Source organism: Borostomias antarcticus (genome assembly GCF_949987555.1).
Source record: "Borostomias antarcticus genome assembly, chromosome: 14".
Taxonomy (NCBI): domain Eukaryota; kingdom Metazoa; phylum Chordata; class Actinopteri; order Stomiiformes; family Stomiidae; genus Borostomias; species Borostomias antarcticus.
Window position 1 is genome coordinate 14,748,340 of NC_140247.1, and position 72,089 is coordinate 14,820,428.

The 72,089-nt window shown below is 46.2% G+C and overlaps 3 protein-coding genes across 3 annotated transcripts in view; 2 read left to right on the forward strand and 1 right to left on the reverse strand.

The window, feature by feature from the left end:
• The window catches only part of atp5mc1 (ATP synthase membrane subunit c locus 1), a 7,113-nt gene extending 945 nt beyond the window's left edge, over positions 1-6,168 (reverse strand). Inside the window, exons 1-4 of the mRNA XM_084448785.1 lie at positions 6,106-6,168; positions 4,270-4,317; positions 2,298-2,378; positions 29-216 (exon numbers count right to left, since the gene is read on the reverse strand). Of these exons, the coding sequence (XP_084304911.1) occupies positions 29-216; positions 2,298-2,378; positions 4,270-4,308 (308 nt within the window). The 5' untranslated portion in view covers positions 4,309-4,317; positions 6,106-6,168. The remainder of the gene's footprint in view (positions 1-28; positions 217-2,297; positions 2,379-4,269; positions 4,318-6,105) is intronic.
• Positions 6,169-23,898: 17,730 nt separating this feature from the next.
• On the forward strand, positions 23,899-32,023 carry LOC311317428 (tubulin polyglutamylase ttll6-like; the record flags this gene model as incomplete). Its single annotated transcript, XM_084448510.1, has 9 exons — positions 23,899-23,932; positions 25,967-26,085; positions 26,296-26,426; positions 27,005-27,161; positions 27,439-27,582; positions 28,631-28,716; positions 30,317-30,554; positions 31,351-31,538; positions 31,624-32,023. Coding segments are annotated over 9 exons (1,497 nt in total), but the record flags the coding sequence as incomplete, so codon positions are not given.
• A 28,523-nt stretch (positions 32,024-60,546) lies between these two features.
• Positions 60,547-61,965, forward strand: hoxb13a (homeobox B13a; the record flags this gene model as incomplete). Its single annotated transcript, XM_084448962.1, has 2 exons — positions 60,547-61,213; positions 61,718-61,965. The coding sequence occupies 2 exons, from the start codon at positions 60,547-60,549 to the stop codon at positions 61,963-61,965; spliced, it is 915 nt and encodes a 304-aa protein (XP_084305088.1).
• Between the last annotated feature and the right edge of the window lie 10,124 nt (positions 61,966-72,089).

Here is a 72,089-nt window from a genome sequence, read left to right on the forward strand (position 1 = left end):
CCCTTTTGCATGCCGTCGGGTCGGTTACCTGGCGTAGCCGATGATGAGGCTGCCGAACACCGTGCCGATCCCAGCCCCTGACCCGGCCACACCCACTGTGGCGGCGCCCGCGCCGATGAACTTGGCGGCCGTGTCGATGTCCCTGGAGACAGCGCTGGTCTGGAAGCCCCTGGTGGTCAGGCTCAGCGCTGAGGACTCGCCGACAGGCAACAAGGCCTGCAGGGTGGAGGGGAGGGAGCGGTCAGAAGAGAAGAGGGGAGGGAGGGAGAGGTCAGAAGAGGGGAGGGAGGGGTCAGAAGAGGGGGGGAGGGAGAGGTCAGAAGAGGGGAGGGAGGGGTCAGAAGAGGGGAGGGAGGGGTCAGAAGAGGGGAGGGAGAGGGTCAGAAGAGGGGAGGGAGGGGTCAGAAGAGGGGGGGAGGGGTCAGAAGAGGGGGGGAGGGGTCAGAAGAGGGGGGGAGGGAGAGGTCAGAAGAGGGGAGGGAGAGGGTCAGAAGAGGGGAGGGAGGGGTCAGAAGAGGGGAGGGAGAGGGTCAGAAGAGGGTCAGAATCAAGGACAAAGACACAGAAATAGAGGGGTAGAGAAACGAGGGGGGAAAGAAACGGGGCAGAGAGAGCTGGGGCGTGTGTCCGCAGGCGAGCTGTATTTTAGAGCTGGCACCTGTTTTCTCATTGTTTACAATGGGTAATGAGTGAGACTTTAGCGCTATAGTTACATGGCCTCTAGGCTTTTTTTCCCCCCCCAGTTGAAAGAAGTTGAACTGTTTGGGCTAAAGCGCAAGCTGTAAAAGGGTTCTGATTTTGGCAAGACTGAACGTAGCTGTAAAACATCGGTAGCCTAGCCAAGCTTTTTCAGCGCACTCCAAGCAGCTGTAAGCTTGGCACCGTTTAGCTACTACATACAGCTTGTTGGAGGACAGGCAACGCCATGTCTTGGCTACAGGAAGTGGCATTACTGACCCTCTAGCCTGTAACCCCGCCCCTTGAGAACACCAGGGGAGAGGCTCAGACTACAGGTCTACAGGCAGGGGGGCAGGCAGGCAGCCTGTAACCCCGCCCCTTGAGAACACCAGGGGAGAGGCTCAGACTACAGGTCTAGGCAGGGGGGCAGGCAGGCAGGTAGGTAAATGTTCATGGTAAATAGTAGGGTTGCAAATTGTAGGCACGTCCCTGAATCGATCATTGGTAATGCTAAAGATCAATCGATGGTTAATTGTAATTAAAATACCAACATTTCCAAACAATACCTAAAGCGTTTTTTTTTCTTAATAAACGTTTTTTTTACTTCTTCTTCGTATGGGTTGGTTGTTATAGTCCTCTCCCCCCCAGGCTCGGGGCCGAGGGGCTATCCTTTTACCACCCCGAGCCTGGGTGAGGGGTCACCCGGGATATATATCCGGGCACACCTCCAGGAGCCGTTGTCACCGTTTCGTCATCCAAAACCGTCAGGCCATGCATTCCGTTGGCAGTTTTATTACTGACGGACTGGGTTATTTTCTCTGCCTGCTCCTCCTCGTAAACACTGAGCCCATGGTGGGTTTGCGGCAGGTGAGACAAGGAGCAGAGCCAACTTATACGAGTTAACGTTCAAGTGATAGAGCATTGCTGTTGTCGTCGTGACGGCATCACAATACAAGTGGCTTCTTGTCCTTTCGAAATATGCTGCTGTTGATTTCTCTGCATTTCTCTGGAGATGGCTGCTTCGCTACCACATTGGTTGATAGTGGTATCGCTATGGTTAACGATCAATGAATGGATTTTTGATTGTTTGCATCCCTAGTAAATAAGACTGCGCTCATATAGCGCCATTATCCAAAGTGCTTTACAACGAAGGCCTCATTCACTCATTTACACACATTCACACTCATTGGGAGCATTTTGGGGTTGTGCCTCTTGCCCAAGGACACTTCCGACGTGTGGACAGTAGGAACCGGGATTCGAACCGCCGACCCTACGATCATTGGACGACCCCGCTCCAGAGCCACTGCCACCCTACGGTAAGGCAAGTAGGTAGACAGGAAGATGGACAGGTAGGTAGGTAAATAGGTAGACATGTAGGTAGATAGGTGGGTAGAGGGGTGGACAGGTAGATGGGCAGGGGGTAGATAGGTGGGTAGATGGGTGGACAGGTAGATGGGCAGGGGGTAGGTAGGTAGGTGGACAGGTAGGTTGGTAGACTGTAGGACAGTGGTAGGGAATGACAGGTAGGTGGGTAGACTGTAGGACAGTGGTAGGGAAGGACAGGTATGTGGATAGACTGTGGTAGTGAATGGTGTCAGCCATTACAGGCTGGTTCTCACCTGCTGCTCGGTTCTGGCTTCAGGTCTGTTGAAGATGGAGACGGAGACTGGCCGAGCGAGGACTCTGGACCCACCGCGCAGCTAGGACGGACACACGATTTAACATCACAGCCGTGTATGGACTACCAGTAGTCTTAAATCACAGGGCGGCACCAAGAAAGACTGAAATCAAACTCCCTCTACGATAGGACTACATGTAACACCACACAACGCAAAGAACAAATTTACAAAAAAAAAAACAGGTAGTTGGGACCCAAGAGCTACTGATGGCAGAACTGCCCTCTTTTTTTTTTTTTAAAGACCTTTGAGTAATACATTTGACAATTTAGACTTAGAAAGACATTAAAAGGACCCGCAGATACCCTGAACACTATTTATTAGAACCAGGAAGCAAAGTGTGCAGGTGGCAAGGATTATTCCCAGGGCTGTTGCATTTTGAGACTCAGATTTATTAAAAACAAATGTTTATTTACAGTACATAGTTAGTATGTAGGTATACATTTAGAAGTGGCCATAAAACATTCGCCCTCCTAATGCAGGAATCTCAGATCGATGAGATCCTTTATTGATCCCCAGGGGGCAATTGTTTAATAGCCCCCGACTCCTTGGCAGCATCATAATGATCGGCGTGATTGGCTAGAAATGAGAAGCACTCAGCTGCGACTGCGCTAGGTACAACCGCTCCTCCAAACACCCAATCACGTGGCTGCAACTCAATATAGAAAGCTTGTGGAGTGGACATGTGACGAGGTTTAGTTGTGGTCATTTGTGCGGTCACACAGCGTAATATTCTGGAAGTAATGTTTTGACTTTTGATTTTCAATAATACAAAAACGGCTGACGGCACAACATCTACAAACATCTTGATATTTAAATGTAACTATCCAACGAAAAAGCCAATCGTACTTCAGCGCTGCATGGATGACAAACGCGTTTGTTCTCGGCCTTCGAAAGGGGGGAGCCAGTGGTGGAGCACAACCCTTCTGCAAACCGAGGTTCATCTGGCACTGGGAGGAGACTGAAGACCACGGGGGTTGGAAGTTCAATCACAAAGACCACAGTGCGGCTTAAGTTGTTGTTGTACCAAAACATCAGAATGAGCAAGACGCATGATCTAAGCGTCTTTGACCGTGGTACGAATGATTGTTGGCGTCGGAAGCGGCGGTTCTAGTGTCTCAGAAACAGCTGATTTCTCACACTCTACAGTTCACAGAGAACAGCGCGATGGACAAGACCTCCGGCGAGTGGCGGGTCTGTGGGCGAAAACGCCTCGTTAAAGAAACGGGTCAGAGGAGAAAGGCCAGACTCATTCAAGCTCTCAGAAAAGCCGCAGATGCTCAAATCAACCGCTCCGTTTTCAACAGCGGAGTGCAGAAGGGCACCTTGTTCAATCCGTGCCACAAACAACTCAGGGTCTTCCGGAGGCAAAAGGGGACTCTAACCCAGTCAGTACTAGAATAGACTCAGTACTAGAATAGACTCAGTACTAGAATAGACTCAGTACTAGAATAGTCTCGCGGGCCAGACGAGTCGACTTCCGGCCCGGACTGTCAACTACGTCTGGTATTCAGACGCAGAAATTTTGATGAAGGAAGTTGGTGAAAAAACGGGCGGATATCCCGTAAAAATTCCATAGAGATCCAGTCCGGACCGGAAGTGATAGTTTTTTTTTTTTTTAAAGAATTTCCTTTTACAAATTCCAAGCGGCTGAAGTCCAGACTCTCTACGGAGGAGAGTACTAGAAAGGTATACCCACTGAAGTAGCCACTGAGTGTATATCATGGATGTATTGGTGTATATACAGTACACACACATACAGATAATATCCTCAGTCCACATGTAATGGTATTGTTGTTATGCCCGTACCAGCCTGTCCACTGAGCAGGCTGGGTGCGGGAGGGGGGGGTGCTTTCTGGATGGCCCAGCTGAGACAGCGCTGGGGTCCATTAGCTAGGGAGGAAACGGTACATACCACAGGAGATGAAGTGACGAACTTGGCGCAGGCATACATGGCTGGATTCTGTGGGTCAGAGAGAGAGAGAGAGAGAGAGAGAGAGAGATCAGTTTCTAACCCATGAACACATTCCTTTATCTTTGTTCATTAAAAGACAGAAAAGTACAATAGATCCATCTATTCAACAGGTAGTTCATGGACTGCAAGCCTGTGTGATGTCGGTCAGTAGTTTCACTTAATTTCAGCAACAGTGGAATAAACAACTTAGTCAACCCTAGTTATCGCTGCGGCTTAATTGCATAGACTAATCTGAATGAAAGTCAACCAATTTCTCTATTGCTCAACGTAACGCTACAGGCACATATGTGATCTGAGAGCCAGGGGGTGACTGATCAGCTAGGACAACCACATGCTAGTGAATGCAAAATGATCACATTTAAAATTGCGATGGCAAAATGTACAGTATATTGATTACTTTTTGAATAGTCAGTAATTAGTCACTTTTAAGTCAAAATGTGCCATTACAAGCGATAAACCCAATGTTTCTGGGCGGAGTTTATAGTTTCACTCCTCTGAAAGAACAGCCCGTTCCATTCTGCCGCCTGTTTCATAATGAGCAGTAGAGACGGTCGGTCGAAGTACACGCTTCCTAAAGCCACTTTTCATTAATCCGAATGGATCAAAACGCACGCACAGTCAAGACGCAAACACGACTTGAAAATCCTGCAATCCACTCTGATACAAGGTCAACTGGCATTGTTCCAAAGCATCGTTTAAGATCCAATCCAAAGACATGGAGTCGTTTAACAGCCAAGTTAATCCAGTTGTTGCATGGTGGAGATATGCAAAGACATTTCACACGATCTAGTTAACCCAAACGAAGCGATTGAGAGAAACATTCCTAAACGACTAAATGTATAGCTAGCTAGCAACTTCGTTACACCTTCACTTTAACTTGTGTTGCCATTAACAGAGTTTACGTTAGCTAGCAATAATGCGCTTAGCTAGCAAACGTTATCATAGCGAGCCAACTGAATAACTACAGCCAGGTATGCATGTTCAAGCCAGGTCCAGAGCAGGTGCGCGACAGTACTGCTTGCAAATAATCATGCATGAGAATGTCAATTTCTGCATTTAGCTAGCTAGCCCAGTTAACTACCTGTACATGAGGTACTAGGTTCACTAAAGTTAGCCAAATGTCGCTAGCTAGGAAAGTTGCTATCTTTTACCTCTAGCATGCTAGCCACCTAGCCCTGTCCACTCACCGGGTCCAGACGTGAAGGTCAAAACGACTCGCGCAAAACGGCACAAGACTTAAGAAAAACGGAGTCCCATTTAGTAAAACACGAAACAGGGCAATGCAATAGATTTAAATATAGAAACGTCCTCAGAATCTCCAGACGCCGTCATGAAACCTCCAGCAGGTCAACACGAACACTGGGATATTTGCTAGCTACGTTAGCTAGCGAGGCCCAGATCTGCACGGTCAGACATTTTGCACCAGTGTCATTCATCCCGTTTAATCACTGACAACTGCACGAACTCACGATTGCATGCCCGTCTGCACAGCGTTAATTTTCTTGCCTTAAAATTCTCAATTTAAGGCAAGAACACGAACCAATGCTAATCTTAAAAGCCTGTTGCTAGTGGTGAAGTCATTGAATGCCCCTCTATCTCGTCAAGCTGGCTACTAGCTAAAATAGCTAGCTGCATTAGCTAGCCATAGCAACACCTGCTAACTATCTGGTTAGTAGCTAGCTAACTAACCGTCATCTCCTTTGACGCATTCACGACTACACTAATGTTGATCGGTTATATAGCAGCATACTGCAACAGCACCTAATATAACTTTACCGATAAGTTACTGTACTGCCGGGGTCCGGGGTTGCAGCTCTCGACTCTTGCACACAGCAGCGGTGAATGAACGTACAGTGACAGCTGTCACCTTCTCATTTATAAGTTAACGCACTGCGTCCTAAACGACGATTGGACAAAATGAAACGCCCCTGTGCAATGATTGGCTATTTCTTCAATCACTACTGTGAACCTATCCTATCATTTTCCTTCTTACCATTGGACCTTGATCCAGGAACCCCCCCCCCACCACCACACCCCGATGGTGACTTTTCTAAGTACATCCAGTGTCCTCTGTCTCCATAGGACGTTCTGAAGGATGTCCCGCCTATCTCAATATCTGTGGTGAGTTCTATCTGAAAACGGTGTGTACCGTTTTGCTACGGTTTCCGTGTGAACGATATGTTTCCTCGAAACGGTGTGCAACAGGCTTTGAGGTAGGTTTTCTCTCGTTTGGTGGGTGTGTCAGAGCAGGGGTGTTGCCCAATTAGCAGACTGATAGGCTATTATAAACCCTTTCCTCAGCCACCATAAGTGCAACTCTTACGCTCAACATGCCACCATTTCGTTTCAATAAACCTTTAGCAACATTTTCTCAGGGCTGAACTCACCCCAGTAGTGTAGATCCATAAAGTAGGTACTATTTTGAAAACAGTGAACGCTAATGAAATAACTGTCTGATTGTGTGTGTGTTAATTCATTAGTGTCATTGTGATTGATGAGGACCACAGTGAGGTATTCCTGTTGGAAGTAGGCTGTACTTTTTATTCTAGTTTAGAAGAGGCGTTTCTCACTAAATAGCTACTGGTACAAGCCACTATACAGCTAGGTTACAAGTGTCAGCTAATTGTGTTTATATTTGGCAGCCTGGGCCATGTCCATAGGTTAGCAGTTAGAGGCCCTGAGGATTATGGGGTTGACCAAGTGTGGAGCAAAGCAGACTGCTAAATAGGCTATTGCTCAATCTCCTCCATTATTGGCAGCCTCTGCGTTTGGAGAAGATGTTTTTTGTGCCCATAACTCCCCTGGTGTGAACGGTATTTTCAGTATGCTTACTACACATCATTATTATGTATACTATACCATCAAGATACTCTATAGTATGTGTGTATATGTATGTAGGCATATTGTGTACATCCTAGATGCTTGCTCGTATCTATAAAATGTGAATCAATGTATCACAATGGCAATATATTTTACAAATGCGGACCTAAATAAAGAATTCAAATGTGTGTGTGTGTGTGTGAGAAGGTGAGATAATTTCAATATACAATAGAATGACGCTGTCAAGTCATCAATCTATGATTGTTATCATTATCACTGATGCATGTGTTTGTTGTTTTTCCTATTGTTCACTTTGATTCCGAGAGGCGTACAGACAGAAGCTTGTTGACAGTGAATGAAAGGGGACAAAACAGTCAGAGGTGAAGAAGATATAGGGCTATAAATGTATCTGTAACATTTATGTTTTCGCTGCATAGAATTGACAGATGCCTGTGTGACTAGACACTGTTACGAGTTGCAAGGACAAAGCCCGCCTCGACCGGTGCGTATAGAAGGTCAAGGGTCAACTGTAATAAAACAAAAAGCCCCTGCACCATGCCCTGCACACTGTCTTCTTCACCTGGGGGGGGGGGAGGCGGGGGGGTTCGCTACGCAGGTGAACTTTGTGTGAATTTTGCTCACCTGAAGCAGGTCTGCGTACCGAGCCGTTGGCCAATACATGATCTACTCCATGAACGTTAGCGTCTGCTTAATGACTGTCATGTAATGTAAAAGGGGGACTGTACCTGAATGTTTCTTTGTATTTTGATCCTCCGGTTCTCTGGGGATCACCCGGCACCTGCAAGCGCTCCCAATAAAATCACTCAAACGTGCCTTGGTCTCCTGGAGGTTCCTGTCACAGACTGACCTCTCACCCACCGAACCTTGAAGGACATCTCTGGAGGTCCAGAACTAATCCACTTCAGAGAAGGGACAGATAGAAGCAATGGTGATGGGGGGGAGAGAGAGAGAGAGAGGTGGTGATGGGGGAGAAAGAGAGAGAGAGAGAGAGAGAGAGAGAAGAGAGAAATGTCTGCTCATGCATTGGCGAGGGAGACCGCTGGACTTCCACTAGATGTCACTATAGATGAGCTCAGCATATAATCACATAATTAGGTAACAGCATAATCCTGATTTGACATGCAGATCTGGAATCTGGAGAAACTCAAGGTTAAACATAGCACTGGTGAGCTACAGTAGGCTACCTGCTCTTCATCATCATATACTGATTTAAGTACATTAACAGGAATGTGATGAGATATGTGGTGATGTGTGCAAACTACAGTAAAGGGACTGCACTTGTATATCTACAATGGCCTCTCGTTCACACACCGAATGGCAGCAGCTACCATGCAAGATGCTAGCCTGCTCATTGGGATCAATTTGGGGTTCATTGGGAGCAATTTGGGGGTCCAAGGTCACTTCGACATGTGAACAGGAGGAGCCGGGATTTGAACCGCCGACGCTGCAGTCATTGGACGACCCGCTCTACCTCCTGAGCCACAGCCGCGTCACCCCATCATATGATTTTATTTGACATAGTTGGCAGCTATTCAAAGACATTCAAAGATCTCAGTTGCTAGGAGAGAAAGACCTAGGGAGACAACCCATTGTGTCTCTCTTTCAATTTTCATCCCTTTCTGGCCTGACCACTGGATTTTCCCCAGCTTTGGGCGAATATTGTAGAATTTCTACTCTATAGTAGCGGTGATGAGAAAGCTTTAGGCTACATTGAGACATTTTTTGTATTAATACTCCATGGCGTATATCAGGGTGTTTGTGTGTATATGTGTATCAGACACAGATCCAGCCCATGTGATCTGTGAAAAAAACCCAAAGGTTATCAAATGATCATCCTCAAGGTTACCTCCGAAATAAAAGATCCAAACTTGGGAATCCACCTCTGGGCTTTGTGTGTCCAGTGTTGCAGCTCTGGCTGTAAATACACCCACCGTCTTCTCTGGTGAACTCTTGAGTGTCCTCGTCTATCCAGTGACCTGAGCTGTCAGGCGCTGTGGTCAGGATGTCTATATCATTTTAACTGCCTGCCTCAACATGGGTTTTGTTGGATTACAGGAGGGGGGGGGGGTTTATAAATCACGGCCCAAATCTCTCTGTCTGACCCCTCATTCCACCAAACACCTCTGCCTCCATCCACCCCCCCCCACCCCCTCCACCCCCCTCATCCATGTTGTTTGTTTTCATTTCTCCCTCGAACCACGCTGGCATACCTTGATCTCCGTTAATCAATGATTTGAGTGGACAATGATACGGTGTGAATTAAAGATTAATTCCAGTTAAGAGTGGACCTATATGTTGAACCGCATTAGAAGAATATAAACAGGAATGGCAACAATAACAATTAGCACCTATTGTATTGTAGATTGCTATTCTTGCACTTCGCCTTCAGCACTAGATTATGCTCTTAGTCACTTGTTTTAGAAAAGAGATGCACTTGTGAGTTCTGGCAAGTAGTAGTACATTTGCTTTTCCTATGTTAAATGCAATTATTGTTAGTCGCTTTGGATAAAAGCGTCTGCTAAATGACTGTAATGTAATGTAATGTAACTTAACTGATATTCAGCCAATTAGGCAAAACCAGGGTAGCAAATGTTGCATTGCCATTGTGTTCAAACCTCCACGGAACCGTTATGTGATGTTATGACCAAAACAGAAAGTGGTCGTCAACAACAAACTGTTCTCCAATCTCCGCAAAAAGTCTTGAAGCTGTTACCCAACTCGCCCCGCTGCAAGGTGCAGAACGAATGGGATCCCTGTCGGTCATTTGATGGGAAACCGATCTGACAGACGAGAAACCATACATTTGTTCAAAGCTCCGGTGTTTCAGAGTGAAGATGTTAACTTCTCAAGTCCGTCCTCAACAGTACAGTAAGCAGCTGATCATCATGCTGCTTTCCTTCCGTTTTGTTTGGTGTTTAAATGTGTTTAAATACTAAACAGAGGTGGAACATTTATAACCAAGAGCATGGGATCATTCACTATAAAGTAGAAGCATTATATATATTGGCCAGATAGCTACACAAAGGGGAAGGCTATTTGATTCTGTCCAGCTCTAGGGGGTAGGAGTAGGGGAAAGGGTCCTGAGACCTAGTCAGAGTATTTGGGGGGGTGGAGGATAGGGGGTGGATGGAGGGTAGGGGGTAGGGGGTAGGTGGAGGGTAGGAGAGCGTCTGGAGCAGGAGCGTCCTGAGACCGAGTCAGAGTAAAGCTCCATGGCGAAATGAGGAAACAAATCAACTAAAGAGAACCTGCAGAAGTTCTGAGCGTATATGGTGAAAAACCAAGCTACAGGTCCACCATGATATTCTCAAAGAACATCTCTCTGCCTTTAATAAAGCAATAAGAAATGCAAGGAAAGACCACTTCTCAAAATTGATATCTATCAACCGAAATAATTCAAGAGTGCTCTTTTCAACAATCGATAGCCTAATAAACCCTGCCGTAAAAACACCTGATAACCTGCTCTCTACCTCCAAATGTGAGGAATTTGCAGCTTACTTCAGAGATAAGATTATGAATATAAGGAGGAATATCACCCAGGAAAGGCCATGCATCCCGTTCACAGATCCTCTCCCTCCATGTTATGGACATATGAGCCTGTTTAAACTGATGGACACAGAAATGTTGAGAAAAGTAGTATCCAAACTCAAAACCTCCACATGCCTGCTGGATCATCCCCACCGATTTTTTCAAAACTATTTTTGACTCTGTATCCTATGACATTTTATCCATTGTTAATGACTCCCTATCTACAGGTGTCTTCCCATCAATACTTAAAACTGCTTTGGTGAGACCCGTACTGAAGAAAAACAACTTAGACACTTCAGTTCTTAGCAATTTTAGACCAATCTCCAACCTTCCCTTTTTGAGTAAAATTCTGGAAAAAATTGTTTTCAAACAGATTAATGATTTCCTAGCTACAAGTTGTACCCTTGACCTTTTCCAGTCCGGCTTTCGTGCCCATCATAGCACAGAGACGGCATTAGTCAAAGTTGTAAATGACCTCAGAATTAATGCTGACTCCAAAGAGCTCTCTGTTCTCGTCCTCCTGGACATGAGTGCAGCCTTTGATACTATAGATCATGCAATCCTCATCGAAAGACTGGAGAAGTGGGTTGGCCTCTCTGGTCCAGTCCCTAAATTGGCTTAAGACCTATCTAACCGGTCGTGATTTCTTCATTGCCCTCGGTGAATATAGCTCAGGAAAGATCCCTATGACCTATGGGGTGCCCCAAGGATCGATCCTAGGACCTCTACTCAACTCTTCAGCCTGTACATGCTGCCCCTTGGCAGTGTCATCAGGAGGCACAACATTAGCTACCATAGCTACGCAGATGATACCCAACTCTATATTTCTGTAACACCCAGTAACTACAGCTTGGTTGATTGCCTTGTCAAGTGTATTACAGATATAAATGTATGGATGTCACATAATTTCCTCCAACTAAACCAGGACAAAACAGAAGTACTGATCATTGGAGAAAAAGCTAAAAGAGAGAAACTATCTGCACACTTAAAAACTCTGGAAATTGACACCAATTGCCAGGCTAAAAACCTAGGTGTCATACTTGACTCAGATCTTAATTTCGAAAACCACATCAAGAATATTACAAAGACATCCTTTTACCACCTAAGGAACATTGCCAAGGTGCAACCCTTTCTCTCTCAGGTTGACACAGAAAGATTAATGCATGCTTTCATCACAAGCAGGCTGGACTACTGCAATGCTCTACTATCAGGCCTACCAAAGAAAGCAATCTCTAAGCTACAAATGATACAGAATGCTGCAGCACGAGTCCTCACTAAGACTAGACGAAGGGCACACATCAAAATGATCACATGGTTACCAGTGTAGTGATTTTACCCAGTGTACCCTACTGTCGCCCGCAGACCACCCTGAGTCCGATAGATACCTCTGTGTCAGCTGTGGATGTCGTAGTATTTAGTACACACACACACACACACACACACACACACACACACACACACACACACACACACACACACACACACACACACACACACACACACACACACACACACACATCAGTCCACATCCGGCTTAGGCCTGGACCTGATGCTCTTAGCCTTTCTTGCTCTGAAAATTTAATTTAATGTAATTTATTGTTCTTTAAATGTTCTTAGCCATTAGACAAATATATTCCAGGAGCTTGCCCCAGATTGCCTGTTTCAATATCTGTGTGGTCTATATGGCTCTATGTGCTACTAACCCTGTTCTGCCTTCCCTCTCCCTAGTGCCCCTCTCTCTCCCTCCTATCTTCTAACCAGGTTCAGTGGATGCCCCACTGTCACCAGCAGACCTCCCGGAGTCCAATAGACACCCCCGTGTCTGCTGTGGATGTCGTAGCATGTCCATAGGATGCCCTCTCTCCTATGATGCTTTTTTAGCCTCTCTTACTCTGAAATGTAATTTAATGTAATGTATTGCTTTATAAATGTTCTTAGCCGGTAGACAAACATACTCCTGGAGCTTGCTTGATCGCCTTGTTGAGAGGGGTCAGGGAAGAATTTTTACAGCTCACTTATCTGGCCCCCGGGTGATTACTGTTTTTTTGCTTCCCTCTGGAATATGTAGAGTGGGTCGTATGCCCACCTCCCTTGTTCTCTGTAAAGCGCATTGTGTTGCCTCTGGGTATGAAATCCGCTATACAAATAAAGCTTTGATTGATTGATTGATTGAGTATTTGGGGGGGGGGTAGGGGGTGGGTGGAGGGTAGGAGCGCGTCTGACTGACAGACTCCATTCCTCCGCCAATGCGGCCTGCTTCTCTCCTCAGCAGGAGGTGGATTTGATGTGTTTTACAGATGACAGGAGCAGTAAATTACGCTGCCTTTACAAGCTGCACCGCACGGGCTGCACGCTACCGGAGGGGGGGAGGGGCATCACTGTCCAGAGCACTGTGTGTGTCTGTGTATGTGTGTGTGTGCATTTATATGATAGAGATGTGAGAATAATCATGAGGAATTGTCTAGAATTCAATCTATTGCAGCAATACCCCCCCACAAATACAATACCTTTTACTATTGAGCATTTTACAGTATTCTGACGGTTCAGAGTCGCTATACAGACAACAAGAGTGAATAGTCTACATTGATATGTCGGCCACATGCAGCGAGTGACCAAGAGATGGCGCTACACTATCAGCGTTCATCTTAGCCTAGAAAGGCTTGGTTACCAAGACTGGTCCATACAAGCTAGGAGCGTTACACCAAACCACTATACCACACATAAAATCCCTCTGTCTAAAAACATGGTTAATTTATGGACTGAAACCAGGAGAAAATATGAGGTCTGGTTGATAAAATGATCTAAGTGAATGGTTAGGATCTGATGATGGATGATCATCTTGTTCATATATGAGGTACAGGCCTGTACAGTAAGTCACAAAGAGATTCTCACCCTCCTGAAGTATCCCAGGTCCGCGGTGTAATCCGACTCCGCGAGCCCTAAACATGTAGGCCTGATATCAACCATGCAGGTCTGAGCTGGTCATGTTCCTCGGACGGCCTCTAGATGGAGCTCTTCACTCGGCCGCTGCAGACAGACAGCTGGGGGCTCAGTGAAGACAGACAGGTTGGGGGCTCAGTGCAGACAGACAGGCTGGCTCAGTGCAGACAGACAGGCTGGGGGCTCAGTGAAGACAGACAGGCTGGGGGCTCAGTGAAGACAGACAGGCTGGGGGCTCAGTGCAGACAGACAGGCTGGGGGCTCAGTGCAGACAGACAGGCTGGGGGCTCAGTGAAGACAGACAGGCTGGGGGAGGGGCTAACGGGGCCATAAAAAGCCGATCACACAGAGCAGTTCTGGATTTTCACCCAAAATAGCAAAGAGACCAATCTTGGGAAAGATTTTTTTTATTTATTTTTAAACTTTTTACCAGGGGTGTTCCTCACACACACACACACACACACACACACACACACACACACACACACACACACACACACACACACACACTCACACTCACACTCACACTCACACTCACACTCACCCCACCCCACCCCCTTCTTCAGAACCACCGACAGAGACGTGGTAAAAGTCTAACAGGTCTCCATTGAACGCCAGTCGGAGGCCCGGAGCAGCTTTTACTGCCTGGCGGCTGTTGTCCACACCGGCGTTGGGAACCACACTGTCAGACGTGTAGAATTTCCCACCCCGCCTTCTGTGTGTGTGCGTGTGTGTGTGTGAATGACGGTGTGCAGCGTGGGTACGGAACACGGATGGTGGTGGTGGTGTGTGTGTGTGTGGAGCCAGGAAAAGGGTGAGGTTGTGGTTAGGGATGTTGAGAGAGGAAGTGGTTTTGTCCTGGTGTCTTTATGACATCATTTTGGTGTGTTAATATGATTGTGAGGTTGATATGATAATACGGTCTTTGTGTGTGTGTCCGTGCGTGTGTGTGGCTGGCGGCAGGGGGGGGGGCAGGGGGGGTTGTCTTAGTAGACAGCTGCAGTGAAGAAAGGCTTTTCCACTAATCAGAAAAGGGCGAGTTGTAGGCCGCACATGGAGCCTGGGTGTCGAGTTTCCAGCAGGCCCACCCTGGTCGCGCCGCACAGGGGGACGAGGCTGGGAGACCGGGCCAGTTTCCTACTGGACCTAAATACCGAGCCAGGCTGACAGACCAGAATACCAGACAGATGACATCAGTGTGTGTATGTGGGTTTGAGAGAGATGGGGAGCGAGGGAGAGAGAGGAAAGAGTGAGAGAAAGAGAGAGAGGGAGAGAGAGAGGAGAGGAGATGAGAGAGAGAGAGAGAAGGCGAGAGAGAGAGAGAGGGAGAGAGAGAGGAGAGGAGATGAGAGAGAGAAGGCGAGAGAGAGAGGAGAGAGGGAGAGAGAGAGAGGAGATAGAGAGAGAGAAGCTGAGGATGGAACGAGAGAAGATGGAGGATTTATTTCCACTCAAAAGAAAAGGCACGTTGTTTCCACTGAAACCTGCGCCTCACATCACCATCGCCACTCTCCACAGAGTCTCCTGCCGTCTAAAGCACACATCTATACTGACGTGGCTCATCACAGACACACACTGGAAACGGCGTGCTGGAACTCTCGATCGAATCGCTTCCATCCTGAAGCCGTGGCGAACGTGCCCACAACACGTGGTCGCCCTGACGCCGTGACAACGGTGTGGATGGGTGAAGATAAACAAGGGAAAAAAAGTCCACCACATCAGAACAGTTGAGCAATGGGGGGGGGGGGGGGGGGGGGGTTTCATCGACGAGGTTCGTCAAAGGGCTCTGTGTTTGAGGCCGAGCCCGTGGCACGCGTACCACTCAGATGAACATGGCGGTGGGAGGAAGCAGCTGGGCGGAGTCTTTGTAGAGGGGATGAGGCTTTTGTCCAATCACAGTAGGAGTACGAAGGGGAGAAGGCATTTGTCCAATCACGGTAGGAGTACGAAGGGGAAAAGGCATTTGTCCAATCACTGTAGGACTTCGAAGGGGAAAAGGCATTTGTCCAATCATTCTAGGACTTCGAAGGGGAGAAGGCATTTGTCCAATCACGGAAGGAGTACGAACAACAACTGCTGCTAATGTATATGTCGACTGGTCAACAACAGCTTAATGATTTTGAAGCAATGCGCAAAAATCTAACGAGGTATATCCTAAACGAAAAGACGATTGACTTAATGTCGGTGAAGCCCACAAAATAGTTAGGCCGCGGCCGCCTACCACACAAAATGCTTCTTTGTTTTACAGAAAGGTATATCCTTTCATAAGAGGCTCTCTGTGTTGGATCTTCTGGGAAGCCTGTAGACTACACAACGATTCTAAGGTTGAAGACGGGGACTTGATTGGCGGTGAAAAATGGTTTTCGGTTGCTTGTGTTGAGGGGCCTTCTAGTTTAACACTAGACTTGCCAATAAACTGACTACAGAGGGGAGCGGTTGGGCCCTGAATCAAATACGAGCTCTCCAAGGACCACAATACCCCCCCCCGCCACCACCCCTCCCCAACACAGACACACACACACACAGCACCACCCCTCACCCACCCATCGACAATAACGCCCTGACTGTGGCACAAGTACAAAATCAATACCCCGAGCGAGGAGGCAACTGACGCTCATCTCTCTGGGACCTTTGGAGCTGTGGGGAGGGGGGCTAATTGATTAAGGCTCAGAACAGGGCAATCTCTCACAATAGGCTGATACAATGAAAAACAGTGCTTTCTCTAGATGCTGATTGACAGATTTGCAGCTCTGAACGCACGCACGAGCGCACGCACGCACACACACACACACACACACACACACCTGTATGTGAATGTAGCCAATCATCCTGAATGAATCACCTAGCAGGACAGGCTGCTGATACCAGAAGCGCGCTATGATGACGATAATGATCATCATCATCGTTATGACTAAGTGCCAACGGGCCGCTGGTTTCATCAGCTCCCCCCTGGGAGGAAGCGCCTCGGAGCCTGAGAGGGCCGTGGAATCAGAACCACCCACGGAAACGTTCTAGAACCGCCTAGATGAGCGAGGTTCTGGAACTGCCTTTAAGCAAGGTGTCTCTACACTGGGGGGATGAGGGAGTGGATGAGGAGTGGCGGTGCTTTAGTTTTCTCGTCCTCGTTGACCAGCTGTGAGGAGCCGACGCACGGTGGATGAGGCGGTCTGTGAGCACATATCAATCCCAGAAAGCATTGTGTCATAGGGTTGCAAAATTCCGGGAATATTCACAAACTTTCCGTGGGAATTAACTGGAAGTCATGGGAATTAACAGGAATAAGAATTTATTCCCATTAATTCCCATAAATTTCCAGTTTATTCCTGTTAATTCCCATTAACTCCCATAAATTAAGTTTGCGAATATTCCTGGAATTTTGCAACCCTGCACAGTGGGTAAAAGCACACATTGTAGGCGACAGTGAATAGCGTGTCATAGAGGCATATTCACATCACATCAAAGCACCAGTATTTAAGCACCAGTATTTAAGTGTACAGTATAAGGTACATCCATGTTCTCAAACCCTTGCAAAATGCGCACAGGGCTCAACAACATGGCCAGCTGAGCTTCTAGCTGCGCGGGTTGAGGGCTGACACTGCCTTCCAAACAGCACCCAACACGCATCACTGCAAGGCACGGGGTCGTAGGTCACCCTAGACCCTCCCACAAGACTCCTCAGTATTCTCCACCACGGCCACCTGGGGATAATGACCACCATCGGGGGGATCGATGGGCTGGAGACGGATGATGGGTCTCTGTCCCCCCCCCCCTCCTCCTCCAACTTCATTCCCTCCTAAGACAAAACATGGACCTCTATCTAAACCTGACCACACCACAACATGGATGGACCTCTATCTAAACCTGACCACACCACGGACCCCTGTTTAAACCTGACCACACCACAACATGGACCCCTGTCTAAACCTGACCACACCACAACATGGACCTCTATCTAAACCTGACCACACCACAACATTGACCCCTTTCTCAATCTGACCACAGTACAGACTAACCACAGACCACTGTGTCAACCTGACCACACCACACACTAACCACAGACCACTGTGTCAACCTGACCACACCACAGTCTAATCACAGACCTGTGTGTCAACCTGACCACACCACAGACTAACCACAGACCCCTGTGTCAACCTGACCACAGACTAACCACAGACCCCTGTGTCAACCTGACCACAGACTAACTACAGACCCCTGTGTCAGCCTGACCACACCACAGTCTAACCACAGACCCCTGTGTCAACCTGACCACACTACAGTCTAACCACAGACCCCTGTGTCAGCCTGACCACACCCATGCTGCAGGGAGAAGGGGGGTCCTGACCTGCTGGTTTGGGGGAGGAGTCTGTCATCTCGCTGCTCATTCGGAAATTTCAATGGATGACATCACATCGCGGCTCACCAAGTCCAAAGACATGGTTTGAATGTCAATAACAGACACACACATAATCTCACTGATCTCTGAGCACCACTGACATGACAGAAATCTCACGCAATTTTACAAATGTAAATTATTTACTCCGTTGTCCGTGTTCTGGGGAGAGAGCATCGTCCTACAGCGCGGCTTTAACATGATTAAAAAAGGGTTACTTTATTACCCGGTCACCGTGGGGGTGAGGGAGGGGGGGGGTATTACACATTCCCACCACGCGGGCCAGACAGGCAGGCAGGTTGGCCGGCCCGCTGCCGGTGGTGAAGGAGAAAGATGGATGGCCCGCCTCGCTCTGCAATTAATAATGTTTTTACAAGAGCGATGGGGCCGCGCGGTCGGGGAGCGCGCCGGCCTGCCGACGGGCCGCCGGGGCTATTGAAATGTGCAGGTGAATTGATTGGTCCTTCAGATTTCCGGTAGAAATCATTTGGATTAATTGAATGTGTGAAAGAGCCGGAGGGGGAGGGGTGGCGGTGGGAGGGGGGTCTGATTTATAGGCCCTTTTCAGGGCGAGCGAGGGAAAATGGCCGCCCCGTAGCCAGATGCCTGACAGGATCAGTTAGTGGGGAGAGGAGGTGGGGGGAGGGAGCGGTTAAGTGGTTATGTCATGGAGGCTGATATAAAAGCTACTATATGCCCGTATGGTGCGGTGTGACATGTGTAATAGTCCTAACCCCCCCCCAAGCAGTCACTCAATGAATGCGTATGTGTGTGGGGCTGTTAGAGAGTGCTAGCCCAACCTGAATAGGCTGGTCTGATGAATAGGTTTTTGTTGGTTCACCTGTAGCGCCCGCCCCCCCATAGCGGGGATGAGGAAGATACCGTCCTTATCTCGCAAGCTCACATTCTGCTTCTTTATCACCAGGCTATAAGACGGTAGCCTCCTCCCGGGTATGAATAGGGGCTCCAATATACGTGCTAGCCTGATCTAGTCTGGGGCCATTCACTTTGCCTTTTAGATCCGGTTGACGGTGAGGCTGCATCCTCCGGATGCGTGGATGTATAGCCGGATGAGCCAACGGTAGGCTACTCCAAAAAACATTTCTGATGCAAAACCGCTGTAGGCCTAGTGGCTTCAAAGATGTATCCGTCTCCGCATATATTGCCACCTGATGCCAAACTGTAGGAAACACTTTTATTTAATCCTTTGAATACAACCACATCACCAGCAAAATAAAATATCTAAAAAATCTTTTTTTTATTAAAATAAATATTCTGTACAGCGGTGCATTGCATTTACTTGTATGAAGAGTGCTATATAAATAAAGTTGACTTTGACTTGATATGATGTTAAGAAGACTAACCCACGTTTCGTTTGATAATTAGCTCGTGTCACCTTTCTATTCGTTTGGTTTCCGGTCTAGAGCCCGCTGGAATCCTGTCACACAAATGCCGAATCGAGCAGCCTAGTCTCGCCGGTCGCGACGAATTAGAATAAAACATGGACATAGGCTACCAAATGAAGTAACCTATTCCAAAATAAGTTCTTACCGCATCGCATCGTAGGTTTATGAGTGCCTGTTTTTGGACAGTATCCGCGACCGGAAACCACAACTGCAAAGCAAATAGGCCCCAGGCTAGTTGATAACGCGCATTTAAAATAAACTTCATTTTATTTTAGCATCTCTCTCGTCTGAAATGGAGATAATAACAATAAATAAGTTATACTACCATTATGGCCAGTGATAGTGAGCCAGATTGGAGGCAGTGTGTGTTGTGTGTGACCACGTGAAATGATAACGAAACTACCGCAGGGATATGCTTTTAAAAATTGGCAACATTAACTGAAAAGTACAGAATATTTGCCTATGGGCTCTCTAGCTCTATTTTCCATTACGAACGATAGGCTTACCGGTTGCATGTGTCCTAATGATTCCGGTCGAGGATACTTTGACACCAACCCAGGATTAACATGTCTCTCCCCCCCCAGTCAGACAGGATGCAGCAGGCTATAGATAACGGGGTAGTCGCCGTGACTATAGCCTATTCCTACTCACAGATACAGTTGCACTGGCCGAGTGAGTAACAGGATCACGGATGTAACCAAAGATTCTCCCAGTAAAACTGCGCTGCCGTGATCCCAGTAGGATTCTAGAATGACCACAGTCTCCATAACTACAGGGTTCAACCGGGCTGTCGTTAGGAGATTTATCCTATTTAGCGCCTGGACGAAACAAAGTGTCCGGATGAAACAAAAAGTAGGCTAGCCTAGTGCAGTTGACCAGTCATCTACCGGGGCCACGTGGTCCTGTCAAACAAGCTCAGATGGCAGCTGGTGTGATGGGCGCTGGATGATCCTGGGTCCTGCTGATAAAGGTAGGCTAATGGCATGATTTGAGGGGGGGCTAAAATCTTATTTTAACATTGTCAACATAGTGATTCCTCGAACGATTGTGTGTTGTAGCCTAGGCTATGTCTGTGGTGTGTGTGTTGACTGTGTCGTTTCTTGTGTTCTTATTTACAAACACATGTTTGTTAGGCTGTTTGTAGCCATTATCTCAACTATCCGTCCGCCACATTAGTGCAATAGGCCTACATTAGGCTAGGCCTACTACTTTAGGGTACAATACATAGGCTAGTCTAGGCTACTTTAGATTACAATAGGCTATAGTTCCTCCACTTCAGTCTAGGCTAGGCCTAGCCTACACACGTAGGCTACTCGCACCAGTCGACGAAGAGAAAGATGAGAACTTTTTCTACCACTTGTGGCCACTTGACCGTCTGTTTGTGTGATCTCTTGATGACTTGATGAGGTGTTGGATACAAATTACGTTTGTTTAATAGTCCTGCAGGTGTCGTATCTCTTGAACTTTGCTGTGGCATCGCCACACACTCTGGTAATCTGAGCTATTAGTTGTCTGGCCTACATAGCTCAGGTATCCCTGTGGGTAACCACGCCCCAGCAAGTCCGTGTTTAGGCTATATGAACCAGGGCATATAGCGCTTTTCACCCCTGATGCCTCATCTGCCTGGTCACTAGGGTCAAATGTACATATTAAAAATGTTCTGAAGCACCACACCAACTTAAGGTGTCTGCACACTGCCCCAACCAACGCCAACCAACACCAATGTTGGATTGGTGTGCCATGCTTGCCATGTTTATCAGAAAGGAGATGCACTTGTGAGTTCGGACAAGTAGTAGTACATTGGCTTTTCCTACATTAAATGTAATAAAAGCGATAAAAGTGTCAGCTAAATGACTGTAATGTCATGTTTGTTGGTGACTGTTGGTGTCGGTTGGGATTTTGGATTTTGCAGCTGAATTTTAAATTTCCAGCATTCTTACTACTACCAACTTTAGAATGTTGTGTGTTGGGCGTCGGTTGGCGTCGGTTGGGACCGTGTCCAGACACCTTAAAGGAGTAAAAACGGCACACAGAAGCAACAAACGGACCGAACGTCGTTGACGACAACGCCTCATCTCTGTCTGTGTCGTCAGTAGGATGAGGCCTCCGGAGGAGGACGGCCGTGACGGGGAGTCGCCCTCATCCCCACGGCCGGCTTCGCCCAACGGGGGCGAAGCCTGCAGCGGACAACAGAGTCTGGGTCACAGCAGTCCGGCCCTCCCTCCTCCTCCTCCACAGAAGAAGAAGAAAAAGAGGTAACTTGACCGTCTGTCGCTGGTCGGTACTCTCGAAGCATGCAGGGGTGTATGAGCCGGGGTAGCTGCGCCTGGGGGGTAAGGGTTTTGGAGGCAGCTCTGTGGGTTATGAGCAGCTGTTTGTCCGTGGGGGACACTACCACAGCCAGGACCCCCCAGTCCCCACTACCCCCCCCCCCAGACTCCAGCTGCAATACCTGTCCATAAAAAGCCCCTCCCTCCACCATTCCCAAACCCCCCGCCCCTCCTTCCCCGAGGTCTCTGCCCTCACTTCCTCCCGCTAGGCCTCTCTATCCTGCCCTCCCACCCAAGCTTTCCTCCCCTCTTCTCCCCCCCCCACCCGAAGCCTCTGTCCTCCCCTCCTCCCCCCCACAGACTCCCCTCCTCTCCCAGCGCCCTCCATCCCCCGTCCCCCCACCCCCAGGCCTCTCAGTAAGCCCACAAACCGCGCAGGTGATGAAAGCCGCGGCCACTGGCCCACAAATGAGGGCTAAACAGACCGGTTTATGGCGGTGTGTTTGATGTCTGCTCCTGTCCTGGAGGGCGGGGGTGTGTGAGGGGGGGGGGGCTTGGGTGGTCAGTCGAGAGCCACATTAGACTGGGTGGGTGGCGTCCGTTACCGCGGCGACACCGACGACGATTGCGACGACACCGCTCGGGACGACATAAAGGAATGATTGCTTATGTCGTTTCGCCAGCAGCCATTTGAATAGCCCCCCCCCCCCCCCCCCCCCGTTCAGAGCAGGCCTGGCTGTCCACATGGAGCCCACATTAGGACCCAGTTGTCGATCTCCTCGTTAAAATATCTGGGATTCCGCGTGACATTCAGGAGCGGCTGAAGGACTCCGGGACAGCGCGGAGTTAAGTCCCGCGGCCCGGCGTAGTCGCCATGCGGGCGGTTTATGGTGGATCTCTTTACTGCGCTGTGTGGCGCACACCTTCTTTTTACTGTGAGAGGAGAAGCCTCGGCCGCGCGGAGACTGGTAATAAGCGCCATGTGAACTATACTGGTCCGTTAAAATGAGCTCTCTCCTATGCTGTTTACAAGAACAGGGCTTCTTTTAAGACTCTGTCTTCTGCAGCGGCGGAAAGTCAAATTGCCCTCCTCTTAATTGTTGTCAGGGTGCATGATTTTTACGAGGACCCTGTCACGATGCCATCCACCTCACTATTAGATTTGGAATCTTGTTCAAGGGCTGCTGGTGGTTCATCTCTGTTCACCTTCTCCATCTTGATTATTTATTTTAATATTTGTTTGTTCATTTGTCGGGGTTGTTTTTTTGTTCATATAGTCATGCATATGATGTTTTTATAAAGTTCTCTCGGAGTTAAGAACTTGTATGTGGCTTTGTGGTTTAGCAACCCAGAGTAGCCCTCCAGCATTCTCCATGAGGTGAACCATGGCAGTGAATGGACTGGTGTGATTGTCCACCAGTAGGTGGCGGTAGAGACACTGTTATACAGCATTCCCACAACTGGGTGTTCTTACGCCTGATTGGCTCGCCGAGCTGGCAGAGGAGGGGATTGTAGAGCTCTGCGCTTCCTGGTTGACGGGCAGTGGGGAACGGAACCCTGGACCAGAGTCGAGGACTTCCCAGGGTGCAGTGCAGGTCTGACAACCTTCATGGCGCTGGCCCGCTGTCTGACAAGCCCACCCTGCACCACTGGGGGGAGAACGGAGTGGTGGAACCGCGAAAGAGAGCCAGACGAGAAGCAGAAAGGAGAAAATCGAAGGGTCTTATATCGGCCCGGTACTCCACGCTCTGTCTGTCACGCTTGGGAAGTAAGAGAAGGTTTGTTATGTTAAACCAGGTCCACGCTATGAGAGTAGCCACTGATGCAAGTACTGTATTTGACGACAATACTCTTCCCTGTGACACAACACAGCCCACCTACAGCACGGAGCCATGCTGTCGGTTATAACCCCCTTCTGCTCCCAGACAAGGACGGGGTGGACAGACAAAGCTCTGCCTCTCAGCTCTGGAATATGTAAGGGGGGGGACCTATGCCCACCTCCTTTGTTCTCTGTAAAGCGCATTGTGTTACCTCTGTGTATGAAATATGCTATACAAATAAAGCTTTGATTGATTGATTGAGCTCGTTAGAGAGAAGCCAGCAAAGCGGTCGGTTAGAAATGGCGTCCCTCCGTCCCTGTGTCTGTCCCAGTCTGTCCTCCTGTCCGTCTGTGTCTTTGTCTTCCAGATGACTGTGGATCAACCTGACCAACTGCAAGTACGAGAGCGGTGAGTCCGTCTTCCCAGCAAACCTGTCTCCCACGTCCCCCCATAACCAGCAAACCTGTCTCCCCCGTCCCCCCACAACCAGCAAACCTGTCTCCCCCGTCCCCCCACAACCAGCAAACCTGTCTCCCCCGTCACCCCACAACCAGCAAACCTGTCTCCCCCGTCCCCCCACAACCAGCAAACCTGTCTCCCCCGTCCCCCCACAACCAGCAAACCTGTCTCCCCCGTCCCCCCACAACCAGCAAACCTGTCTCCCCTGTCCCCCCACAACCAGCAAACCTGTCTCCCCCGTCCCCCCACAACCAGCAAACCTGTCTCCCCCGTCCCCCCACAACCAGCAAACCTGTCTCCCACATCCCCCTACAACCAGCAAACCTGTCTCCCCCGTCCCCCCACCACCATCAAACCTGTCTCCTCTGTCCCCCCACAACCAGCAAAACAGTCTCCCACATCCCCACAACCACCAAACTGGGCACACGGTGTTGACAGGTCACGATACAGACATTACATTAGTCATTTAACAAACACCTTTATCCAAAGCGACCTACAATAATTGCATTTAGTCAGTGTACTCCAACTCACCACAAGTGCATCGCCTTTCTAACAGGTGACCAAGAGCATAATCAAGACATGACTAACGATCACGGGTGAAGCTTGATCCCTAATCAGACCTGATTAATCAACACCATTGTCTCTGTTGTATAGCCATTGACCAGGTTCCATTTAAAATCTCATCAGTTGGGGTCGTTAACCCAGAGCTGTGTGGATCTCAGAGGAGCTTGCGGGGGCCTTTATCGTCATGGTGTATGTGGCCTTGTAAATCACATCCTCTGTTGATACTGTTTGGATGTCCATTAATAAGCAGCTGATTGGTTTATTGGTTTCTCTATCAAAGACGTGTCGATAGCGCGATGAGGATTTTAACTGCTGGTACAGTCTCCGGTGTGTTACGTTGTGTGATATTATTATGGTGATGTTCTGGAGATGTGTAGCTCGTACGAGAGGTGCGGCCCGTGTGAACGGAACCGAGGGCGACCTCTTCAGAACCCACTCCAGCGAGATCAGAGAGATCCTAGCGGACACACACACAACCATAAAAGACGACCTGGTGTGTCCACGCTGTAGGACTGTGTTTGGGGGGGGGGACAGGGGGAGAGAGAGAGACTGGATCATGGGTGGACTGCATGTCCATACAGCCCTATAAAAGTGTGGCATGCTTTGTTTGCTGTTTGTGTGTGTGTGTGCACGTGTGTGTGTTTGTGCGTGTGTGCACGTGTGTGTGTGATGGGAGGCCAGCTGTGCCTTTTGCAGAGGGATTTCCCTGCATTCCCTCTTGGCAGTGTTGAGCTTTTACCACAAAATGTGTGTTAATTAGCAGGCTGTGTACACACTCTCACACACACACACACACACACAGACACACACACACACACACACACACTCTGGAGCAGAGCCTAGCTCATTCAGCCCCCGCGACACACACAAGTCGCCCACCCTGCGACCACAAACAAAGCTACCACAATGGACACGTACACAAAAACTACACACTGACACCGATGGTTCCTTAACTGTACCTCCAAATGTTGTTCACCACACACACACACACACACACACACACACACACACACACACACACACACACACACACACACGTGAACTACAGCATACAACTCCTACACTTCCTGCCAAAGGCAATAAAAGCCTTTAGATCCTGTGTCCAATGACATTTTGGAGATGACTCTTTGTGTCTAATGACATTTTGGAGATGACTGTTTCCACAAAACGATAAGGGGCACGCCCTGAACCCTCGGGCCTGAAACTAGTGTGTGTTCTCAGAGCTCTGTATCAAGATGCTTTTGAGCTTTTCTCATGTAGCTGGAGCAGAGGGCAACTAAGGATACTGAAAAGTGCTCTGTTATTAACAGGGAACCTATAGGACGTCGGTTGGTTGGTACAGTACGGCACTCGTATCATAACAATGTATTACAACAGTGTATAAGTCGTGTTATAACAGTGTCTGTTGTTGGGCGTCAGTGAGGCGTGCCGCCCGTCGGTTTGGTCTGAAGGTGGCGCCGGAGGGCGAGGACTGGACGCTCTACTGGACAGACAGCTCCCTCACGCTCGACCGCCTGGTGGACATGAAGTGCTACCAGGTACCCGAGATCGTCTTCGGTCAGAGGACAACGATATTTAGCGGTATAGCATCTCTGGTTCGGGCCAAACTGTTTTTAACATAAATTAACAGTTGCATTCACACTTTCCCGGGAGGTGAGTTTATCATAATAAGGACGCTGGAAGTGGCTATTGAGACGTTCTTGACCGTCTCTTCAAAGCGTCTCTCCTCTCCTCTCTCCGCCTGCCAGAAGATCAACCACTTCCCAGGCATGAGCGAGCTGTGCAGGAAGGACATGCTGGCTCGGAACATGAACCGCATGATCAAGAGGTTCCCCAAGGAGTACAACATCTTCCCCCGAACATGGTGCCTGCCTGCAGAGTGAGTCAGGACGGATGGACGGATGGATGGATGGATGAGTGATGGATGGATGGATGGATGGTTGTATGGATGGATAAATGGGTGGATGGATGGATGGATGGATGGATGGATGGATGGATGGATGGATGGGTGGATGGATGGATGGGTGGAAGGATGGGTGGGTGGAGAGAGGTGGATGGATAGATGGGTGGATGGATGGACGGATGGATGAGTGGACGGATGGATGAGTGGACAGATGGATGAGTGGACGGATGGATGAGTGATGGATGGATGGATGGCTAGATGGATGGATGGATGCATGTTTAGATGAATGGATAGGATGGATGGATAGATAGATGGACAGATGGGTGGATGGATGGATGGATGGATGGATAGATGGATGGATGAATAGATGAATGGATAGGATGGATGGATAGATAGATAGGTGGACTATCGATAGATAGATAGGTGGATGGATGGATGGATGGATAGATGGATAGATGAATGGATAGGATGGATGGATGGATGTCAGACAGACACACACATGATGCGGTGGACCGTGGGGTTAATCTGACCTGTGCTGTGTCCCTCCCACACAGCTACAGTGACTTCCAGGCGTACACCAGGGTGAAGAAGAACAAGACGTTCATCTGCAAGCCAGACACAGGCAGCCAGGGGCGGGGCATCTACCTGACCAGGTCCAGCAGGGACGTCCCCCACGGGGAACACATCATCTGCCAGGTCTACATATCCAGGGTAACACACACACACACACAATGGTGTACATTGCATAGCTTACAAACCGTGAGAAGTGTATATGATATAGTTAATTATTGTTTATTGTTTATGGTGTCTTATAATCCTGTAAGGGATGGGTCCTCGGACGTGACACGAAAATAAACTTTCATTCGTTCATTCACACACCAGTGTTTTCCCTACCAATGCCTTGGAAAAAGTCCCCAAAATATTGGACTATTAGATCAGGATTTGAAAGATCTGACGCTGTCGTTGTTCTCATCTTTTCTCCTCGTAGCCGTTCGTCATCGACGGCTTCAAGTTTGACCTGCGGATCTACGTGCTGGTCACTTCCTGTGATCCCTTACGCATCTTCCTGTACAAGGAGGGGCTCGCCCGCTTCTGCACCTCCCACTACAGCCACCCCACCCGCAACAACGTGGTGAGAAATGCCCCTCTAGAACTACCCCACCCTCTAGAACTACCCCACTACAACTACCCCACCCTCTAGAACTACCCCACTACAACTCCCCCACCCCCAACAACGTGGTGAGAAATACTCCTCTAGAACTACCCCACCCTCTAGAACTATCCCACTAGAACTACCCCACCCTCTAGAACTACCCCACCCTCTAGAACTACCCCACTACAACTACCCCACCCTCTAGAACTACCCCACTACAACTCCCCCACCCGCAGCAACGTGGTGAGACACCAAACACACCTCCTAGAACCTAACCTGTTTCACACAGCCCTCTGGGAAAGCTCCGTTGGAAACTGTTTGGAAAAGGGCAGGCACTTAAAAAAAAAAAAATTACAGGGGGGTGATTGGATGAACTGCCTGGTGATCTGGTGATCTATCACGGGCTTCTTGTTGTCGTCGCACCTAAACCACGCCCGTTCAGGATGGTATCACGAGGCTGACCAGGCTAGAACTACCCCACTTTCTAGAGCTACCCCACCCTCTATAAATACCTGACCCAGAACAGAGTGGTGGGGATCATAAAATAAATTACTATGTCATGGCGAAAGTATTGTGACTGGCGGTGTTTCACTCACTCTTTAAGCCAAGGAAAATACCCCCCACAGACAGACAGACAGACAGACAGACAGACATGCTGTACTGCTGCTGAAGTGGCTATTATATATACATACAGACAGCAAGTCAAACAGGAAGACAGACAAACAGATAAGATGAAAGAAAAGTGTCCTTGACCTGGGGAACCTGGTTAGGGTTGGGGTTGGGAGTGTAGCCTGCGTGTCTGCATGTTAAAACAGTCCGTTTTACTGCACCTCTCTAAACTGTATTTGTTTACCAGCTCTTATAAGCCTGGATGAGGGTCGCCAGGTTTTACAAGCAACTCCGTCATAAAAGACACGGCAACAATGTCGAACATGCAAATACAGTCAAAGTATTTGTGCTCGTCCTCTTTTGATCTCTCTCTGTTTCTCTCTCCGTCTCTCTCTCTCCAACCCCGTCCGTCTCTCAGGAAGACGTGTGTATGCACCTGACCAACTACGCCATCAACAAACACAGTGAAAACTTTGTCCGCGACGACATCGCCGGCAGCAAAAGGTGATTTATTGACTCGGCGCATCCTGGTATCAGCATGTTTCACTGAACCCCCTCCATACATCAGTCTCTCCATAGACACTCCATATGGAAAAGATATATACATTTTACTAAATGTTTATATATTTTTTCTGAAACTTGTAAATAATATGTATGACAGCCAAACCACATACCAGATCCTTAGTAAATGTATGTAATGTGAAATTTAAATAATTTGGGAACTTATAAGTACTATATATGACAGTAAATCAAACGCACTATCCTTTGTAGATACTGTATGTGTAATATCAAACTTATGAGCCGGGCAACCATTAGTGAAACCGAAATCTTGTAAGGATGTTATGAATACCTTACAAGACATTTGTGGCCGATTGACCCGGTCACGGCTCTTCTCTGTCCCGACAACCGCAGCGGTGAAACGAACTGCCCACTGACCTCAGGACAGCAGAGTCGCTGCCCGTCTTTCACCGCAGTCATCGATACAGAGTACAAATGAACAACATTCGCTATTGGAGGCAGAATTGGGAATTTCTCATGTTTTTCCTATTTCTTTTCGATATGGGACACCTCACCAAGCCTTGCTGAATCTATATGATATTATGTTTACAGCCTGTGCGTTGGGAATGACATGCAGACTAGAACAGCGTTTGAGTATGTGGGTCAGGTTTGCAGCATCAGTATTCCAGGGACCGACGCCATCTTGTCATCAGGCCAGCCGGCCAATCATGTTAGCCGTAGGTGTGACTGTCTGTCTGCAGCTGATACCTCCGCTCCGACCATCACTCATGTGTTATCGCTGTCTGCCAGCGATACCGTTCTGACAGTCCCAAAAGCAAAACTAAATTAGAGTTTTCTGACTGGGAGGAGGGCCTAGATCATTAGTCGGCGGTTTTAGGCAATAACAAAATCATGGAAGCTCTGTCCATGGAATGTTGAGGAGGGACACATTTTAGCTGTGTTCAAAACCCACTCACTCACACACTCACACTCACTCACTCACTCACTCACTCACTCACTCACTCACTCACTCACTCACTCACTCACTCACACTCACTCACTTACTTTTACCTATGTAGTGTAGCGAATGAGAAATTGTAGGGTATACCCTCTGTTCACTAGAAATTGCTGTGAATTGTGGGAATTTTATAGGGGACAATAGTGGACAATAATTCACAGTAGTGAATCAAATTAACCGTTGAGAATTCTGACAAAAAAAAAAAGGCTAACACACTGTATAGGTAAGGGGTAGAGTGCCATTTTGGTCATTTACCCCTATTTGAGGTCTGTCTACCATGAACCTGAAATATAGAGACCATAATTTCACTGATCCATAATTTGACTTCCATTGTAGCCCAGTGAGAGCCTGCATAAAAACGTCAGCTAGCTCAATACTGGAACCATCAGTGAAATGATGGTCTCTATGTTTCAGGTTCATGGTAGACAGACCAAATAGAGGTACATGTCCAAAATAGCACACTACCCCTTAAATTGGGAACAGCTTCGAACACAGCTTTTGTCAATTCTCTCATGACAGGTTTTCATGATATACTGTACATAATGACAGACACAATGGAATAATTCAGCCTTTCTCTCGTCCGTACAGGAAGCTGTCAACGCTGACCCGCCTTCTGGAGGCCATGTGCTGCGACACTGAGAAGCTGTGGGCGGACATAGAGGACGTGGTCATCAAGGCGCTTGTGTCCGCCCACGCCGTGCTCCGCCACAGCTACCACACCTGCTTCCCGCGCCACGCGGCCTCTAGCTCCGCCTCCGGCGCCTGCTTCGAGATCCTGGGCTTCGACGTGCTGCTCGACCACCGCCTCAAACCCTGGCTGCTGGAGGTGGGGAAAGATGCTCTTTAGGTCTCTCTCTTTCCCTCTCTGTCTCCCTGTCTCTCTCTCTCTCTCTCTCTTTCCCTCTCTGTCTCCCTGTCTCTCTCTCTCTCTTTCCCTCTCTGTCTCCCTCTCTCTCTCTCTCTCTTTCCCTCTATCTCCCTCTCTCTCTCTTTCCCTCTCTGTCTCCCTCTCTCTCTCTCCCTTTCCCTCTCTGTATCCCTGTCTCTTTCTCCCTCTCTCTCCTTCTTGCTATCTCCATTTCCCTCTCTCTCTCGCTCTCTACTTCTGTGTCTCTTTTTCTTTTTCTATCTTTCTGTGCCTCTGTCTCTTTCTCTTTCTCCATCACTGTTTTCCAGTCCATCAGGTCCTCCCTCTCTCCCTCCCTCCCTCCCTCCCTCCCTCCCTCCCTCCCTCCCTCCCTCCCTCCCTCCCTCCCTCATTCAGTCACTCCTTCTTTCTCTCCCTCTCACTTACTCTCTCTCTCTCACTCCCTCTCTCACTCCCTCTCACTCACTCACTCACTCACTCACTCGTTCTCTCTCCCCCTCCCTCCCTCTCTCTCTCTCACTCACTCACTCACTCGTTCTCTCTCCCCCTCCCCTCTCTCTCCCTTGCTTTCTCGCTGTGGTTGTGTGTGTGTGTGTGTGTGTGGTTGTGTGTGTGTATTCGTTTGTGTGGTTGTATTTGTGCGTGTGTGTGTATGTATGTGTGTGTGTGCACGTGTGTGTGTGTGTGTGGGGTTGTGTGTGTGGTTGTGTGTGTGGTTGCGTTTGTGTGGTTGTATGTGTGTGTGTGTGTGCAGGTGAACCACTCCCCAAGCTTCTCCACGGACTCCCGTCTAGACCGGGAGGTGAAGGACGGGCTGCTGTACGACGCGCTGCTCCTGGTCAACCTGGGCGCCTGCGACCGCCGCCAGGCCGCCGAGGAGGAGCGCCGGAGGGTCCGGGACCGCCTGCAGCACGTCCTCACCAGGGACACCAGGGAGACCAGGTGAGACCCTGGACCAGGACGCACCAGGGACACCAGGGAGACCAGGTGAGACCCTGGACCAGGACGCACCACGGACACCAGGGAGACCAGGTGAGACCCTGGACCAGGTGACACCAGGGACACCAGGGAGACCAGGTGAGACCCTGGACCAGGACACACCAAGGACACCAGGTGAGACCCTGGACCAGGACACACCAAGGACACCAGGTGAGACCCTGGACCAGGACGCACCAAGAATACCAGATGAGACCCTGGACCAGGACACACCAAGGACACCAGGGGAGACCCTGGACCAGGACACACCAAGGATACCAGATGAGACCCTGGACCAGGACACACCAAGGACACCAGGTGAGACCCTGGACCAGGACGCACCAAGGATACCAGATGAGACCCTGGACCAGGACACACCAAGGACACCAGGGGAGACCCTGCAGCTCGTCCGCACCAAGGACACCAGGTGGACACCAGGTGGACTCCTATAGACTAAATTCAAAGGAATTCAGTGGAATTTTAGGTCAGTAGGGCAACAACTTCGTCCAAGTAAACTTCCTGTGTGTCAGCGGCAAAAAAAACAAAAGTCTGCTCCAGCAAGTGGAAAACCTTTTCAGAATGTCCTAATTAACCGGCACCTTGTTCGGTGGTGGGATTATTATTTATGCAGTATATCTCCACTGTTCTATCTTTGGGAGGCTCAAGAAATAGCTGCTTGTTATTTATAACGCTAGCTAGCCGTCACCGCTAACATTAGCTAAATTTACAGAGTTATCGTCGCGGGAAAACCGGATGTTGAGATGGACCCAAGTGGTGTTATTGTTTTTAATATGAACGTTCCATGAAACGGTCTATTGGCCGGATACAGTAACGACTGTGATGGCGTCTGTGTGAGGGTCAAACGCTTGGGGGGGGGGGGGGGGGGGGGGGAGCGAGTTGGCCAGTTGCCTCAAGTGGACCTTAAAATTAATCTCAACAAAGCATTTAGTGTGGCAGTTACAGGTTTGCTTGGTTATTTAAACTGCCACGTCGAAGGGCTCTGACCGTGGCGGCGTGACGTCATCCTGACGAGGGGGCGGGTGTGTGTGCCGCCATGTCCCCCAGGAGCCAGGAGCAGCGGCAGCAGCAGGCCGAGCGATCCCTGAGCTACGAGGACACCCACCTGGGGGGCTTCCGCCGCATCTTCCCCCGGCCGGGCGGAGAGGAGTACGACAAGTTCCTCCAGGAGGGCAGCTCGCTCTTCCAGGAGACCGCCGCCTCGCGCGCCCGCCAGAAATGCACCAGGTCAGACGGGCTCACTCTCGCCACACACACACACAACACACACACAGACACACACACCAGGGAGAAATGCACCAGGTCAGACGCGCTCACGCTCGCCACACACACACACAACACACACACACACGCACCCACACACACACACCAGGGAGAAATGCACCAGGTCAGACGAGCTGTTTTTAAAGACCGTTCTGGCGTTCAATTTGAGTTGAGCTAGACCCCTCCACGTCATTTTAAATTATTTCTTGTATATCTGTTCTTGATATTCCAGTTCAACACATTGGTCAACCATGGCTTTTTTAAAATGTGCTATACAAATAAGTTGGACTTGACACACACACTCACATAGATTCACATGCTCACACACACACAAATGTGGGTCAAATATGCAGGCTACATCCATACACACACACACACACACACACACACACACACAAAGAAACCTCGGATACATACTCCTCGATAAACTAACCCTAAAAGAAAATAACACACATACACACACACACACAGAGACACATGCTAACACTCTTACAAAGTCCTAAATAAATCACTGACTTGTCTGGTAGAGAGCAGCTGCAGGAGCTCCATGAGAGGCGGAGCCAGAGGAGGGGGCCCCCGAGGGCCTCGGGGCTGCAGGGGGAGTCTGCTGATGAGCGCGGGGCCACAACCCACAGAGCGCCGCTGAACTCCTCCCACCACCACAACAGCAACAACACTCATGTGAGCACTACCTCCTCGGTCAGAGCGAAAGACGTGTCAAAGTGTGTGTGCGTGTGTGTGCGCGTGCGTATGGATGTAGCCTGCCCGTAGCCTGCATATTTGACCCACATTTGTGTGTGTGCATGCATGTAAATGTGTGTGTGTGTGCATGTGAATGTATGTGAGAGTGTGTTTGTGTGTGTGTGTGTGTGTGTGTGTGTGTCTGTGTGCGCGCGCATGTGAATTTATGTGAGTGTGTGTGTGTGTGTGTGTTTGTGTGTGTGTTCCCGCAGCGTCTGGCTGGCGTCCCTCACTTCCTCCCCAGCCTGTCGACGGTGACCCAGGCCCTAACCGAGGAAGAGGAGGAAGAGGAGCGCGTCCAAGGACTGCGCCACCGTGCCAAGCTGCTCAGGGCGCTGGGCGTCGTCGACCAGGTCAGAGGTCAACCCCGCAGCAGACCAGTCTAGACGCTCCGAGGCCACCTCGGCTCTGGCTGGTCTTTTCACGTCTGAGTTGGAAACCGAGGGTAATGGAGAGACCAGACAGGGTCTTAAAGGAAAATGCTCGTTTTTGACAACCTGGACCTTATTTACGACATATTATAAGAAGTTTGACTCACCGAGATCACTTTTGTGTTGTTCGGAGGCCTGTAGAAGAAATTTAAAATCCAGCGCGAGCCAGTATATCCATGTAATGGCGTCGGACGGGGCAACGGGAATGCAGTTTCTCAAAATCCATTTTCGGCCGCTAAACGGTTGTTTTCATCAATCAGATTGGATGAATCGACAGTTGAGATTCCTCAACGCGAGGCATTGTAGTGGTTTTCAAATACGAGGTCTTTAGCCTCTGTAATATGATCTTTACACGCCTCTCCCCCACTTGCTCCAGCACGCATGCGCACAGGCCAGCGCGCAGACTGGCTATTCTCCGGCTCACATTCTCTGCGCTACGATCGTTGTTGGTGCCGAGAATATTGTCGTCGTCATTCGTCAGCAACAATCCGATCGTAGCGCAGAGAATGTGAGCCGGAGAATAGCCAGTCTGCGCGCTGGCCTGTGCGCATGCGTGCTGGAGCAAGTGGGGGAGAGGCGTGTAAAGATCATATTATCCTGATGTAGCGAGCTCACTTTCAGTCTCTCTCCATAGATCAGTCTGGCCTTAACCCTATGTAGAACGATTTCAGTGGGCGGGAGTACTGGCCTTGGGTCTTGTCTTGTAAATAAAGTTTGATTTGATTTGTCATTGTACAGTATCCCATCATTAAATAGGGTCTACTTCATCAAATGTCAATCACTTTCCCTCCAGGTCTACCTCCTCCTCAAGGGAACCCCTTCCTACAAAAACATCACAGTGCCCCCTATCGTCAAGGCTGACTCACGACAGTGTATCAGCGACATGGCCGCTAAGGTGAGTCTGTATGTATTCAGCACATGGGGGGGGAGTAACGTTTTTGAAAGATGTGAGCGTGTTCTCCGAAAGTTGGCACTTTGGAACATATTTTTTGAAAGAAATGGTTTTGGGGTCTGTTGTGAAGAAAAAACAACATATGTTTTTATTTTAGAGCGAAGTCTGCTTTGATGTGAACGCGCAACCGTTCCGCATGTTCCCGTTAATGCAAGCACACATGCCCGTTTATGAGCCGACGCAAACATGGACGCGTTGCTGTTTATAAGTTATTAAACGCCCATTCACTTTCCCAGAGGTGCTCACATGTATAACAATCAGAAATGATGAGGTCACATCATTAGAGCCAGATATGTTGAGCTGTGAACCGAGAGGCACGACGGGAGATTGAACGTGTCGGAAATGGTTGCCTCAGTTGAGACACTGTCGGAAATGGTTGCCTCAGTTGAGACACTTAGGGGTCAGGTGACAGGTGGGAGGCCTATAGTCACTTTCAATGGAATGTTCAGTCACTCGAGCAACGACTTGGTAAAGTAAACAAGTAAACATTGAGTGTGTCAATCTACGATAATAGACAAACACTAGCAAGACAGACTTTTTCGAAATGTCTAAATTAACGTTTTTAACGCTAGCTAGCTAACCTGACAGAGTTGTCGTCGCGGCAAACCGGGTGTTGAGATGGACCAAAGTGGTGTTATTGTTTTAAATATGTACTTAGGGCGCAGCTGCTTAGTTCTGTGTCCAGTCCGTCTGTCCTCTGTGATATTGACCTCTGACCTCTCTCTCTCTCCTCAGCTGGAGTCACTGGGGGACCGCTGTGCGGGGCCCGCGGGTCGGGGTGTCACCGGACGGAGGGAGCCGTCTCTGGGTGAGAGTGACCCTCCCGGTGGCCAACCTCCCCGGGCCTCACCCCCCCCCCTGCAGGACCCCCAGCCCCCCTGGCCGTGGCGGGAGCCCAACTGGTGCCCCCCCCCCCGGGCGCTGGTCCAGAGCATGTGCAGCTTCCCCCCCCAGAGACGCGCGTCTCTGGGGGCGCTGGGAAGCTGCAGGAACAGCGCCAGCTGGCCGTTCGCCGAGCGCAGGTCGCGGGGTCCCGCCGCCGTCCTCGGACCCCGCCAGCCCCCGCCCACGGCGCCCCGCCCCGCCCGGGAGCGCAAGAGTCCCCCCGCCTCCCCGGGGCTCCGGGTTATCGCCGGCCCTGCCCCTTTGACGCAACGCTACTCCGCCCTCCGGTCTGAAACCTCCAGGCTTCCGACACACGACAGGTAGGACGACAGGAACGCCCGACTTTAGTTTACTGGTTCCAAGACCAGACAAAAGATCCGTTCTCCGTTCACGCTCACGGTCCAAGTCATCGATTCTCGGTAGAAATAAGGTGCTTTATTAAAAGAGTGTGTGTGAACGGGGTCTCTGTCCCTCCCTCCTCCTCGCGGCGGTAGCCGTGTGGCGGCGCCTGGCGCCGACGCCCTGTGGCCGCGGGGGAAGGCCGTGGGCAACGCCCAACGCTACCGCCTGCCACACCTCTGCAGCCGCAGCTCTGACACCGCCGACAGACAGACGCCCCGGTGGCCTCCCACGGACCTGGAGGCTCAACATCGGTCTGCACACTCGGCTAACCAGGTACTACTGAACACCAGGTGCTACTGAACACCAGACACCAGGTACTACTGCACACCAGACACCAGGTACTACTGAACACCAGGTACTACTGCACACCAGACACCAGGTACTACTGCACACCAGACACCAGGTACTACTGAACACCAGACACCAGGTACTACTGAACACCAGTCACCAGATTCTACTGAACACCAGGTACTACTGAACACCAGTCACCAGGTACTACTGAACACCAGGTACTACTGAACACCAGGTACTCCTGCACACCAGACAACTGGTACTACTGAACACCTGGTACTACTGAACACCAGACAACAGGTACTACTGAACACTAGACACCAGGTTCTACTGAACACCAGGTACTACTGAACACCAGACACCAGGTACCACTGAACACCAGGTACTACTGAACACCAGGTACTACTGAACACCAGACACCAGGTGCTACTGAACACCAGGCGCTGGCATCTCTACGCCTGCTGCTGAGTTAGACTGTATCCTCAGGCCTCCATCTGGTCATACTGTCCGTGTTGACCTTAAAACAAGCGTCTGTCGACCTTTTACATCACATTCCAGTCATATAGCAGACGCTTTTATCCAAAGCGACTTAGGCCTGATTCATAGTCGACGTAAACAACGCAAGATCTCGTTGCGTCCTTGTGTGTGTCATGCCGAAATTTGTCACTTGACGCAAGCAATAGTGCAATTCCTTGTGTTTCCACAAAACAAAACACAGAACTCAAGCTCTCGAGTCATGTTGGAGCTTGCGTTCTGTGTTTTGTTTTGTGGAAACACAAGGAATTGCACTATTGCTTGCGTCAAGTGACAAATTTTGGCACGACACACAAGGATGCAACGAGATCTTGCATGGCCTTGCGAAGCCTGCATTGCTTGCGCTTATGTAGTTTGCGTCGACTATGAATCCGGCCTTACAATAATTGCATTTAACGCACAGTAGAAATCAGTGTTCTACTGCTCACCAGAACTCACAAGTGCATCTCCTTTCTAAACAAGTGACTAAGTGCAGAATCTAGTGCCCAAGTCAAAAGACAGGTGTTGATGGATGTAAAAGAATCTGAGACCGTCTGAATCTATACAACAGGTAGGAGACCGGACTGCCGACCGGACCGCGCCGAGCCACTGTGGTTACCGCGAGACGACCAAAAACCACCACATCGTCGCAGAACACAAGGCCACGGACCGCCACGACACCGACCACACCGCCATTGGGCACAATGACACTGACCGCCACGTCGCCACAGACCGACTGATCTTAGACCGCGAGGCCACGCACCACTACCTCAACACCGGTGACCACCGCACTGAACACAAAACCCCACTCAGTGAGGAAGCCATGGACATACTGTTAACACACCAGGCTGTTAAGTAGCACATGGACCAGACCAGGGTCTAGCTCACAGACCTGTGTGCTTTGTGCATAGATCATGTATGTTTCAAGCTTACTGTATGCACCAAGACATGCTCGTGGACTTCAGGATGATTTTTGGTCACGGATGAGATTATTGACCGACACGAGCAGGTAGAGAACATCTCCAGTCTCTTCTGAGACTTTAACACTCAACCAACACTTTCTTTTCTCAATGGAATCTTTTCCTCAAATAAACTACGGATATTAGCATGCGTATTCTATGGGATGTATGAACATTTATTGGTCTGGGAGAGAGAGAGGGAGCGAGAGAGGGGTAGGGTGAGATATACAGAGATGGAGAGAAAGAGATGCTGCGTTTACGTATACACTCTCTTCAGACACCTGTGAAAAAACGTGCATGCGCAGGGACAGGAAGTTGTTCCCCAGACACGGTAATACCAGACAGGTAAGCTCTTCTCGTCCGCCCCCCCCTGCTTACCCACGGGCTGGGTCTGCTCTACCATCACGACCCTCTAATTCATTCACAATACAGCAGGAGACGAGATTAGACTCAGGTTTCACTACTTATTAAAGTGTGTACTTTAAAAATAAAACGATACTTAATGCGATGTGTTATCAGGGATTATGATTCAGACAACCGGCCCTGCTCTTATCAGCGGGCAGTCATTTTGGGGAGGCCAGTCTGGGCGTAATGACTATGTTTCGGCTGTATTCTAGCCGGGTGATTGTTTGCTTGTGTGTGTAGGCTGTGTCGTTGGTGCGACTGACACGGATACACGGATACGACTGCCAGGTCCCCCCTAAACTCCCGAACCCTCCTCTGAGCCCTATGAAACTGGCATTGTTCATGCGGGTCGCATCCGCAACTGACAGCACTAATCAAGGTACCCTCTGGGCTAATTTATGCGTCAGTAAATCGCTTCGAACGCGCGCCTCGTTTGCATTCAAGAGCAGATGCGACGTCGCCGCCGGCGACCGACCACGACGGGTTCGCGGACAGGGCCTTGTTAGGGGAACACTGAGAGAAACCAGCCATGGCGAACCCCCCAATTAAGAGGTCGCACTGGAGCGTGTGGAGGTGATGATCTCTAGACAGCAGCTGTCTCTAAAGACCGCCTCCGCTCGCGGTGTCCTGCCCGGCTAGGCTAAGCTGTGTTCAGACGGAGCAGTCGCCCCCTGTACTTAACACACCTGCGCAGGTGAGCAGGAGTCCCAGGAACACCTGCTCAGCTATCATTAGTGCACAGGACTGAACTCAAGGGGAACAATCTATTTGACTTTGTCCAAATACTCATCACTGTAATGTTCCTTTTTATGTTGCGTTCTTTGTGGTTTGTGGCGTCTATTCTGGGTAGAGTTGAGCTCTGCAGAAGAGCATAGAGACGCAGGCAGGAATCATTGTGCAATTTTCCCCTGGGGATTGATACAGTACCTATGTATCTGCCTACCCACCTACTGTACCTACCTGCCCACCCACCTACTGTACCTACCTACCCACCAACCCACCCACCTACTGTACCTACCTACCCACCAACCCACCCACCTACTGTACCTACCTACCTACCAACCCACCCACCTACTGTACCTACCTACCCACCTACTGTACCTACCTACCCACCCACCTACTGTACCTACCTACCTACCAACCCACCCACCTACTGTACCTACCTACCCACCTACTGTACCTACCTACCCACCCACCTACTGTACCTACCTACCCACCTACTGTGCTTATCTACCTACCAACCTACCTACCCATCTACCTACTGTACCTACCTACCTACCTATCTACGTACCAACCTACCTACATACTTACTTACCTACCTACCTACCTACCTATCTACCTACCTACCTGTCTACCGACCTACCTACCTACCTATCTACCTACTTCCTACCTACCTACATCCCTACCTACCCACCATCAACACCTACCTACAGTGTTGTGTACCTACCTATCTACCTAGCTGGCACATGCTCTTTGGCGTCTACATGCCACTAAGCATTTAATCATACATGGTACCTGTATCTTAGCCAATATCTTCCATGACAAATAAACCACTGATTTACACTGGAATCTTGCACACCTTGGGCATGTTTGCACAATCTAGGCATGAGGAATCTATACAGTTGTTTACTTGTTGTTACACACTGGTATATTTGGGTTTTTACATTGTACATTTATATTTAATCTTCATTGTGTTTCATTGTTCTGTTTATACTGCTGCTGTAACAGTGCAACCACCCCCCCCCCCCCGCCCCGGAGCAATACCTACAACCTTCCTACCTACCTCAACTGTACTTCACCAAAACATTACAATAGCCATAACCAATAACATTACAAGTACCATCCATGACGTGCATATGCTTGGAAGCAAGCGGTGGCCCTCAGTCAAAACTAATCCCAACAAGCCGCTCTAGCATGGCAGTTATAGGTCTGTTTTGTTCTTTAAATACCATATTGATTTCTCAATGAACTGTTACCGTAGCAACGTAAAAGCCCCAGTCGCCAGCTGAACTCAGAGTTTTTATTGTTATTCATTCATACTCCAACTTTTATCATAAAACTCAGCCATCTTGAAATGAACGTCACTGTTCTTTTTAGCCAGGTTGTTTGTTCTATAACACAGCACATAATGTATTGAGGTTCATGTAGGGAAAGCACTAAAGTGTATACAGTACAGTAAACAATGTTTTGTTAATGTATACAGTGACTCAGTGGCAATCTCAGACTCGAGACACGAGATCCAAAAGCAGGGATTTGCCTGTGGTTCTGTCTTTTCAGGTATGTTGCAAGACGGTTGTCAGTGTTGAAAACTACGCCAAAAGAAGTCTCCTTTTTCTTTTTTCTTGTGTTTACAAGGAACTGTTTGTTGTTTTCCAGTGTATATGGAACATCTGCTTGCTGGTTTTACTTCATATCTGTCTTAATGTCTGCAGCTTTCCACCGGTCCACGTTGAGAACAACCTTTCCCCATGTTAACAGTTTTACTGGAATCAACAGATCCTCGCTGCAAACATCGTAATTGTAATCTCTGTCCAAAACCTTTTATGACCACTCAGCCAGCCATTTACAAGATATGAAAGGTTGTTTCTTGTGTTGGGCTGTTTCACCCTAATAGCACACAGATGCAGCAGTGTTCAGCATACTTCAGCCCTATTAACATCTTCATAACCGGCTGGATGTTTTGATAATTATTCGGAATAATAAAACATTAGTTATTACATAACACGTTCAATTAAGGGCCTCCGTGATAATAAACCTACAGGACAATTTTCCTGGCGGAGCTTAGCTGAACGTGTTGAGGAGTACCTCTTGATGTCAGAGCTGTCAGTCCAGCCTGCTACACATCAGACAGCCCATCCACCTGGCCGTGGTTTGTAGTGTTGATATGACTGGTCTATTTATAGCCGCGAGGACGCTTGTAAGCTCAGTATGTGTAGCACTGTAATAACAAGGCAGATGAATGTTAATAAATAGCAATAATGTAATTGATGGCCTCTGTGTCTAGCGTCTGAGAGAGGGATCAACAAGGCTTAGGACGAGCTGCTGTACAGTAGGAACGACCCAGGAGTGACTGCTATGACTGGAACACATGAGCCCAGGATGGGAGATATAATAAGAAGCACAATAACATAATTGACACGTGCATTGTTTGCAAAATAAGAAAGCAAAACAATTATGTTCACAAATGGAACAGAGACAACATCAGTGGTCAAATATATTTAGATACATTTATCTAAAGTGGTTTATTTTCTTTTAGAGTTGAACATCAGTACATTAACATAAGAACTCTAATTACATGGTCTATCTATGCACATTAGGTTATTTTCAACTTGGAAAATATTTATCATAGATATTAACAGACTTTTCCATCATATTTAGACAGTGACAAGGAAAACTATACATTTCTCACCTTCATATATTCTTATTTTTGTACTGCAGTAAATATTTTCTTCGTTTTTGTAGACAATATAGTAGTGCAAATATTAGGAAAACACTTGGATCAGTAGCATATTCTGACAAGCAGTAAGATTCATGATAGATTATCAAAGCAAATATTTGTAATTTTGTCATCTGTTTAAAATTGGAAAACAACCCATATTTACAGCAGTAAAATAGGCTACCTCAAAAATGTTTCCTTCAGCTATGACACTAAATTAGAGTTAAAAACAAAGCTTACTTTGTAATGGACACTGGTAGTTAAACTTACTTGAGAAACTTCATTGTCCACTGCATTGTCTTAAGTTACAGTAATCTTTTTACAAGTCAAGAACAACTTTGTCAAGTTTTACCCTGGAATGTTTCAAGTGTATTAGGACTGGCACTTTTCACACTTGCAGTAGTAAATATAGTACAGAAGAACATAACCAGTTTTAGACTATAACATCCACGATGAGAGGCACTCTCATTTAACAACACAACTTAGCATTGTTGAATTCTGCTCCTAGTGGTACTTCTCTGATCAGTGAATGTGATTGTGACATCACCACGACTGAATTTACAACATATTAAATCCCGAAAAGAACAAAATGAGGTAGTGACACCACACACTGATGGCTTCACTCATCTGGGCAAAGGCACTTCTTCCCTCCTGTCCAGAGCGGAGGCCATTGTTTTCGGACTGCGCGGTCGACTCAGGCCCAGGGCGGCCTCCCCCCTGGCTTTGAGCAGTTGGTCTGGCCCCCAGTGCAGGCAGAGGGGGCAGAGGCAGCTGGCGGGATGGTGCATCGCATTGGCGGGGGGGTACAGGCTGGCCGGAGGCAGCCCGCCCGGTCTGTGGTAGGAGGGAGGGTGGGAGAGACGCAGGGGGTCCAGGGACCTCAGGGGGGCGCCGTAGGGGCTGGGGGGCGAGGAGAGGTGGGAGTAGAGGTGGTGGAGGGGGAGGTGGGGGATGAATGAGTAGGGCAGGCCGGCCGAGGCGTGGCTCACCATCAGGGCGCAGAGCCCGGGGTCCAGGGGGTGCGGCCAGCTCAGAGTGTGCCTCTGACGCTTGTCTTTCATCCGCCGGTTCTGGAACCACACCTGGAGGAGGGAGGGAGGATGAGAGAGGGGATGAGAGAGGGGGAGGAGGGAGGGGGGATGAGAGAGGGGGAGGAGGGAGGGAGGATGAGAGAGGGGGAGAGGGGAGGGACTGGGAGTTAGACATGTCTAGTACACTAGACTATGAGGGTCAAAAGATTTATTGTGATGTGATTGGTTTGCTTCAGTTTAGCTTTCATATGTGGCTCTCCAATGTGTTTTGTGTCTCGATTAAAACACTTGGGACTCGGGTTGTGAGATTTCCAGTTATCTTTTCTTTTAGGAAATCCTGAATGCTGCCCCTTCAGAATCCCAACTACAATCAGGAAATATACCTGTATTTCAATAATTTCCTTGCATATAGTTTTAGCCTACAACGATTAGGTCTACAGGCCACATTAGCCAAAGCATCAACACTGCTGAGAATAAATTAGGATGTCAAATGCTACATTTTCGTAGGTGCCATCTAGCCTTAAGCTTACCTTGATTGTTGTTTCTGGGAGATTTAAGGCTGTCGCCAGCTCACATCTCCGTGGTCTGGAGACATAGCTCTCCTTGCAGTATTCCTGCTCCAGGCGAGACAACTGCTCCCGGGTGAAGGCGGTCCGGTGTCGCCGACTGTGGTCGATCATGGAGCTCCGTGGGCACGGTTCGTCTCCATCTTGTGTGCTGTTTGCATGAACGCCGGTGGTGGCGACTGGTGTCTCTCTTCCGTCTGCAACTAATGATAGTCAAAACATGAATGATCAAGAATTGAATGTGAGATTTGATTAAAATATGAACACGATTTCGCCTGGTAAGGAAAGGCCCAGCAAACCAACCAAATGCCTACTAGCCTACAAAAATGGAACGAAAAACTTTATAGGATATGTCATATACACTAAAGCAGACTATTCATCATCAGTAACATGGTAAGATATGCAACACACACACGATATTAGGGAAAATAAAGCTTATTTTTACGCTTGCCAAGCCTAACGTTACAATAAAAACGCCACGGCGGATTCCTCGTTGATGTAACTGATCAGCTATCTATCAAAACAGACATTTGGATATTCCAGGCTACTTACGCATAGTTCCGTATCTCTTGTTTCTTTGGACTTCTTATCCGTTCTGTCTGGAAGTTTACTCCGTCCACTGCACTTTTTGAGGGGCCAAATAAGTCCCAATGCTCGACCCACGGTAGCCTATCATACACGCCTGATAAGGACGACGGTGGTCTCTGTCCGCTGTTGACACACTGACTCCAGACTTCAGCCAAGTTCGTTTACAGAGAGAAGATGAGTTGTGTCACGGACCCTTTTGACCCCCCCTCATTCATTGTTCCTCGCCCAGCCTTTTATATCTCCCTGCCCCGGCCATCTTCCGCTAATGAGAGACGCGCTCTATCCGCCACGGCGCCGCCGGGGCGCGCACTGCGAAGGAGGTGTCAAATTGTCTTTGGTCTCTCAACCGTCTTTGTACTTTTGTTATGGAGAATTAAGATCGACCTCCCTTTCTGGACCGTCACACAGGCCTCCCTGGCGAGATGGACCAACCCTCATTGTTCCACGTCGTTTGATGTTTGTATTTTTGGAAGTCAATCATTAGAACCCTGATGTTCGTAAACTGCGCATGTAGGTGGGATACAGGCGAGGCCCAGCCTGTGCAAAAGCGACTAGACAGGCCTGTTATGCTTAAGGTTACAATATTGTAAGTATATAGCCATACTGTGGGATCAAAACATGTTTTTCAGACGTAAGCCATGAACTAGCTCATGTCAACTCACTTGTATCAGTTGTGAACTGTGATAGAGACCGAAACAGACTAAACAGCCTCGCCCACTTATGTGCTGTTAATTATAAAGCAGTTCAATCTACGGACAACGTGTCACCTGGACGTAGGCTAGTCCTCCTGTGCTGGCTAGCCTCCTCCCTCTTTCATCGTGATACAGGCCTTCCCACTAGTGAAACACAGCCAAGCACATCTGTAGCTCACAGTTACAGTGGACATAGTCAATCAGAGAATGATTTGATGACAACGGAAAAACGTTTTTTATGCTGGACTTTAAACTCACCGTAACAGCTCTTGAGTGCATGGGAGGTTTTTCTTTTTAGTCTAGTGTTTGACAGTCGTTATAATGGTTTATCCAAGCTTTCATAAAGTCGACGACCACCAGATGATGTGGTTCAGCGACCCTTACAACAAGCGGAGGAAATATAACCCCGGTCATTAGGGTCCCGGTGTAGCCTAGCCTACCTATGTGCATGCTAATGTGTTAGTATCGCCGCGCCTAGTGCGCACTTGTAAATGGGGTGCTAGTTGACCAATCGGGGGGGATCACTGAATTACGTTTGTTTAGAAAGGATTATCATACAGTTACAATCCTTTAATCCTTAAATCTGATCTCATCGACTGTTTAGAGTATCGGGATCACTGATAGGCTGAGACAATTATGAAGCCTCAAATAGCGTAGCCTACTGACACGATCAATTTATCTGCGTATCAAGGTCGACGTTTTACGTATGGACCATGAAACAAATCTCAAACAAAGTAGGCTACACTGCCATCCCTATCAATATAAAACTGCACAGATGGGTCTGCTGAATTATATAGGCCTAGCTTTAAGTAGCTTACCATGGATGCCTTCGATGATTAAGATGGGCTACAGCTAGAACTATAGTGTATAGAGCCTAATTTAATTAATAAATAGCATGGTGTGTTGTAGGCCTATGCTCACTCCACAAATCGGGGAGTTTTAGAAAGTACAAAGTCTGGCCTCTGGGTATAAGAGCATAGGACGGTTAGGTCTATAGAAGGAAGGACCACTCCCATGCCAATAAACGTCGACCCTGCAGAGTGGTCATGGAAACGGGGACGACAGGGACGCCGATCCTGTCTGGGTCTCGTCTGGACCAGATACGGCCAACGTCAGAATGAGGAGAGGTAGAGAGAGAACCATGCGGTCTAGTAATAATACAGTAGCCTACCCCGAACCGAGGCTCGAACACGGGCCTATTATAACCGAGAGGGAGTGGACAAAACGTAGCCGACGTCCTGGAAGTAGACAGTTCGGTGGCTGATCACGTGGTCGGCGGAGCGCGCCGGCGCTGAATGGAGGCTGTAACCAGATATTGATGTTTGTATTGTTATACGTAGACGCTTTGATCACTAACTGCGAATGGCCCGGTGGCTCCTCCATGGCTAGGCCGCCACTTACAAACACTAACAGACGCTTTCTACAATAGCATACAGGCTAGGCTCCTGTTTATCGGTCCTAAGTAGCTTAGTCAATCAGCAATGATTGCTTTTAAATGTTACAAATGGTAAATGGCAAATGTTTCGCTATGACGGTTTTCACAAACTCAAGTTGACGTGACAGATTTCTTTGGAATAGACCTATGGCCAATCATCATGGGCATTTGGGTCTTATAGGCCTAGCTTCAGATGTGTCCCTACATGTATTAGCCTACATGATTAGCCTCTATAAATAGCCTAGTTTATTTATAAGGTATACCGCCTTACATAGCATTGCATAACATGTAGGCCTAACATGTAGGCCTAATGGCTTATTTCTAGCTATCAATGAACATTATTCAGATGTTTTATTTTTTTATTCAACATTGTAGGCTACACATTGTTAACCTAATGTATTCAATCGAATTCCCATCTATGAAGACAGAAAGGGGATTTCGTGAAACGAATTTCTTTTATTTATTTTTGATTTCTGAACCAGAAGCCTACCTCCTGTGGGAGAGTCACAGAACCCAAGTCATCATGGGTAATGGTGCGAAATCAGCCGTAATGTAGTCATCGAAATTTAGTCATCTTTCAAGAAATGAGTTCAGTCCATGCTGTCGAGGAAGTACAATCCAAGCTTCTTCACTTAAAAATGTAATTAACTTGCATCTATCCACATTGAAAGATGGACGAGCACATTTTGAACAATTAATTTGAACAGTTAGCCTATCTTCTCGCTTGTCATAGACAGATGCCATGGAAATACAACCAGCCAATACTGCAGTAATCTAATGGATTGAAAACAAAATATTTAGTGTCTTAAGCTGGCTTCAGAACCTAAACCAAATTTGATCGGATGTAATATTGGAATGCATTTGAAATTAATAACATAAGAAAACGGCATAATTCACCCTGAGTTATCAGGAGCTGGGCGGCGGAGGTGTCATTTGCATAATAGTTTATAGGCTACCCGTAATAAATGAATAGCTAGCATCGTCAACAAATACTATGAGGTCAATTTTGTTAGGTCAACATCAACACTAACAATAATAGCTAACATTAGTGCTAGATATACATTAAGGGGTATAGGCTAGTTATTAATTGGTCAATTAGCCTTCCTTGTTGCATATTTTTCCCCTTATTTTCTGTAGCCAATGTTTAGCGTGTGTTTGATTTTCACTGTCGTTGACTTCAAACTACCTCAATAGAATATGCTAAAATTGGCCTTGCCTTTGTTGCTTAAACTCACTTGCATTTTGCAGTGCAATTAGTTAATTGATGTTCAGCTCCAGTATAGGCCAATGGGTCCGGTTGAAGATCAGGAATAGCCTACCCTACAATATCATTTCAGCAAAGCTCCACAACAACAAGGTTGCGTGTGTGTGAAAATCATTTCTGATTTTCTGACATGCATGTCTCGGTGTCGTTAATGTTAAATTTTCCATCCAAATCGACCACTAAACTATTGGAGGCGGTTCTATACGATTCATTACGACTAAACGCAACGCTTATTCAATATCAGACCAAAATATACCCATTATCCCAGTCGAGATGGGTGGGGAGTATAGAACAAAATTCTTGAGCCGGTGCCAATTCTTCTTCCTTGACTGAAACTGCAGTTTGTTAAGTTAACGACGGTTGGCAGAGGTCCATGCCCCTCTATGCAGAACCGATGCAGATGTCTCCGTGACATGGACATGCTACACTGGCGTGTTATTCTGGTTTGATCGAAAAATAAGCTTGACGTGCACATACCTGTTTGGTTACCTAGACTAGGTCCTTATTATATTGTCGTCTCCATTTCTGCCCCCGACAGCGCCATTTCACAAAATGTTCCGTGGTTCAATCCAGCCTGGAGTTAATTGATACAAAAACGTTGAGTAGCCTACTAAGGGCAATGTTTTCTAAGACGTTTTTAAAATTATTCAATGCCAATTATCCTATGGCTCCTGCCTGCATGCTCCATGTCTTTGTAGTTTCAATAGATCTAATATCAGTTACATTACACGTAGCCTAATAACAAAAATATGTCCCGATGTATACAGAACTAAATCCAAAATGCACCACAAACAATTGCTTCTTTTTTAGGCTTGGCGGTTACACACCTGACATCCCCTCGACGGGTAGGCTACGTTTGCATACAATATTTGTTTGTTTCTCGTCACTGTGGGTGAAGGGAAGGGGAGATATGGACGCCCACAACTTTAACAAATATCAGCATGTTCGCATATGTTCATGTACACGCATAAGTCTCGAACTTTCAAATTAGGAAATCATTAAGTTAATAATAGGCTACTTTAATGCATTTTATAACCACCCCTCCACCGCCACGGGATCAATAAAGTAGCCTACTAGGCTATTCTACAACTAAAACAATAGTTAATGTATTATTTGCTTGTTTGTCTGCGTGTAAAGTGTTTTGGGGTTTTGACATAGAGCCATGACGCATGCATAGGGCCTACATGGTAGTGTCGACCGCCTCGTTTTGATTTGGAAAAGCAGCTATAGCGGAAGATATGGCCTTGTTTGGTGATGCTTATTAGATAATGTAATAAAATGTACACATTAAGCCTGACTTTCAAGCCAACCTGTTCCAATGTCTTTACATTGCAAGTTAGGGTATATGGTAGGCTACTTTAATTCCACCTGTGCGTCATAGCGATTCGCGTTATTACTGACCCATACCATATTAAAACTATTAGGCTACCTCTGATTTATTTGATTATCAGCTGTATCCTAAATCGGCATGTTGATGTGTGGATTTTGAGTTAAAATATCCATGCTTGGGACGAAAGAAGAGAGGAAATAAACTCTAAAGCAATTATGAAAATATTTTTCCTTATAGACCTAACTTCCATTTCGTGCATTTTCAATATCATAATTGTAGGCCTACGTGATATTGCTGTCACAGGCTAATTATTGCAGACAAGAATCTGAAGAATGATTTAGTGCTTTCGTTATGAAAATTGGTAGGCTATATTGAAGTAGTTCGTAGGAGGCCCTATTTGATAGGCCTAATAATAAACTTAGTCATTCTGAGCACATGTTTATTCTTTGCCATGTAGGTCTCTATATAAGAATTAAGCTCCTAAAATGTGGTAATAATTGTACATTAGCCTATATAATGATGACTTGAATAATTTTAAACATTTATTAGAGACATTGCAGCAACACTCGTTATTTGTGCATCTCAGGTAGGCTGCACGTCATAGCCTACGTAGGCCTATTTTTTTTCCTATGCCCTTGCTCAACGTCTTTGCGTCCATTAACTTTAGGTTGGATTGAACCACAACACATTGTGTCGTGCCAAAAGCTATAGAAGAGCTTAATCCAGACTGACATTATAAACCAAAGATGAAAGTGGAACGACTCGAGCCGCAGTATTTACAGAGCGCGAGCTGAAACCTAGCGCGGGGCACTGCGTGGGAATTCTGCGCCGTAAACGACTTTATTCCTCCGCGTTTATTGGCCGGGCCGAAATCTAAACGCCAGTCACAATTATCTGACAAGGCCTCCACTGTCTGTAGCCGCTCGGCTATAATGGTTAGTGGTCGTTATTAGGGCAAGGGTGTAGACCTAGATTTCTAAAAACAAAACCAATCATTGCCAGATAATTCTTCGCTTAACCCGTGGGTGCATGATGTCCGTGTTGTTGTTGAAATTCTTTATTAGGATAACCCCTTGAGATGTGTGATGGGTGTCGGATATGGGAAGAGGTCTTCGTTCAGACTCCAGAATCCAGTTTCCCCTATTTAATAATTAATAACCATTCCATGTCCCTCGTGGTTGTTGTGTGTTACTCTATCTATCTATCCATCTATCCATCTATCCATCTATCTCTCTATCTCTATCTCTATCTCTATCTCTATCTCTATCTCTATCTCTCTCTCTCTCTCTCTCTCTCTCTCTCTCTCTCTCTCTCTCTCTCTCTCTCTCTCTCTCTATCTATAAATGTGATTACATCTGTGATCCATACAGCAAACTCTGTGGAGCTGCACATGTATAGAAAGCATTACTCCCAACACCAGTGCCAGATAATTCGACTGAATTAAAATGCACCATTCAAATTCTAATTCAAATTGCACATGAGCTTTGATTGTATTATGCATAGGTTCTCACTGCACATACATAGACACGATAAACATATTGCACATGCATTAAGATATTGCACATACTGGCTCTATACAACTCCAGGACCCTGAAGCGGGCCAGGGAGATTGTGGCCGACCCCTCCCACCCCGGCCATAATCTCTTTGTGCCCCCCCCCCCCCCCCCCCCCAGGCAGGAGGCTGCGGTCCATCAGGACCACGTCTGCACGCCACAGAGGCAGCTTCTTCCCCAAAGCCACCAGCCTCTGTACATAGAACGCACCGCACTCACATCACGCCGCACACACCACATACATACACTCACACACACACACACTCACATACACATTACACTTTACACACTCACTGTATATACACTGACCACTATACACTACATTTTGTATATTGTTTTTTTTATCTTATTTTGCACTTGTATTTTGTATTTGCTCTTTGCACTGTCCTGTCTTTTCACTGTCCTGTCTTGTCCCAGCAACCTGTCCAATGTTGTCTCCATGTTATGCACCATGCCCGAAAACAAATTCCTTGTATGTTGAAAAACTACAATGGCAATAAAACAAATTCGGATTCTGATATACACATTGCATATAATTTTGTATTTGCCCTTTGCTCCCTGCACTACTGTGTATTTGCACTGTCCTGTCTAGTCCTTGCACCCTGTCTATTGTTGTCTATCCATTAGTGTTATGCACCAACTGACCAGAACAAATTCCTAGTACATGTAAAAACCTACCTGGCATAATAAAATCTGATTCTGAAATCATCACCTCTGGCATACACCACAAACCGAAACCAAAGCACCCGTCCCGAACTTTACTTTCATGCCACAAACCAAAATGAATTGCACCCATAACTGAATAAACTTTTACATATCTGTTTCAACAGCCTAATTATTGATCTGTTACTGTTGATAATATAACATTGGCGTAGCACAGGCCTATCTTCAAATGTTGCTAACAGTAGGTAGATATGGCTATCATGTTAGGCAGTAGCATTTCTAATCATGCTAACAGTATGGCCATCATTGGTTAGCTCCAGCACAACATGGGATGAAATAGAACAACATAGTATGGAATCTTTTTTTTTTTTTCATAGTATGAAAAAAACTACACAGGAAAAAAATAATTCTGTTCTCTTGAACTCTACATGAACTGGCGTCTGCACATGGCTCCAACCACCACCAACCAACAAACACCAACCAACAACCAACCAACCATCTATTTCGTTTCGAAAGAAGTTTCTAAAGATCATGGCATGTGAAAACCACAACAGTTATGCTCTATGTAAGCACAACTAGCGATTCATCAAGACAGATTGATGAAAACAACCGTTTCGCGGCAGAAAATAGATTTTTAGAAGCTGCATTCTCGTTGCCCCCACCACCGCCATTACATGGATATACTGGCTCGCGCTGGATTTTAAATTTCTTCTACATGCCTCCGAACTACACCAAAGTGATCTCGGTGAGTCAAACGTCTTATAATATGTCGTAAATAAGGTCCAGGTTGTCAAAAACGAGCATTGTCCTTTAATGTGCTACTCTTCTGATCACTAATGTTTTTAGCATAAGTGAGTAGAACATAGCGAAAATTAGCATCACGGCTAGTGGACATATCCTGAATGGGAGTGAAATAGAAATATGTTTGGTTCATTATCAAACTGTGGTGAGACATAAGGGTTACTTTATGTAACTAGCTGGAGATATTGGCCCCAAAATAATTTTACAACTTGTTTTGTTTATTCTTGTAGGCTACATACAGTAACCACCATTACAGGCAACACCCCACATGTAAGATCTAAATGTTTGCTGTCCTGTACCTAGGCCTACTACACGCTTGCAGTGCCCACTGGATGCTAAGCGCTATGCTAAGCTAAGTGCTATGCTCAGCTAAGCGCTAAGCTAAGTGCTATGCTCAGCTAAGTGCTATGCTCAGCTAAGCGCTATGCTAAGCTAAGCGCTATGCTAAGCTAAGTGCTATGCTCAGCTAAGCGCTATACTAAGCTAAGCGATATGCTAAGTTCCACTGGTGTTTTGCTGCAGCTTGTCAAGCCCCGCGAGGGCATGTGTGATCCAAGATGGTGGAAGAGACGTGTTCGATTTGTTATCATTCATACTTAATAAGTTTATAAAATTGTGCCACATGGCAGAATATGACAACTCAACACTGCACTGCCTGGGGTCCTGAGCAACACAACCTGCTGAATGTCAGCTTGATATATTGGCAGTGCCAAAACATAATCGTGCCACAGACAGACACTTACCCCTTACAAATATGATAGGTATTGATTGTGTTATCCAACATGGATTTTCAGACGTTCAACAGAGCAGATGTCCTGTATTTTTGTCCTATTCAAAACTCTTAGTATTTCACTTTAATTTTAAAAGAAATATAAAATGTTTTTTTTTCCAGATCTTGGAATGGTTTGAGAACATTCAAGGACTCAATCATGTGTATTTCTCATATGATAGATGTAAAGTAGCCTGCCTACCGACCAACCTACCTACCTACCTGCCTGCCTGCCTGCCTACCTACCTACCTACCTACCTACCTACCTACCTACCTACCTACCTACCTATACCTACCTACCTACTGTACCTACCTACCTACCTCCCTACCTACCTACCTACCTACCTACCTACCAACCAATCAGCTAACCACCAGCCAACCAACCAACTGGAATAAATAAACAAAAAAAAACTTCTCCAATTAAACCAGGACAAAACCATCATTGAAGCCAAAGACCAGAGAGAGAATCTGGCTGCACATTTTAATTCACACATTTTAATTCACTAAAGACTAAAACCAGGTGGTGTAATTTTAGACTCTGATCTTAATTTCGAAGCACATATTAAGTATATGACCACTTTTTACCACTTGACAAACAAAGCGAAGGTGCACCTATTTCTCACTCTAGCGGACACTGGGAACCGTCTGTGCTTTTATCACGAGCAGACTTGATTACTGCAATGCTCTCCTGTCTGGCCTACCCAAGAAAGCAATTGGTCAGCTGCAAAACATCTAGAATTATTTCCTCACCAAGACCACACAGAGAGCACACAACCCTAGTTTTCAATATACAGTATGTCAGACATGCTTTTGAGGTACAAGCCCTGTAGAGTCCTACGGTCCTCTGGCACTGACCTATCTGTACCCAGGCCCATGACTAAGAACATAGAGAGGCAGCTTTTAGTTTTAATGCTCCCAGCCTCTGGAATAGCCTGCCAGAGAGCTTGAGGGGGAAGAAACTGTGGAGATTTTTAAAAAGCTCTTAAAAGACACCTTTTTCTTGTTTTTGGATGCTCTTAGTCTCTTTTACACTAAAATTTTAATTATGCTTATTTATGTATTTTGTTATTTGTGTCTTGTAGTCTTTTACTATCTGTCATATTCAATATTTTTTATTTTGTTGTGAACCACATTGTGTTGCATGTCTGAAAAGTGCTGTACAAAACGTTTGATTGATTGATGTAGGACTACATGTTAACTCTGTCAATACATACAGAAACATGATCGTATCGATGACCACAGGCATGTAGGTCAACTACTGTATAGCTCACTAGAGGTGGCTCTGAGCAACTCAGCTGACCACCAGGATGTCCTTTCAGGCTAATGAGTCTTGGTCTTGGAGACCGGAGTTTGATCCTTGTTGTCTGATCTCTATTTGAATAAAAACAAAGGGGTATCTGGTTATGATAACCACCCCCCTCCCCCTCTCCCTCCCTGGACCACAAAGATGTGGTGTAGTCGTAGACAGTTGACTTGGTTTTATTCCTCCTCCTGTGCCCAGACGTGACGCTGGCCCCCTGTGGTCATCTACCCAAGGTCATGGTCAAGGTCAAGGCCGTTCTCTGTGGAGCAGTAGCCTGGCCTTCCGCCTCCCTGTTAAAGTGGACGGCCGACTCCCTTGTCGTGTTTCTCTGTCACATTTAAGCAGGAGGTAGCTGGTGTAGGGACACGAGGGAAGAGAGGACGTAGAGATGTCAGGAGGAGCCATGATGGGGTGCTGATCTCTTGCAGGGTGAGTAGGAGTAGTAGTAGTAGTGGTAGTAGTAGTGATAGTAGTAATATCAGTGGTAGTAGTAGTGGTAGTGGTGGTGGTAGTAGTGGTAGTGGTAGTAGTAGTAGTAGTAGTAGTAGTGATAGTAGTAGTAGTAGTAGTGATAGTAGTAGTAGTAGTGATAGTAGTAATAGTGGTAGTGGTGGTAGTGGTAGTGGTAGTAGTAGTGGTAGTAGTAGTAGTGATAGTAGTAGTAGTAGTAGTAGTGATAGTAGTAGTAGTAGTGGTAGTGGTAGTGGTAGTAGTAGTAGTGATGGTAGTAGTAGTAGTAGTAGTAGTAGTAGTAGTAGTGGTAGTAGTAGTAGTAGTGTAGTAGTAGTAGTAGTAGTAGTGGTGGTAGTAGTAGTAGTGGTAGTAGTGGTAGTAGTAGTAGTAGTAGTAGTAGTAGTAGTAGTAGTGGTAGGAGTAGTAGTAGTAGTAGTAGTAGTGATAGTAGTAGTAGTAGTAGTAGTAGTAGTAGTAGTAGTGATAGTAGGAGTAGTAGTGATAGTAGTAGTAGTAGTAGTAGTGATAGTAGTAGTAGTAGCAGTGATAGTAGTAGTGAATGGGAGCTGATGGAAGTATAAGCCCAGTACACTACAGCCACCACACACCTGAGCACCTTTAAAAAGGGAACACTGTGGTGGGTGGTCTGAGCAACGTCCCTGCAATGTGGCCAACACGCCCGACGTTGTCACCCCAGTGGAACAACTGAGCCTGTTTACACGTGGGCGAGCCCAGAGAAACGTTTCCACTGAGAAGCTGTGATTCTCTGTGAATGGACTTAAATACTTTTTAGATACAATATATTATATTATTATATATACACTGCTCTTGTACTTTTTTCTGTACTCTGCTAGTGAAATCCTCTACTTCGCTATATGTTCTTTGTAAGCACGGTACATCTGTAAAAGAGACCTGGTCTCAGTATGCTCTTCCCTGTCTAAATAAAGGTATCTATCTATCTATCTATCTATTTATCTATCTATCTATCTATCTATCTATCTATCTATCTATCTATCTATCTATCTATCTATCTATCTATCTATCTGTCTGTCTGTCTGTCTGTCTGTCTGTCTGTCTGTCTGTCTGTCTGTCTGTCTCTTTTTCACAGACAGCAGTCTCTCAAAGTCCTAGGTTGAGAGAACCTCATCCTCAGAACGTCATCCTCATTAATTCACCAACATCCTCACTAATTTTTCATGTTTTTCTCTTTCTAGTCATGACCACATCTGGACAGCTCATGCTGTAGTGGACGGCTGATATAGTCACCCTCAACTAAGTCTTGTTTTCAGTGTTGTTTATGATCGACACTTGATGCAATGAGCCCATAAATGTCAGTATCATGATCCACAATGAGATGAAAGCCTTTCATAACTTCATAACACTGTGATCATAGATGTCATCCTGAGCTGGTAGGCTATTAAGTTGGTACTCAACATAATAGATTTTTTTATTTTTTATTTTTTATAAATGTTGGTGTTTTTTTAAAGTAAAGTTATTCAAATGCCTCGTAATTAATGGTCGGGTTGTATAGTTTCTGGATGCTATTCAAGCTTTTGTGTCGGTAAACTAAAGGTCCAGAAAGCCTTCGCCCATTCCATCCTTTTAATGGCGATGCATTTGGAAGCAGTTGAGAGGCATTTATGTAACCACGTAATAGCCACTCTCTCTTGCACTTTTGCTTTTATTTGCTAGCGGACAAAGAGAAAATCTGGAATAAGCACGCAGCCGCTTCAATCCCTTCTGTTTCACAACTTGATTTCACACATGCGTTAGATAACTCCCAGGTTTGAGCTCAATTAGCCTACAGTAATTAAGCAATTTTGAATTTGTTTGTTATTGTCTTGTGTTATTGTGTTCGTGGTGAGATCTTAAGGAAACACTGTAATGCTTGCGTAGGCCCAAGGTCTACACTCTTCTGCCCCTATTATTGTAACGTAGTAACGTTGTAACTTTGTAATAATATAATATTAAGAATGTGTATTAGGAAAAAAACGGAGTGTCACATGTCACCATATAAATATACATCTAATAATGATTTGTAGGCTATTTGTAAATAAGCATGGTATTCTTTCAGTTAGAATCTAGAAGAGTAGGCTATTTATTTATGCAATAGCCTATCTATGATGTTTAAAAGCACGGGGCAGATGAAATTTGCACTTATTGTAGACTTTTGACTTAGCCTAATTATATTTTTCTTCAGGAGATCTCATAGGCTACCTGCGGTCGAAATAATTGCGACCTTTTGCTATTGTAGTTGTCATTTGGAGTTTGATAAATACTTGATGTGCTTGATGTGAAGTGGATGAAAACTAGGCTATACGGGAAGGCTTGAATTTGAAAGTGTTACATTTGAAAGTGTTAAAATTTTACTAATTGACTTTGAAGTCCAATAATGTAGCCTTTGTAAAATATTGTGTTTTTTTGCCATGCACTGTGCATAACTGCACATTCTGAACATAACGCAGCGGTTATACGTGGATATTTATCATGTAGCACGTCTTTGCAGTCAGTAGCCCATAAGGTTTGTCACGTTTCCTTATGCAACTGCGTTCGCTATCGCTATGAATAGGCTGTGGATTTTTTATTTAATGTACCCTGTGTTGATCATGTTTGTTCTGTCCAAGGACGGATTTTGATATCTCAAATCTGAGCGGTCAGTTTCCTAGACTGGATCCTTACTCCCCATCGACCGCTCTCAACCCTCACAGTGAAAGATGGTCACCTGTCAGAGAGACCGTCATTGACTTGACGTAGCCTATCTAACACGTTGTCTTATCGCAAGTGGCATACAGGTGAGAGCTGTCTAGTGTGGCCTCTATCTTATTAGATATTATTTGAAACCAGTTTCATTAGGCTAATTGTGACTTCATTAAATGAATGGTAGGCCTAATAGGCCTACACGCGAAACGAATTATTTTGTTGTTGACAAACAAATCATCAAACTTTACTTTTATAGCACGCCATAACCTACTATGATGCATTACGATGTGCTTAGAAACGAGGGAGCGATAGGCTAAATAAAAAATACAATTTAAGCTTTCTTTTTCTTCCGACGCAAAGCAAAACGCAGCTCTTGAGCAACAAGGACAGACGTTATAACTCAAGTCATTCAAAGACAGTGCAAAGTAGATTAAAGAGATATTAGTCAATAGGCTACGTGACTCATAGCCTATATGGTGTGTGTTGTGTTATTTAGTTTAGCCTAGGCTATATCCTCCATTTGAAATCGTGAATGTTGATGCCCTTGTTATCAGCGTCCTCCTTGGACATTAAACAACACCCGTGCTTAGGTTTCAATTCCCGTCCCTCAACGCTAATCCTATGCATACAGCACATTTAACCCCTTTGCAGTTGTACAATAGACAGGCCTACATAAAGTAGCATATAGGCCTACAGCTACTACACATTCCAAATATAGATTTAAACAGACCCAAAGCTATTTTCACACCTGATAGCCTACCGATCTATTTAAACGCAAACACTATGTGGATTGAATTTCAGTCATTCGATAGTAGGCTACAGCAGTCGGTTAAAAATACCAAAACATTAAAAAGCCTAATAATGTGGCCAAATCGTTGGTCTTTAGCGGTAGCCCTACTTGCACATGCGCAATATCATTCATTCTATTGTTTGTATAGCAGCCCAACTCCTGAAGCCTACACAATTAAGCGGAGCAGATGTTGCGTATTCTTCCCAAGTCAATTTTAAACTTACCATAGTATGCTTGTTCCTGGATTATTTTTATTTTTAGGAAAGTGCCGTTAATTCTCGCAGTGAGGAAGAATAGCCTACAGAACCTCGGGGGAGTGTAGTCATTATGAGCCTCCGCAAGTGGGCAGGAAGTTTGACAATAAGGGTTTATTAAGGCATTTCCCGGGTACAGTAGCCGCTGCGCGCATGCATGTAACATGTGCCACGAGGCTGGGGCTTCGCCCTGCACCACCACGACCCTGGGCCCGTGGCACCGACGCTGTAGCACGCACAAGGTGCTATACTGAACAAAAACGCAGCAAACACAATTGAATGATAGCCAAGTTGATTGGATTTCCAAGGTCTATGTTTGGATACACGTTATTAATTGGTGTTAAGCAAATAGGACACCATATATATCGATCTATTCACTTGACCTGAGTGACAGTACACTGGTCTCATAAGCAGAACTGGGAGATGACGTGTGTCGTCTTCGGTAGCTGTGTGTGTGTGTGTGTGTGTGTGTGTGTGTGTGTGTGTGTGTGTGTGTGTGTGTGTGTGTGTGTGTGTGTGTGTGTGTGTGTGTGTGTGTGTGTGTGTGTGTGTGTGTGTGTGTTATGATGACACACAGAGGCCGGAGTCGAGGCCTTGAACTTGAGCGCATTTGCTCAGGGAGGGGCTGGTCTGCTGCGCCTCCTAAACACAGCTTTCAGGGCGGGCCAGACTCTAAAACGTTAAACTTGGCCTTGACCTTGAGGGCCTAGTCTGACCCCTATGTTAAGAAGACTGTCTGGGTGGTGTGTGTGTGTGTGTGTGTGTGTGGGTGGCGGGGATTGGAATGATTTGGAGTGGGGGTAGCGGATTGGGTGTTGCACACAGACTCTGGGTAGAATCGTGAGGGAGAGACTGCTCCTGCCTTTTAAAAGCTAAGCGCATATTCCGCCTAATGAGGAGTTTTACTTGTACAGCTTATAGCTTCAGAATATGTCAGTTCAATGAAACCGGATTCAAATAGGCTTTTTTGCTACTGGCTTTGGCATTGTTGCAGAGCCGTCAGACACGCTGCCGCTGCCATCTTCAATAGCAGTGAATGTTAAAATAAGCTTCACCGAGGCTACGTCCTTAAATCCCTACCACAGGCTATGGAATAAGTAGGCCTATTTGATGAAACTGAAATAGAGATGAGACAACCAAAATGTATCCAATTGTTTGTGCCGGATAACACATTTTTACGCACGCGCACCCGCATTCATACACATGAAGTACGTATATACCATACACAAGAAAATAATCATTTTGTGTGGGATTTACGCCTGTCAGTGTATAATCAATATATGCTACCGGCCACAGGGTTGGGTCCCACGACACTTTGAAAGGACTATGAGAATGCATTTAATTTGTTCCTGGGCTGCACATCTCAGCACAGTATTAATAAATAGAAATTCATCAGCACACAATTGATCACAGAATATTTCTTCGAAGTGCCTTGAAAGCCCAGTAAATGGCTTTGAACTTCAGCCATATTTTACAAATCTCAGGAACACTTAGTCCTTTCCATAAATCCTCTTTACGCTTCCCTCAGTAACGTGTTTTAACCCTGAATGGGTTTCTAAAAGTGCACATAAATTACTCTTAAAAACGTCGAAAGCACTGTTATTTTATAAATCAACATTTTGAATATGCGGTATACTGGCAAGTATGGAATCTCATGTTATGATTTTCAATAGTTTTATGACAACGATAAACTTTCTTCATGCATTTGGCACGGACGATTATAAGTCTTTAAATGTGTCCATAACCTTTGGGAAATATTCTGGATTTTACATAATCTAATTGAAGATGAAACCAAAAAGGCCTACTGTGTAACTTTAATTCTAATTAACTCATATTTTGTGTGAATGTGCATGTGCATTTATTGGAATACATTTGCATGCATTTTAATGCGGGAATGCATTTTTCTTAATTTCACCAACTTATATTCAATAACCTCATGAATAATATAGCCTATACTAACATCTGCATCATGCCACCGTTCTTTAGAATTCTAAACCTTTTGGGTTGTGTTTTTAGAGGCACCAAAGCTCTCTTGGTCCACCAGAATCTAGCAGGAAACGTCGAAAGGTGTTTTTTTTTCTGCTGTAGCGTTAGATGTTGGATGCCTCAATGTTTAATTATATTTTTGCATGATTTAATGCTGAAGGCATCTCTCTCTTTCCATCTCTCTCTCTGTGGAAATGAACAACAGCAGAGGCTGCTTATGAGAGAGCATACGCTGAAACGCTTGGCGAAAAGGAAATCGTCCCCAATATGCTGATGCACGTCTCGTGCCATTTCTTCAGGCTAATAAAACTGATTTCTTTGACTGACATCTCCAACAAGGTTTTTGTTGCCGTGCGTCACGTGGCGGGCTCGTCGTCCAATGGTGATGCGCCATTCCATGTCCTGGACAGTTGCGTCAATGCGGCTGTGGATGTAACCTGCTATCCCACGCCGGACCTGGGTCTTTGCAACAGAACCCTCCGCCCGAATGTTGAGCGTGATATGACCGCCTCTTTAGTCCTGAATCCTCGCTGGGCGGACACTGTTATGTTTGTGTATGACAACAACTTGGATGAGCTGAACAAGAACATGGAGGGTCTGGTCGGTAGCGGCAATTTTGCGGCTAACCAGTGCAGGAATCTGATGGCCCACTCCGCGCTGGGCGGCCACCCCTCCAGCTTGGTGCACAGCTCCGGCTACCCCGCCGTGGATGTATCGGGCTCCAGCTCGGGAGAAGCGGGCAAACAGTGCACCCCGTGCCCCGCGGTGCCCCAAGGCTCCTCCACGACTGCCTTACCTTATGGCTACTTTGGCAACGGCTACTATCCGTGCAGAATGGGGCGGGGTTCGCTCAAGTCCTGCACCCAGCCCGGCGCGCTCAGCTACTCTGCGGAAAAATACATGGACACTCCGGTCACGTCCGAAGAATACCCCAGCAGGGCCAAAGAGTTTGCGTTTTACCACGGCTACCCGAGTCCGTACCAATCCATGGCGAGCTATCTGGACGTGTCCGTGGTGCAGACGCTGGGGTCTGGAGAGCCTCGCCACGACACACTGCTGCCGATGGACAGCTACCAACCGTGGGCACTGACGAACGGATGGGGAGGCCAGATGTACTGCTCCAAAGACCAGAGCCAAGCAGGACACCTATGGAAATCTGCACTGGCAGGTAAAACTAACAAAACAACACTATACAACGGCCTTGCTGAATAAGTTTCAGTGGAGTTAATCAGTGTTTTTTAATGTGTTGATTAATTTAAGTGCATTTCTCATGCCTTGGACGTGATGCAAATAACGAAGTTAGTGTATTAGCCTACATTAGATTAAACTGTATTAGCCTACATTAGATTAAACTGTATTACATTAAATAAAAAATGACGACAAAATATAGCCTATTTTAAAACCTTTTTTTAATGGTTATGACAGGTCAGTATACTCTATCTGTTTCATCCGTGTGTAGAATATTTAAGCAACCATAGTGGCTATTCGTGTCGTATTTGTTTATCGACAAGACTTTTCTTGGTGAGCGTTAATGCGTCAGCATGGGCACTTTATGGCCTTGTCCAAAGATCTTATATCTGAGTTATGATGAGCCTAACGACGAGACTGAATTGTAAAATGAAAGGCCACGTTTCTCTAGATCCTACCCGTGTGTCTTTGTCATCCATTGCAGATGTAGTGGCCCACCAACACGACGGTAACTCCTTTCGCCGCGGTAGAAAGAAACGGATACCGTACACCAAGGTACAGCTAAAAGAACTGGAGAAAGAGTACGCCGCCAACAAATTCATCACGAAAGACAAGAGGAGAAAGATTTCGGCGGTGACCAACTTGTCGGAAAGGCAGATCACTATTTGGTTTCAAAACAGGAGGGTCAAAGAGAAGAAATTCGTGGCCAAAGTCAAGAGCAGCGCGCCATAGCCTCGCGGGCTTGAGCCAGTCGGTTTGGACGCGGAGGGGACTTCATTGTTTTCGGTGTGTAATGTGACTAAAGAAGGGGAGAAAACGTCGAAGTGGTTCTTTTTTGAATGGAGGATTCTGCGTGCCATTTTGTCAGCCCAACGGCATCGCCAATTCAACCTTTTTAACAAAAGAAGAACTTAAGATCCAAAAACCCTCTAAAGACAATAATTTAGAGACATGTAAATACAGCACTTGCCTGCTTTAATGTAACACGTATGTCTGCTTAACCGTTTAATCCGTCCTTTACATGCATTTATTACATGTGAATGTTAGGTATGCTAATGTTGTTACTGCAGTAGTATAGGAAACGTATAATGCAATCATATTCCTTGTCTATACTGTTTATAACGCTTGTAAAACAGTACTATGAAAATATAGCGCGATGCTTAATAAATTGTTTTAATCCAGCCCATTTTGTAGACATTACATTTTAAATTGTGGATGTTAACAGAGTTTGTAAATCTCCGACTGAGATGGCGTGGAAAACGAGACTGAGGTTCACCACGACCTATATTTATGGTCAGTCTAGGTTGTCAGCGTCGTGTCTGTATAAACTAATCAAACATTTTAATATTGTAGTCGCTTCACCGTGTGGCTTCACATTAATCAGCTGGAACTGATTAACTTTATTGGAATTGGACGGAATCATTTTTACATGCCGTGCTCATGATTCATAAGATCGTTATTTTAGGTCAGCAAACTATAGGCTGCCTGCTACTGTGGCCGACTGACCCATTTGAGTGCATCAATGCCATACTTTATACGTCATAATAACTTTTAGGTAGGCTATACTTAATTCTTTACTCATGCTCGTGAGATATTCAAGCGCATTTGCTCGCAATTCATTTCACTGTTCACTTTGACATTAAGAATAATGTTGTCTGGCTATAGGCTCAATTTGATAAATAGGCCTAAGCTAAGCCATGATTTGAGGTCCATTCCGCTACAACATTTATTGAAAACAAGTGTTTGGTGGGTCTGACCAGGTATGGTTTGATGTTGGAGATAAAAGAGCACGAGGCAAAGACATACTCTAAATCAGCATTTGACCTTGACCTTCAGCGTCACGTGTCCACCCAGATAATCGTTAACAGTTATATTTGCCCCAGTGTTACACACTGTTCTATATTTATTAATTACAATTGTCAATAGACTACTGAGGGGATCGCAGAATTGAAAATTTGACGTCTCGAAACCAGCATATGTCCAGAGACTGTTCTGCGTGCCTCTGCCTCCATTCGCGTAGAAGGGCGGATTTACGCACAGTTATCTGTTTTATAGTCTTTTCGAGGCGTGATTTACGTATGTGTCCGGTTCTAAACACTATTTGTTGGACAGTGAGCAGAGCTAAGGCGCGCTTCGGCAGCGCGCTGCACTTAACGCAGGTCCAGATTAGTGAAGGTGAAGGTCCATCGTTATTCAAAGGCTTTACATCATCACCTTCGCATCGCACATCCTTTCCGTGTGCCTCGGTCAGCCAGGACCGGTACAGCGTGTATCGGCTACACTAACCTATAGTTTGTAAAACCCAACATGACCTGATCCGTTTATGTTGAGGACAAATATGGAATTGGGTATTGAAACAAGTCGGATGCCTTGATAAGGCCATGCGTAATTGTGCGTAAAAGTCAAGTGTCAAACGCCTTAATTTCTCACTTAACCTCACTTCATAACCACACAGATGGCTGCGCATATCTCCAAACTGGACTGGACATATTCTCATTAGGTCGAGAAATAGCACCAAAGCCCAAAGAACATTGTGAAAGAAAATAGCCCACGAGGCATGCGCCACATGACACAATGTATCATTGCTGTCAGCTATGTGTGTGTTTGTGTGTGTTTGTGAGAGAGAGAGAGTGCTGTGTGGGTGTGAGTGAAAGCGCATACCCATTTACTTTATCTTGCTATTTTGGAGTTTCATCTAGCTCTTCTTTAACCCCAGTCAGGAATTTTACTTTAGAATCCGAAAGACGTCAAAACTGCAGGAGCCATAATTTCAGTTTATTATCATTAATATTATTATTATTTTGAACAGTCTGAGTTTAAATGTACTGTAGGCCGTATATCCAAAGGTAGCGTTATTTCCCCTTGTGGCAGTGTAGGTAGGCTATATTTAGGCGAGCGTCAGAAAAATAATATTTTTCTCTGGATAATATTTTTCTCTCGAATATAGATTGAATTGTGAGCCACACACGGCCACATTATGGCACCCAAACCGGCATGATGAAATCTAATATACGACAGGAGGATACGGGCTATAGCCGTAGGCCCATAGGCTTAAAAAGGTTAATTCCTGTGAAATGAAGAGAAGGCAAATGTGACATAATTTCAGTGTTCCCTTTAGTTTAGTCGTGTGAAATTTGGCCGAGAAGAGCGGTCTCCTGATTAGGAGCAGACTGATATCTCCTGGCTGATATCTCCTAACATCAGCAGGATCTCGGCATCGGCCCTCGTGGAAGTGGACAAAGAAGTTCGTCAATATATCCATCCGCTAAAATAAACATTGATCAATAATACCCTGATCCACATACTGACTCATAGTAATTGTCCGTTTTCTTTTTTAGGCTTCCCAAATCGTTAATACCCTATCCAACATGCCCAGTTGTTTCTACTCAAGCTAGCATCTAGACGAGTCTTGCACTTGTACGCTTTTTAAGCCGTAAACGCAGAACGCCCTTCCGTCCACGACTAGTTAACATTGAACTTGACAACAGCATCCTAACAAACGGCGCGTCTGCTCGCTGTTTACACTGCGATTTAACAGTGTCTCCTCTGTGCCTTTAGAAAACGGAACAATATAAGGTCCGAGGGCGGAAGTAGCCTTCCACCAGCAGTACAATAAAACCGCCATATCTCTTAGTTAAGATGCCAGGAGTTGGTCTGGGCTCAGTCACGAGCAGTCTGTGGTCTTTAGTCAGCTCTATTAGTTTAAATTCATCATTTGGATGATCTAAGGCTCAATTCAAAACTGTATGGCCCATTTCCCTTCGCAATTAAAAGCGAATATTACAAATAACTTGGATATGATCATAACTTTGATATGATAACCCCTTGGCCAATCAGCAGATACCATTTGCTTCTAGAACGGAAGCGTGTCAGGTGATGGGTGGGGCGCAATATGCTAATAACCCCAACAATTATGGGGACTTACAAGTCGAATCCAAGCTAGAGATTTCATCACAAAGCCTATAGGTTCGATGTAGTCTATAATGAGCCACAAATCAAGTCTGGCCGTATTACCTGACTGACTGACTGGATAGTACTGCTATTTGAATAGCATAGGCCTACGTATTCAAACAAAGCTAAGTTAGGCGTAGACGAGAAGCATAGGCTACAGTAGGTTACGTGATGGTTTGTTTATGTTTATTTAAAGGATCCCCATTAGCTTATGCCGTAGCAGTTTGCTAGTCTTTTGGGGTCCACACACAATGGCGTTTGCTAGTGTGGCTTAGCCTACTGCAAAACAAGCAGTGTGGGCAAGCTTTCCGTCACGTGACAACTGCCATATCGATATCCCTCCAACTGGCCAGTGGTCCCCAGAGAACACGGTCCATTCCAAGAATTTAAGACTGGTGTCTCTCAAGTTCACGTCCAGCCAGCGCCTCCTCCTCCTCCCCCTTCTTTATCACCTCCTCTCCCTTTGCAGACTACCCCTCCCCCTCCCGTCTGCATAGTGGACAGTCTTTTGTTACGTGGTGGACTTTGCAGTTGAACTTGAGACATCTTGTAAACAATAAGTAGTCTGGCCCCTGTCTGGACGGAGCAGGCCAAAGGACCCGAGGCGCAAAACGGAGCCGCTGGACGCAGGAAGAGGGGTAACAGCTATAAACACTCGCCGGGCCTCCAACGAAGCCCACAGAGACCGCAGTGGTCACGGGCTACACGCTCCGGGGTGGCATACCTGCGTGACATTGAGACTGCAGTCGCGATGGAAGCGATTTGACAGTCATGGCACACCTCGAAGGTATAGGCTTGTATTTCGCCATTTGCCTTTACTCTTCAGTAGAGATGAATGGGCTACTGTGAGCCTTCACACATTCCCTCCAATCTTAAAACCTGCCCTGAGTGCACGCGAGCCCGCAGGGAAACGCCCAGTCACATTTCAGTTTTGATTGCCATAACTAAAAACTACGAAAACCTGTTTAATTTGAGTGTGTGAATGGGAGTTTTAATTTGAGCCGTGGGCCTGTACTCATTTAGGAATATCATTGCTCCTGGCTTCAGAGAGAAAATAGAGTAGAGAGTTTGTCATTCCTGGATGGCTTGCCTAATTAATTCACTTTTTTTCTACATAAAGTAGCCTAAGTTGTCTTCTGTAAAGGTTGTGTATATGGAACATTTGAGTCCTGAATAATTTTAAGTAGTGCATACATTAAACCCTCCATCCCTCTCAATATGGAAAACCAAACGAATCTTCTTCTGCTTCTCCTCCTTCTCCTCCATTTTCTTCTTCATCTTCTTCTTCTTCTTCTCCTTCTTCTTTTCTTTCTATTCTTCCTCTTCTTCTTCTTCTTCTAATTCTTCTTCTAATTCTTCTAATTCTTATATTATACATTTACAAATGGTTCTGCATCTAGGCCTATTTTTTCTTAGAATGATTTCGCATCGATTACGATATTTCACTATTGCATTTTAGTTATGCAGAAGACATCTAATTTAACTCAGCAGAAAAATTATTGCGTTCTGCTATAGGCTACTTTAAGTAGGCTCATTACGCATTAAGCAGAGATGGGCCTACTTAAAGTAATTACGCATACATGAACCAACCGAAGTTAGAATATTATTTTACTCCTATTCTTAAATATTGAAACGCTATTATAACTTATTTTAAACGGAAATCGTCGAATCAGAAACAGGCTGAATAGCGCGGAATACATGCATTTCTCTAAATGGGCCAAGGGATTCGACCGTTTATTCCGACTGCCACTCTCAACATCACGTTATCTTTTTTGATATTAGTCGAATAACAAATGAACACCCCTGAAACCGAGTATGGTCTATTTTAAAGCCGTCTGGTGGCTGTATGTCTTATTGGTTGAGATTTACTCTGCATGCTTTAATTAACGCCTTGGATATAGAGTCGAATAGTGCATATCTAAGGGATAAACAAAACGCATTTATTTATAAAGCGTGCAGTAAGAAATCGTACCGGGATGGGCATATAGGCCTAATGAGCAGTCACGGGCAATTTGCTCTAAATGAATGACCTGAATCATGTTGTTATTCCACACATCGCCAGGGGATCTGAGACCAGCGGGAGAGGTGTTGGTGTTGACAAACAAGAACACGAGTTGGAACCCTCTCACGAGCTAATGAGCACCAGCTTACCCGCGCGCACGGTACCACATCACACAGCACAGTTCCAATTGAAAGGCGAAAGACCTCCTGCTCAAACCGAGATCGACATAACTTTAAAACTATGCAGTAAAATAACCAAATGTATTGGCACGATATACACAACTCTTCTGTGAAATTTTACGGGGCACTACAATTATGTTGACCTTATAAATGGCAGTTGTTTTGGGGAGGAAGTGAGACAGTCTTGTGCGTTGTGTTGGATGGACCTGTTCTATTATTTTCTCGTCTTTTAAATCATTTATGCACTGACCTCCAGTTGTGGAATGTAATTTTGTATCGTAACTGTTTGATACATTCGGATTGTCTCACACATACTTTTGTTTGCATTTCAGTAAGTTATGCCGAATTGTCATCAGGTTAGTATAAGCCTGCAACATGGAGATGTTTAGGACTTACTAACGGGGCTCATAGAAATTCCTCCTCTGGCCTATCAACGCAAAGATTGAAGAAGGGATTCAACCCATGTCTAAGCCGTAACACTTAGACCCAGTTACCTAGGCCCAGTCATTCCTAACATGTTTGATTATGCCTGACAACAAACACCATCTTTCACCTCAACCTCATTCCGTATATCTGTAAATCTACTCGAGCTCGTTCCGTGGCTTGCACGCGCATTAAAACAGCGATCTGTGTAGGCCTCCATCTGCCGTTCTAATGAAAAGCGGGGATGTTTTTAGCAGACCACTTTGCACGAGCCCGCTGGCATCGCGTGGATGTGGTCCAGATGTGGCGGGCCGAGCCCAAGTGCAGAGGTGCCTGCTACCCAAATCACCAGCGTGTCAGAAGCCGAGCCCCGAATGACCTCCCGAGCATTTTCTGGTCGCCATCTCCTTTTTTTTGAGTGCCAATAAAAATCAAATATTTGTATCATGACGTGGGTGGTTTATCAACATGTCGACACAAACATGAGCTCTGTGACCCCAAGGGGCTGTGCCGGTCCGGTGTTGAAGCCAGGTGGAAGCCAGGTGCTTGGGTGTGTCTATCCAAAACTAACAACAAAGTAGTCAGAAACATAGTCCACTAGGGCTCCAGTAATCGACGTTTCTGCTGACAGCTATATCGTGGTACCAACAGGCAGTATTGTCGTATCAATTGACTTGGCTATTTTACGCGCAGACCTCCTGGTTGTGTTATTTGGAAAAACAGACCCCTTTGTGTTTCAGTTTAATGTTTATTAACGTTGCTTAATTGAGAAACAACTGATGATATTATAATGCCATTCTCAAATAAACCACGCTGCAAACATATTGAATAACAAAACACATAGCCTACAACAACTAACAGCATCAAATTGTAGTCTGTATTCCAACATCATGGTAGGCAGGCCTACTTCATATTTCGGGGAGGAAAGGTCAATAACGTGTTAACTTTTGCATATGCCACTTCACATTTATTTTCAAACAAGATATGATGTTGGCCTATATAAAATAAGATATGGTCTCGAGTTTCCCTGTCCAGAATTTCAAATGGTCGATTTCAAATCCCCACTATTAGAAAATGTGCTTTAATTTAATAAGCGCATGAACTTGATTCTGGCTCTGTGCATTAGGATAAAGATTCTATACCAGTCTACAACTTTTTTAATTGAAGAATGCAAATAGAATTCAATGTAGAAAAATGTTATGGGAGCTATTCATTAAAATGTTTTCTTCAATCAGAGGCACTGTAGGCCATTTCAGTTTGAACAATGTAGTCTAATACAAATACAACACAATACTAACATTATAATGGGGTCAATGACATAAAGGTGTCATTCAGTACAACGATGAGTTCCCCCTCGAACATTTTAAAGTATTTCATAATCCCAAATTTATATATCCATGCATAGACTGGCAGAAATATAACCACCTAGAAAAAATAACATTAATTTATTCTGAATGCCACATTTTTGAAAAAACATTACACTGAATAACATTGACCCAATAACATGCAACTATAACATGCATACTAATATTTTGATCAACATTTCATTTCAGCCATGTCAACATGTTAATCAGGTAATCATAATAATAAAAACAATCAAAGAATGACGGCCCCACTTTCCCCAACAAGCTGTCCCCCATAACCTGAACACGCTGCCTGAGTGAGAGGGGGTCGTCCTAACATATTATGTTTGAAGGTGTGTAGCGTCAAAAAATGTTTTTCTACTTTAATTCCAACATAAAAAGGCCAATAAGGCCTAAAATTATGTTTAGAAACATCACCTGGAGTGAGGTTAAGAGTTTTTTGTAAGTCTACTGAAGCATCTACCAAAAAGTGTCCCACGTTACCTGAATTCACCCTAATTGCCGTCACGATGAGAAAAACTCGTCACCGTATAGGCCTTATTTGTAATCGTGCTACTCAGATTATTATTTTTTATTTTACGAGATGATGACATTTAAAATTAATGCATAATTTGGATAGGCTATATAACCTAATGTATCTATTTGGGAGGTTTCTAGGAGCCTATAGCAATGAAAATACAAGCATAATCAATTATTGCAAATCAGCAATCAGCAAAACTCAACAGTGAGATATTAGGCTACGTGTTTTACTATTATCCCGGGCTGGGCGAACGACAGGGAGTGCGATTGTGCCAGTGTTAAGTTTTTGTCGAGTTGTCTTATCTCGTCTGCCCCTTTTACCGTGTTATTTTTAGCAACTCGGCCATAACTATCTTTTAGGGACTAGACTATAACAAAATCTTGATTGTGTATTATGTTTCATATTAAGTAGTTGAACTATGCTTTTGTTGGGATGCTTTTGTTCACCCCTCCAGCTATATCCTATTATTTTTACAATGTTATAGTTGGATCTTTACTAGACTATGTTGACATATTTAGGCAATCCTTCTAGATATATAGTCTACTGGTCATATTGTTGTTTTTAGTAGGCATATAATAGGCCTACAATTGTCAACAATACATTGTCAAAGATGGTGAGCAATTTGTGGATAGTAGCCTACTGTGCATTTGACGTAGGCTACTATTAGGCTGTTGGCTATGCAGTTGTGACATTATACTGTACTGTACCTCTCGTGTGATATCCAAACTCTTCAGAACACTGCATGTTGGAAAAAGTCGTTTAAATGGTCATAAATGCATCTGGACTTCTCGGCTCTGCAATAAATTTGGAGTATACAGTTGTGTTAAAATATAATTGGTCCACTTGATATGAATTCATATGCACAGAAAGAGGGTGGGAGAGAGAGACCTAGACGAAATATTCCTTGATCGGGATCGGGACCTTGTTGGCTCTCTTCCGCCATCTTGTGTCTGTGTATGTGAAGTGCAACACAGTATGGTCTGGGCTACATCGATGTTCTAAAGGGCAAATTATAGGACAGTAAAATAGGAGTGATTTCTGTTATCTGTGCACAAGTTTGATCTTATCCAGAAATAATATTAACATTTTGTATGTGGCACTCTTAAAAAAACAGAGAAGGTTTCAGTCGAAAGAGACCAATTCTGGAATTGTCCTCTCACGGTCCCTCAAGGTCAAAGGAGATCTCGGAGCGAGGGGCTCTGATTAGAACACGGCCGTGTTTTTTTTTTACGACCCCCGAAAACCCCCGCCGTTCTCCCCCGGTGACGACATAGGCCGCTCGTTTTACTGGAAGCCTCTTTATTGAATTGTTCTCGCTCTGATAGGCACGCAGGGCGCCATGCTGTGTTCCCCCCAACTTAATTGTCTCTGTCACAAGCAGTAAAGAGTCACTGAAATGCACAGCAGTAAAAGACTTGACCGTTGATCAAGATTGTCTGTCACCAAAATTGAGAGATGAGGAGAGAAGAGAGAATAATAATTTTTTGTGCTCTATCCTGAAAGTCCAAAGTTCGAGTAACCTATAGGTTATGTGGGCATGTCTTTCTTTCTTAAGTTTGGCTTTTTGTTTGATTGCTATTGAATAGATTGGATCAGTTGGCCATTTGACATGCTGTGCGTGACATGCTATTAGTCCCTTAAGATGAAATGGTTTGGTATAACTAGAACTATGGTTTCGTATTTACTTTTACATGACAATCTAAATGCCCATGCATGATGTCTGAGACTGGGGATGTGGATCGCATCTGTAGGCTAAAGTTTCTTGATGTAACCCACACGTTTCGGCATGCCCAGGATGGGATTTAAACCCGCGTCTCCTGTGAGACATGCCGGAGTAGTGAGTTCAACCAACAACTCGCTACCTACTCAGGACTCACAAGGACTCAGTTTCGCTGTTTCACTTTATATCACATCACATCACATTACATTAGCATATGCTTTCATCCAAAGTGACTTGCAATACACTACAATCACCCCGAACACACTCCAAATCCACAGAGTATCCGGGTCACGGCACCAGCGTAACCCATACATCTTGGCATGCCCAGAAGGATTTGAACCCGGGTCTCCCGCAGGTTAAATCATTTTAACCACCTACAGTACACTGATGAAAAGCTAGCTCTTCATTCGCGTGGGTGGACGGTATTTACAGTATACTGCAGCAGTACTTACTCAAGGACTCTATTTTCACTCGCTTACACTTACGGGGGCAGATGAAGCTTTTGATCATGTCAGTGAGATAGAATTGTGAGAACAATGATAACATACAAGCAGCATATGGCAGCAATCAGCGGTCAACGTCATGCAACCTGGGTAGTCTTTTACATATTGCCTACAACAAAACACCCACAGGTGTAGCCGAATGAATCGTGAGTCCTCGTAAACCCTTGTGGTGTGAGTCCAAGGTAGTGGTGTTG